At 40.2% G+C, this 72,089-nt stretch overlaps 2 protein-coding genes across 4 annotated transcripts; one reads left to right on the forward strand and one right to left on the reverse strand.

Moving 5' to 3' along the window:
• The first annotated feature begins 4,687 nt into the window (after window positions 1-4,687).
• COL1A1 (collagen type I alpha 1 chain) lies at window positions 4,688-27,725 on the forward strand. The gene is made up of 51 exons (XM_075177242.1): window positions 4,688-4,902; window positions 6,996-7,187; window positions 7,430-7,458; window positions 7,567-7,602; window positions 7,980-8,063; window positions 8,160-8,228; window positions 8,492-8,536; window positions 8,656-8,709; window positions 9,427-9,480; window positions 10,137-10,190; window positions 10,540-10,593; window positions 10,694-10,747; window positions 10,842-10,886; window positions 11,664-11,717; window positions 11,809-11,853; window positions 12,095-12,148; window positions 12,458-12,556; window positions 12,656-12,700; window positions 12,897-12,995; window positions 13,275-13,328; window positions 13,414-13,521; window positions 14,949-15,002; window positions 15,233-15,331; window positions 15,628-15,681; window positions 15,770-15,868; window positions 15,997-16,050; window positions 16,636-16,689; window positions 16,771-16,824; window positions 17,191-17,244; window positions 17,732-17,776; window positions 18,224-18,322; window positions 18,690-18,797; window positions 19,108-19,215; window positions 19,680-19,733; window positions 19,821-19,874; window positions 20,641-20,748; window positions 20,837-20,890; window positions 21,411-21,464; window positions 21,629-21,790; window positions 22,075-22,182; window positions 22,675-22,782; window positions 23,148-23,201; window positions 23,308-23,415; window positions 24,111-24,164; window positions 24,285-24,392; window positions 24,767-24,820; window positions 24,959-25,066; window positions 25,237-25,507; window positions 25,645-25,835; window positions 26,008-26,250; window positions 26,411-27,725. The coding sequence occupies exons 1-51, from the start codon at window positions 4,821-4,823 to the stop codon at window positions 26,555-26,557; spliced, it is 4,332 nt and encodes a 1,443-aa protein (XP_075033343.1). The 5' UTR covers window positions 4,688-4,820; the 3' UTR covers window positions 26,558-27,725.
• A 19,987-nt stretch (window positions 27,726-47,712) lies between these two features.
• On the reverse strand, window positions 47,713-64,100 carry SGCA (sarcoglycan alpha). Of its 3 annotated transcripts, none has more exons than XM_075177243.1 (10): window positions 64,050-64,100; window positions 62,037-62,159; window positions 60,140-60,288; window positions 59,986-60,058; window positions 59,133-59,331; window positions 57,015-57,174; window positions 51,263-51,462; window positions 49,999-50,025; window positions 48,842-49,064; window positions 47,713-47,919 (listed from the first exon to the last, which is right to left on the reverse strand). In XM_075177243.1, the coding sequence occupies exons 1-9, from the start codon at window positions 64,078-64,080 to the stop codon at window positions 48,875-48,877; spliced, it is 1,152 nt and encodes a 383-aa protein (XP_075033344.1). In that variant the 5' UTR covers window positions 64,081-64,100; the 3' UTR covers window positions 47,713-47,919; window positions 48,842-48,874. The 3 variants fall into 3 exon arrangements, with proteins under 3 accessions (XP_075033344.1, XP_075033346.1, XP_075033345.1); XM_075177245.1 differs by lacking the exon at window positions 64,050-64,100 and adding an exon at window positions 63,808-63,829; XM_075177244.1 differs by lacking the exon at window positions 64,050-64,100 and adding an exon at window positions 63,220-63,244.
• Between the last annotated feature and the right edge of the window lie 7,989 nt (window positions 64,101-72,089).

Here is a 72,089-nt window from a genome sequence, read left to right on the forward strand (position 1 = left end):
TGCAATTGGAAAATAGAGGGATATTAGAGATTATTACATTTTACAAAGATAGATAGATATATAGATAGATATGAGATAGATAGATAGATAGATAGATAGATAGATAGATAGATAGATAGATAGATAGATAGATAGATATGAGATAGATAGATAGATAGATAGATAGATAGATAGATAGATAGATAGATAGATATGAGATAGATAGATAAATAGATAGATAGATAGATAGATAGATAGATAGATAGATAGATAGATAAATATGAGGTAGGTAGATAGATAGATAGAGAGAGATATATGAGGTAGATAGATAGATAGATAGATAGATAGATAGATAGATAGATAGATAGATAGATATGAGGTAGATAGATAGATAGATAGATAGATAGATATATAGATATATAGATAGATAGATAGATAGATAGATAGATAGATAGATAGATAGATAGATATGGGGTAGATAGATAGATAGATAGAGAGAGATATATGAGGTAGATAGATAGATAGATAGATAGATAGATAGATAGATAGATAGATAGATATGAGGTAGATAGATAGATAGATAGATAGATAGATAGATAGATAGATAGATAGATATGAGGTAGATAGATAGATAGATAGATAGATAGATAGATAGATAGATAGATAGATATGAGGTAGATAGATAGGTAGATAGATAGATAGATAGATAGATAGATAGATAGATAGATATGAGGTAGATAGATAGATAGAAAGATAGAGAGATAGATAGATAGATAAATATGAGGTAGATAGATAGATAGATAGATAGATAGATAGATAGATATGGGGTAGATAGATAGATAGATAGATAGATAGATAGATAGATAGATAGATAGATATGAGGTAGATAGATAGATAGATAGATAGATAGATAGATAGATATGGGGTAGATAGATAGATAGATAGATAGATAGATAGATAGATAGATAGATAGATAGATAGATAGATATGAGGTAGATAGATAGATAGATAGAAAGATAGAGAGATAGATAGATAGATAGATAGATAGATAGATAGATAGATAGATAGATAGATAGATAGATATGAGGTAGATAGATAGATAGATAGATAGATAGATAGATAGATAGATAGATAGAGAGAAAGATTAGTGTAGGATAGACATTCATTTCTGAACTCAAACTGTTAGTGGTGAGGTGGCAATGTCTGTTTTCTGCTTCTACATATAGAAAAAAATTGCATTCTTTTCTTTGCTGTCATGCTTCAAAAATGAAAGACACATCTCTGCCCTGGATGGCTTCCAGCCACGAACAAATCACAGGGAGGGCCAGGGAAGTGCTCCTGCAACGTGTCTGCGTGGATGTGTGGGGCTGGACTGTGCTTGACTTGGATGGGATTTCTGGGCTGTACTGTGGTTCTAATTACACTTTATACTACCACACAATAGTCATAGCAAGGAACACCATCCCCCCAATACAACGTGTCAGAGAGAAGGGGAGAACGATCCCTCAACTGCCTGTCTGTCTATAGAGCTTTCTATGTCTAATCTTACACTATCTATTTGTCTATCTATTTCTCCTGTGTGTATATATATATATATATATATAGATGTATAAATGCGTATATATATATATATATATATATATATATATATATATATATATATACATATACATCTATATATCACATTATTGTTGCTAGGAAAGTTTTGTATCTATATATCCATATATATATATATATATATATTCTCTATCAATATACTTATCAATAATTTGTAATATGGTGCTATCTGTATACCAGCATCACAGGTTACAGGAATGTATATCATATTATGTCTCTCTAATCTATCTATGTAGAATTTGGTAATCTCTATACCTCTATATATCAATATTTGCCTTTGTGACTCTGGGTTTGATGCAGAGTGAATCCTGAAAATTGCTTTTCACATGCCCAGAAAGTGGCGCCACACATATGTGCCCATGCAGATTTGCGTGATTCCACCACTTATGTCAGCCTGCACCAGGAGAAGCAGGACAGGGCGTTACAGGGCAAAGAACATATAAAGGCATGTTAGTGCAATTGTGAATGGATGAACAGCAGGAAAAAGATGCATCTACAACTGAGAGAGGCTTATTATATGTGGATAGCCAGGGTGCATACAGTGGGTGATTATTAACGTCTCCGCCACTAGTGAACCGCTTGTGATTGGCCATTTTAGATCGCACTTCACTGATTGGTGGTGTCACTCTTTTTCTTTTAAGCTTTGTAGATGACTAATAGTCAATGCATTTGTTGTACATGAAACAAGTGGATAAAAACATGGACACAAATAGGACAGAGGTGCCTGTGACGTGTGCCAGACGTAAACCAGGTACATATGTTACTTGTGCCAACCTGCAGGGATCTTAAGATGCGTATGGCTCAGCATATTGGTGTAAATACCAGATTTTTATATCTGCATTTTTTAGTGCAAATTACACCCATTTCTGCAGCCAAGTCTGCATCAGGCCCGTGTGTGGACCTTGCACCAAGGTTTCCTTGGTGCAATTACTACATTACTTCTACATTACTAAACAAAATTACTAAACGAAACAAAAATACCCGCTGAGGTGGCAGCAAACATCACAGCAGTAGGCACAACATGCGTATCTGTTAATGCCTCACTACAAAGTGAGAGATGTCACAAAATCACGTATCTATATATCATCAGTTGTTTCTAAATGCCAACAAGAATTGTTTATGTAAGTTTTTATACCAACAATGAAATATTATTATTATAAGTAGTATTATCTAACTGCACAGTAACATGTCTGCTGTTCTGCATACAGAATACAGTTCTCAGCATGTGATTCTTATTATTGTTTACTGAAAAGAAGTGTTTGATATGCAGTGAATTTACAATCATGCTCGTTGGTCAAGTCATGTTTGGGAAGCAGCTCCTCAGTGTCCATCTAGACATGCCTGATGAGCTTAAATCTGGTCGGAAATACTAATTTAATGCATCATATCAATTATATCAGGAGAAAAACCTGGCCTGGAAAAAGAGGACTTGACATGGAGTTTTGATGGCAACAGACCACATGGTTTAATCACATGACTCCTGCAAGGTAATGCTGTGGGACTTGTTGCACCCAAGGAAGTTGACTCTTTTGCCCCCCCCCCCCCCCCTTGTCCTGGTCATAGCAATCCTCATCAGCAGAGTTGACTTTTACTTCATTATAAAATGCTATAAATCTTAGTAATTACTTGTCATATGGAACTCAGTTTCTTAGCATATTTATTAGTACAATTGGGAGGTGCCATGTTGATTTCTCAACAGAGGTATATCTAAATATTTACCATAGAATCAAATTGAATAATGCTCTCCAGCCAAATACACCTAAATGTGGTAGAACACATGGATGGCCTTACAAAGCAATTACTATCTAACTTTGTTTTTCAGCTATACGCACACAATTATATTATAGCATTATCGTTTAAGTCATTTAGACCATGGACGACCATTGACATTTAGTTTAAAATCTAAAGTTATTCACATATGTGTTTAACAAATAGAACTAGATCACTGTGAATGTCAACTGGTCTGACTAATTCTCCAAATTAATCAAGTTTAGACTTTTATTTTTTGATATAAAGGGATTTACAAAAATACCCGTGCCAAAATGTCTCCATTAATTCTATATCATTGTCCTGACTTAAAGATGGTTCATTCACCAGCCACTGTACTCTTATTTGCCTGCTAAACATATATTGTAAGGTATAATTACTGCCTGTGGAAATGAAATGACATATTTCATATATCATTGTGGAGCTTCCAACGTGGCTTTTCTTAAACAGAAACAAATGTGGGTTTTTGCCAAAAAAAAAAAAAAAATTGACAGAGACAAAGAAAGTTAAAGATTTCCTATACATTGGATTAAAACATTAGTTTTATGTTTAACTGTTTTGGAACTTTAGAATATATTTATCATTAAGCTGCAATAGCTTTTGTGTGGGTTTATATGTAACAAATTAACTGATCATTTCTCTTCTGTGTAGCATATAATAAAACATAATTTTAAAAGTTTACAATCTTATTTTGCACAGAAATAAATCCCTATTGTCTATATTAATATGTTGTGAACTTGTGACTATGCTACAGTGCATTTTGACATTAACTACACATATTTTCAACTCCAGTTACCTGTCCATTACTAAACAATAAAAACCTATATACAATTGCAGTCGTTTCTATTTTCCAAAAATGACCTTATTTTCAAAGCCACTTCACATGAAATAAACGTTGTATTAACAAAACGTTGTATTAAAGCATTATAGAGAGAACGTTAGAACCGTCTATGAAGTTATAAAAGTTATGCTGCACCTCTGTTCTCCTCATAATAACAGAAAATAATGACCCAGGTTTACCAATTCCAAAATAAAACAGTTTTATATGTATAGATATTGTCCTGGTAAAGTTTAATTTGAATGAAAATGGATCTTCTGCTGTCTATCTGTATACAGTGATTCGAGCTAAATTGCTATAGTTCTGTTCTCTACAGGGAGGGGCTCGCTTTGTTTGAAGTGTTTTTTTCTTATGAGGCTGTGTATGAGATTTGGTATTGGTTAAAGGGCTGGACCAGTGTTCCAACCTTAAAAAAAAGGATAGAGAAAGCAGGATTCCCGGACCCCACCTCTCTAAGTGGTGGATAGATATAAAAAGGGACCCTGTCCAGCTGAGACACAGTAGGAAGTTTCTGCTGGGGTCTGCATTGGAACTATACCACTAAATCTACCCCTGTATGACTAGGACCTAAGAAATTCTTGACAGGACCACGGAGAGTCTACATGTCTAAAATCTAGACATGTTCAGCTTTGTGGATACAAGATTACTGCTGGTAATAGCAGCAACGATCCTAGCAGCAAAATGTCAAGGAGAAGATGACCGTGAGTACTCCTATTCTTAAGCCATTGTCAGACATGTCTTACCGTCTATTGTTCTGTAATCCATGCTGATCTGCATGTGCTCATCTGCAACTTAGATGTACGCACCTCAAATGTCCCAATTGTTTTTCGCAGTTTATTCAATTGTCTTAAACATTCTCTGATATTTGAGCATAGTTAGGCAAACATCTCCATTTATTGTGGATCTATATGTCCTAGCATGCTTTAAAGGGTATGCTGAGACATAATTCCACAGGTGCTGAAGAATGACAGGCTACCTACTTCTGCTATAGAGTTTAGTTTGGAAATATAATATTGAGAAATGTCATTGCATTATAATGTTCTTTGGAATAATACGGAATATTTAATGGCAGTATTGGAGGGCTCTGAGAAGTCACGTGACTTATATGTTAATGCATGATTAAAAAATAATAACTTTGTAAGGTTTATTTTTTGTCTTATTTAACATGGGTTAAAATGTTGGCAGCGTGGGGGTCTGTGAAAGTGTTAGGAGGAGCCGTCCAAGAAGAGTGGGGGTGGGATTCATGTAATCCCCCCTTCCTGTATGATTTCATGCAATGTTTTTATTGAAAACATATTATCTCATGATTGCATTGTGTGAGTGCTTTAAAAAGAGGGCTTGCTGAATGCAAACATGCATGTGGCTTTCATTACAATCTGTTAAACTCATCAGGTGGGGGGAACGGGATAATAAAACATGCTAAGGAATGATTCATTGGGGAATGTTAACAGATTCCAGTATAAAAAAAAAGTCTAGACATAACTTCAGAACTTCAGCATCGGGATGCTAACTTAACATATTGGTCCACAATGATATTATACTGCTGCCACCTGGTGGCGGCAAGTAAAGGTTCAGGAGCAATGCAAAACCTATTGTTGTGGTTGCTATCCTAGGTCATAGCAATTGCTAATTAGATTATTCTTTAAAAATATGGTTATTCATTAAAATCAACAGATTTAACTTACAGAACATAATTTATATATTAAAAAGTTTTTTGTTTTTTTTTTCACGTTTTATTAATTCTCATACCAAATCTACATCATTGCCACTCTGTGGAAACATTTGGCATTGCAGGCCAGTGGACGGGTGTGGTGCGCAAAGTTTTTAATTTCCATTTGCAATAGTTGCTTAACACCTGCTTGGATCACATAATTAATTTGAAAATAGTTATAAATAATTTAAAGACAATTTAGACATTTTTTTAATTCTTCAGTTGCTGAAAATATTATATTTAGAAACGACTTAGAGGAAAATGTTTTTGGTTTGTTTTTTACTTCTCAGACTGTGCATTGTAGCTTGCGGCAGTGAATAATATACCTGTCATTTACTTTCTTTTGAGACAATTCTCCTTGTCTTCTTTAACATTCCACTAGTACCTGAACATGTCTCATCCTGTACCTCGCCATCTGCAGAGGCCACAGGTTCCTCCTCCTCCTCCAGCACAAGCTAACACTACCAGCCTCCACTCCCACCCAAAAACGTTTGCACCTTCTCAAATTCCTTTTCTTCCTCCTCCTACTGCCCTCAGCAGTACATTATTTTCCCCTCTTTTGTCCCTCTTGGATCAAGAGCACTAATGATGCACATTGCTTTGGAAGAGACCATAGGCTGGAAAACATTGGACTCTTCCAAAATATTCCGTTCCCCTTCCTCCTCCCACCCTCAGTGATTTTGGCAGCTTCCACCCCTGTCACTGAGCCTGGCTGATGGGAACCAGATGATCTATTTTTTCCCTTTTTTTTTTCTTTTAAACCAGATGTTGCTGAAAAGTTTAAAAACCACAGCTGCCTTTCTTGTTTAACCCTTTTGGTACAGTCCATGCAGGTTAATCATAAGGTGAATTATCACCTTATAAATACAGATTGAAACAGCTGTAATTCTGCGCTGAACATATTTAAAATTACATTCATGTCTATTTTGTACATCTGGCCTATTAAATAAAAATGGAATTGATGAGTATTGACCAATCGCTTATCACATGTCTATACTATATACAATGCATAGGTCATTTGCAATGATTTAGCTTTTTTATTAAACACTCATTTTTATTTTGTTACTGTTTTGTCTCCTGCAGTCGACTATTCCCAATGCAGCCAACGCGGTATTAGGTATAATGACAAGGATGTATGGAAAACAGACGATTGCCATATCTGTGTATGCGACAGTGGAAATATCCTTTGCGATGAAATAGTCTGTGATGACATCACCTGCGCCAACCCACATATACCTGATGGAGAATGCTGTCCAGTTTGCAAAGACGATAATGGTAAAGAGAAATATCATCTAACCATTTATAATTGGTGATTAAGAGATTTTCATTAATTGGTATCCAACTTAGTTATCTGCCATCAAGCTGAAAATGCCAGGGTTTAGGACGTAAGATTTCTATACAGTCAATCCTTGACTGTGATTCAGTTACATGTCCTATTTAGAAAAGTGTTTTAGTACTTGTAGCTGAGGATTATTAAAGAAGCATTTTGAATTTTGACTTCTCTATCTATTCAACAGGTGATGACCCCGAAGGCTCCTATGTAGAGGTGAGTCATTGGTGTGCCAAGATATGTAAAAATATATCATATGCCCTTTATTCGGCCTTTATCATTGTTTTTATCTCATTCTTTTTTCTGACTTTTTTTTTCTTCCAGGGTCCCAAGGGAGACATTGGACCAAAGGGAGATAGGGTAAGTGTCAGACATGAGGCCCAACAACACATGCACCTTGCTGGGCTTATGTAGCAGTGGCATCACATCCATCATTTAGGCAGAGACTAATATATGTATATAAAATTACGTACAACTGACTAGACTTCAACTTTTAGACAGGTTCTCTCTGTAGAATAAGACTGAACTTTGCCCTCTGAATTTAATACTCTGAGCTGCAAATCAGGGTAGCTTGAAAGCTCAGCTCAGAATGCTCTACCACATAATCATTCTGTTCTGACTTGTACCTTAAACATTCAACTTGCATTAATTACTTCATATCACATATGCACACGTAGTTATCTTTGGTGATGATGTAATTAGTTGTAAATAATTATGCAATTGCTTTTTATGTGTAGGGACTACCCGGCCCACCTGGCAGAGATGGCATTCCTGGACAACCTGGCCTACCTGGACCCCCAGGCCCACCTGGCCTTGGCGGAGTAAGTACTCCACCTGATCACCCTTCTCACTTTCTTGGACTCCATGATGGTAGACCACTGTTAATTGCTAATAATTTCTTTTTTTCTCTTCTGCAGAACTTTGCTCCTCAAATGTCTTACGGTTATGATGAGAAGTCTGCTGGTGTTTCCATGCCTGGCCCTATGGTAAGATTTGGCTTCTGTGGAGCCCCTCTAGAAGGCATAGTGCAAACATAGGATTATTATTGGGGATAAAAAAAAGTTACTGTATCTATAGAGAAGTACTTAAAGCTTTAATGTAGTGACTAAGCCACAAAGAAAATAATTAAACACCTACTATGATTACTGGGAGCATCTTCAAATAGATGGGACAGGACAGTGCCTTCAATAGAGTTTAGCTGGTCTTGGGAGATGTATTCTCAACCTTACTTTTCTTTTTCTAATTTTAGGGTCCAATGGGTCCCCGTGGTCCCCCTGGCCCATCTGGTTCACCTGTAAGTATCTAAAGTATCAACTTGGGGATTGCTGGGAGCCACCATGTCCCCTCTGCTCTTCTGAACTGAGGGATGTGTTGTAGCAATGATCTAATCTGACTCCTCTTTTCCTTCCACAGGGACCTCAAGGATTCCAAGGACCCCCTGGTGAACCCGGTGAAGCTGGTGCTGCTGTAAGTGTTTTTTCATACATTACATGAAATGGATTTCATGATGTCACTGGGCCTGAGATAGTATTACCAGGCGTTATACTTTGCATGGCCTACTACTTGCTGCGTCAGTGCAGAGATGATGTTAGAACTAGAGTTCACTTTACTGTTCCTAATTTCTTCTGGAGCCACTTCTGTGCTCATCCTCCACACTCACTACAACCACACCATCATGTCCCTTTCTATGAGACATTAAGATAGCACACTAGTCATCTAGATCAGAGGTCCTCAAAGTGTTTTCACTGGGCCTTACACACTGCACAATCAAAGACATCTGTCCAGAAGTATTGCAGTCACTGAGTGTTGTGTATTCCCCATGCAGATCCATGGACCCTATTATCCTTTATTAATTGTAATGCTTTACACCTATAAACTTATTTAATGGAAAACATGGGCTGTAAGCACACAAATAACAAATGTATGCTAACATACATACAGTATATGTAGGTACTTGTATGGCAATATATATATATATATATATATATATATATATATATATATATATATATATATCTTCCTTGGGGATCTTTCTTACTCTCTTGTGCTTTTCCCCACATTTAGTGGATCTATAGAAGAGCATTTCCTGATAATGTTATCATAGTATTTCTAAAACCATTTTAACTAGTCTTTTAATAGAAATGTCCCTTTGTACCAATTAATTAATTAATGACTCTTTTTCAGGGTGCTATGGGACCCCGTGGCCCCTCAGGACCTCCAGGAAAGAATGGTGATGATGTAAGTATGTTGTTCACAAAGATCACACACATTGGCAAAATGTCATTTCATTTTACTCATAGTCAACAATTTGTTCTAAACCCAATCAGATCACATTGTTATCCAAAGGCGTCAAACTTACATACAACAACCTAAGTTTTCTAGGGACTGTTAGTTTCTTCTCCTGGTAATGAATTGAGCTTCCTCTAACTTTCCCTGTAACAGATTCATATTTACATATGTTTCTTTAAGACCAAGTTTTACTGTCACAGATCAGAAACTGGAGAAAATGGAACAAAATACAACTATCTATGCCATAACTGTGAGGAAGATATTTTACTGCCTATACCAGGAATAGGCAATCTGGGGGTATTCATCTGCTAGGCATGCTGGACCTTGAAGTCCCACTGTAGTTGGGGAGTCATGAGTTGCCTCCCATTGGCATACACAATTGTATTTTGTATCACTACATACCATTCCAAACATATACATTAGCATGCTTTCTGTACTACTGTTGTAGTGATAGACTAAGAATAGGTTTAAGGCAGTACCATAGTTGAGTTTAGAAACTGCACATTCTAATGGATTCTCCACCTACTCAGTGTTGGATAATTACCTTGTCAATAGGTTTGTTTTAGCATCTTTGTAAATAACTTGTGGTCTTCTTTTCCCAAAAGGGTGAAGCTGGCAAACCTGGCCGCCCTGGTGAACGTGGACCCCCAGGCCCACAGGTAAGATGTTTGTGTCATTTAAGAAAATGCTTCTTAAAGTCCTGTAGTATGGAAGCATCACAAGATGACAAGGGATTTCATTGGTGTCACTAGGCCTGTATTGGATGGTGTTACCCAACTGAGAGGGAACAAAAGTATTTAACTGATTAATATCTCTAGTAGAACTTATTATGAAGAAACAGAAATTGTAATTGAATTATTCCATTAGTTGTTTTTATTAAGCAGTGGTTGTAGATAATTAAATCATATAGGGTGTCCTTAGTTGAATGTATTTTCAAATGATAATATCCTGCTTGTTAGTGGTCCAAGTGCATCTTATTAACTTAATGGTCTCACTATTTAATTTCAGGGTGCCCGTGGTCTTCCAGGAACTGCTGGTCTTCCAGGAATGAAGGGACACAGAGTGAGTTCTACATCACAACCCTATCCTCAGGACATTTTAGTGATCCAGTAACATTAGTACAAGATCTAATGCAATACTTCTCTCCCCATCTTCTACCTAGGGTTTCAATGGTCTTGATGGTGCTAAGGGTGACACTGGTCCTGCTGGTCCCAAGGTAGGTGTTGTCTAGAGAGGGATCATGGATTATCTCTCCCTGACCAACATTCTGGACTTGATGATCTCATTGTGTTGTCCTCCATCTCTTTTAGGGTGAACCTGGCAATCCTGGTGAGAATGGTGCTCCTGGACAAGTGGTAGGTTGCATTTATGTTTTTACATTGATATTATTAGGCTTCCATGTTTCTGTGCAACTTCTGGCATGTAAAATAAATAGGGAACTTGTTGCTGTTGAGGGGGCAGGGTAATATGTCATGTATCAGTGGGAACATTAATCACTGCATAGCATTGTGGGTAATTTAGTTGACAGTATTCATTTTGCAAGACAGGTAAGATAGAATAAAATAATATAATTCCTGTAGCCGTTGGAACAGACAACTGGGACAATACCAAGTGCCATTAGTTTAAGGAATAGTTTATTACTTACTCAGCTTTAATATTAGATTAGAACAATTACACAACAGACTCAAGAAAGCTGAGAAATCTGGAGGAATGAAGACACATACATGCTTAGTCATTTTATTTTTCTAAAGATGTAGTTGGCAGTATGTGTCTCTCATGGCACATGTAGTGGGCAAGTAGACCCCAAGCCCTGGTGAGTCAGTAGGCCTAAAGCCACAATAAGCCTCAATGCTAAGGTTCCTCCATTGTCCAAAACTCATATGGGGCAAAACAACACACAGTAGTAATACCTTCCACAATCATAATCTTTAGAAGCTAAAGGTCATGAATATCAATGTGAGTTTCTTTGGCATTTTAATGAAAGATAACGGCACAATTTTATATATTTATGTGAAACATCTATTTAATAAAGAGATAATATCATATATCTAGGGAAAAGTACTGCTATAGTCCACCTCAGGTGCAGAATATTGTTGAATAGTTAGTTAATCACATGTATTCTTCTTCTTCAGGGTCCACGCGGTCTCTCTGGTGAGAGAGGTCGTCCCGGTCCTTCTGGCCCTGCTGTAAGTGTATTGGATGACTTACCTGAGCCCTATTTGGAGATGTTTATTTGTAAAAGGTATTAATAAGAATCTTTTTCCTTTTTTTCAATAGGGTGCTCGTGGTAATGATGGTTCTCCTGGTGCTGCTGGTCCCCCTGTAAGTGGTCTCAATGGCTTATTAAATGAAGTTATTTGGAAAGGGCAAATTATGTGTATCTATAAATTACTGATGGTAACCTGTACTTTTATAGTCGGTTTTCAGGACTAGTGCTCATTAATTATTATTATTATTATTATTATTATTTATTAGTTATGTCCAGCATTGGTGTTTTTGTGGTGGAAAGAAATCTCTTATTGTTAGAACAATCTATTTTACATTACATTTTCTTATGTTTTAGGGTCCCACTGGTCCCAGCGGACCACCAGGATTCCCAGGCGGTGTTGGCCCCAAGGTAAGACTTTAGAAGATGTGAGATTCTGTGTTCAAACATCTACACAATCACATAAGGAAAATAACAGGTAAAATATATCAAGATTTTAATGCTCATTAGGGAATCTGCCTAATTGGGAGATTTATAATTGAACTGAAAATCATACTGAAACATAGTAGTGAGCACACTCTATATCATCTAGTACCGCTCTAGTTATTTTGTGAATTGTATGTGTTACATGGAAGTCTCCACTCAGTATTAAAGGATAGACCCCACTGACTGAATGGTTCCACTCATGTTCTTCAGTGACCCATCTTTTGTACCATACAGGGTGATGCTGGTCCCCAAGGATCCCGTGGTCCCGATGGTCCTCAAGGTGCTCGCGGTGAACCTGGCACTCCTGGGCAAGCTGGCGCTTCTGGTCCCTCTGTAAGTGCCTTTGGCAACTTGTTACTCAAGTTTTATCATTATTTAAGCTCATCATTATCAAGACATCATCACTGACTGATGTATTCTTCTGTATTTCAGGGAAACCCTGGTACTGATGGTCAACCTGGTGCCAAGGGCGGCACTGTAAGTACCCATAAAACTGAACAGTCTGTTACACTAGCACATGCACTTTTTACTTTTTCCTACTTACCCACTCTACCCTCTGTCATCTCTATCTCTCCCACTAGATGTCCTCATCACTTTGTTCTGTACCTAAATATCTCAAACATGTCTCTTTGCTCTGAGTAATATACAATTTATTGGTCCTTGTACAATGTAGGGTGCTCCTGGTATTGCTGGCGCTCCCGGATTCCCTGGTGCCCGTGGTGCTCCCGGAAATCAAGGCCCTGGAGGTGCTCCTGGTCCCAAAGGTAACAATGTAAGTATAAAGTTTAAAATTACTATGGAAATTACTAGGCCTTCAGACATGTGCTGTATGAACAAACTATTACTTTAGCATAACATAATATAGATGTTCAATAATGCATGCCCAATGATAATTAATGGCTGATCAGTGCTTGCCATCTGTTAAAGGTAGGTTGTAATTTGAAAAGCCTAAGGGCCTTTAATGCTGGTGTATGAAAGTTAACGGCATGCTAGATGAATTATATATGTATTACAGTACATTAAATAACATTTTACATTGTGTCTAATCTAGGGTGAACCTGGTGCTCAAGGAAACAAGGGTGAGCCTGGCGCTAAGGGAGAACCCGTAAGTACCTTCCACAATTAACTTTTTGACTGAATTAATGTAATCATGGTCAGGCCACACTGCTCATCTTTCTGTTGCCTCTCAGGGACCATCTGGTGTTGCAGGACCCCCAGGTCCCTCTGGTGAAGAAGGAAAGAGAGGATCCCGTGGTGAGCCTGGACCTGCTGGACTTTCTGGACCTGCTGGTGAACGTGTAAGTAATCAAAAAACACTTTTATGCCAACCTAACCATCCTCACAGTGCCAAGGTTTACACTTTGGCCTTGTAGATGGAGGACAATAGAAAAATGACATAATTGTACAATAGATACCAAGCATCATTTTACCAACTATATACAACTCTTCTTCTGCAGTATCTAGAGCCTGCATAAACCTTATGTTATGGTTATTAAAACATTTACCATGGACATATATATTTTAATTCATCCATAACATCCTCTATGTAAATATGTGGAGAAATACTGAAAAGAAATAAGGATCTTATAGTGTTATAACCATTATTCCACTATAGTGTTAAAACAAGGTGCAGTATCACACAGAACTATTTGGTCTTGTTCGATAGGGGGACACTGAAGAAATTTAAAAAAATTAATTCATAGGGGACAGTTAAGCAAATGGCAAATAAGATGTTTCCTTTCATTTTCTATACCCTACTAGAATAGGAAGATATGGTAGGTTACACCACCTTTTCAAGTTACCTGTGCATTCATTTTCAGAAATCATCTCCAGATATTTGGCATTTACCCTGACCAAGCTAAAACTAAAGTTTCTCCAAATGTATGCAAATCACACTACTAAAAACCAAAACTCATTGCTTACACACAGTCCTTTCAGTCATCAGCCATTGAAGAATTCAAATTTCCATCTGGTTAATCACTGTAGTGTATGCCATGGACACATCATTTTTGCATAAATGTGACTGAATGGCTCAGTGTACCTGCACATGTTAATACCCATCCTACTGGTAGGGTTCAGGAATACAGTTGACAAACTGGTCTATATGCAGTGATAAGTATTACAGTGCACTAGTCACCTTCACACAGTGGAGCCAGCCCTTCCTTGAACTGAGACTGCCTATCGGTTAAAAGAGTGACATCACCATAACACCTGTTCTAGTTATTACTTCCTAGTGAATTAATTGGTTGTGTTTCATGGATTTTGATTTGACACACAAAATAGCTGACTCCACTGTGTGTTACTGAAGGATGCACTTTACAGAGCAAGGAAAATAATGATTTGATTATTTTGATAATCAATTTTTATTGGGGGGTTTTTTCATTGAACTTAACTGAGCATTAATGGGAAACAAAGATGCCTATTTTTAAATGATTAAATACTTGATTTTACCATCATTTAATAGATAGGAACTAACTGGTTTGAAATCAGTTGGCCTAGCAGGTGTCATAGACTTACCCATACTTATAACATGTTATGATGATATAGGCCCTTAGTTACATTCATTATTGTCTCCTAAAGTTCACAATTTCCTTTAATATACTACTATTAAAATAATGATGTTTCTATATTTTTGTCTTCTGTTTATTCTGATTTATTTTACCATTCTTTTTTTGACTCCACCATCCATATAAGACTTGGTTGACCATGTCTCTTTTATTGACAGGGTGCCCCTGGAAGCCGTGGTTTCCCTGGTGCTGATGGTGCTTCTGGCCCTAAGGTAAGACCAGTCTATAATTAATTACTTAATTTGGAACTTTAAGATGTTCCATAACTTGAAGATGTCCCATACCCATGACATGACTTGACCTGACTATTATGAAAATGAAATTTATAGTGACATTTGATTTTATGTTACACACTTGTGAAGAATTGTTCTATTATTGAATCTTAGTCACCTAAGGCTTCACTTTCTCACTTTATAAAACATTTTCTCTTGCTGTAAACTAGGGTCCCCCTGGTGAACGTGGTCCAGTTGGCTCTGTTGGTCCCAAAGGATCTCCTGGTGAATCTGGTCGCCCTGGCGAGCCTGGTCTTCCTGGTGCTAAGGTGAGAGGTCACCCTAGAATATAAATAAGACAACAATAGGCTAACATAGGGTTTAGCAGAAGTATTGGTAGGTTGCAGGCCAACAAATGGACATGTAATTGGACTGTTATACAGACTTAAGTATGAAGAATATTTAAACCAACTGTACCACATTAAGAAATATTTATTTTTATAGCCAACCTAAAAGAAGAATGTGTCCATGAGAATAGGAAATGTATAATATGGAAATTAGTTGTACTTTGTAGGCCTCACTTATTGAACACAATGTGACCATGTTTTCCTTTCCTCTTTTCTAGGGTCTAACTGGTAGCCCTGGTAGTCCTGGCCCTGATGGCAAAACTGGCCCTGCTGTAAGTTGCTCTCCTCATCTTCCATAACCTTGTTTCTCATATCTTTGACTCATCTTATTTTCTAACCTATGACATTATTTTAATACAGGGTGCCCCTGGTCAAGATGGCCGCTCCGGACCCCCTGGCCCACCTGGTGCTAGAGGCCAATCTGGTGTAATGGGATTCCCTGGACCTAAAGGAGCTGCTGTAAGTACCTACTGCTTGTGAAGTTATTACCTGTCACAGGAACATTATTCTTACAAATTTTAACATATTGTTAACCGACTGTCTTATTGATTCTCATTTGATCTAACATCTCTTTGTTGCTTCAATAGGGTGAGCCTGGAAAGCCTGGAGAGAGAGGAGTTGCTGGCCCCCCTGGTGCTATTGTGAGTATCTTTAATTCTTTAATTTTGCCCCCATGTGGGCACTCTTATGTTGTCCTGGAGGGTGGTCCATAGAGCACACAGACATTAAGCTCTGTGAATAGTCGCTATTAATGTGTTGTGGTCAATGAGGAGAGAGTTGTTTAGAGAAGTATAGGGTATAGACAGGAAGTTTTTATTTAATAATAGAGGTAGTCTTTATTTAGAAATAAAGAAAAATCATTAACCACCCATTTCTGAGAAGAGCAAGCTAACATTTAAATAAGACAACTTTGTTTTTTGAATTGTAGATGATTGTAGGTTGGCGATCTCCGTATTCATTACTCATACAATCCAACACCTAAAAGGCAGTCTCATGAATATATATATATATATATATATATATATATATATATATTTATTCCTTACACAATCTTCAGTAATTGAAGGGTAGTACATGGAAGGCAGTTTACAGTTGGAAATATCTTCATTCATTGAAAGATAGCTTGGTAGCCTCAGATAAGTTGTACTTGAGTAGTACCGATTTTCTATGCCCTGATGGCGAGTTGGTGGTGATCTCTCATACAAATGATTTCTCATTCCTAATAGGGTGCCGCTGGTAAAGATGGTGAAGTTGGTGCTCAAGGTCCCCCTGGCCCTGCTGTAAGTATAAATATTTCTTCCTTCCACTATTGATTTATTGATTTCTCAGCAGATATAATCAATCCTTCCTTTGCTCTACAGGGTCCCGCTGGTGAGAGAGGTGAACAAGGTGCTGGTGGACCTCCTGGATTCCAAGTAAGTACTTATACATAGTGCATAGTTGTTTTCCCTAATTTCCAGACATTTAACATTTTCTCCATTGAAATTTTTGTCCTTGACAATGTCCCTATGATGTTGTTAGTGCTGGATAGTATTCTCAGTATTGGGTTTACTATTTAAAATATGATCCTCTTATGACCTTGTTTAATGGACATGACATTACAGTAGTATCATATGCGCACATTAAGTGTGTCATGCATGACCTATATACATGCACATGCAGCAGAAAAGTGACCCCCCAAAAGTGATGTTCAGATGTTGGCATCTTTCTGTCACAGGATCACTCAAATATAGTACCGATCTCCTAGATACAATATCACAACATTTTCTTTCATTTTGCAGGGTCTTCCCGGATCTCCAGGTGCTCCTGGTGAGAGTGGCAAACCCGGTGAACAGGTGAGGAAAAAGAATCCGCCTTGTTGGATTGCAGTTGTGTATTTTGACATAGATATTGAAATAACTTCCAGGTTATGCTGTTTAACAGATCACTTTGCAACATTCACAAATATATACCATAAATGTAGATGTTTCTTTGTCTTAAAGAGCAAATTTATAAAACATCATTTGTAATTGTTTGTGCTTTGTGGTGAAGGACATTTTTGTTGTCTACTTCATAGTGCATGGTGGATGCCGTGTTGCTATTGCCATCTCTAACAGAGGCTACATGGCTTTGTAACAAACATGGCAGCTTCCGTCTACTAGGGTTCAATATTTGCATTATACATATATGTTGAAAATGCTTATTTAGTCCAAACAGCAAATAATGTCCATGCCTTTTATTACAATGTACAATATTTTTATTTAATATTTCAGATTACATTTACTATATTTAGCCACTTTTTTATTGATTGCTTGATAGTAACATTGGTCTTTTTCATCATAGGGTGCTCCTGGAGATGTTGGTCCCTCTGGTCCTTCTGGCCCAAGAGTGAGTATCCTGTTCTTTATATCAAGTGCTACAATTCCTATACATATGAAAAGTACAGCATTATGCAAACATTCAGTCCTTTACCACCTAGACTGTACACAAATGTGTTAGCCTAGCATTCCAGGGAGATGTATTTGATTGAATCCAGGTGAAGAATTTAAGTATAGCTTGGTCCTTCACATGATACACCTACCTATGCTTCTGTGAAGGTACTTTTACTATTCTTAGTACTAATGTCTTCACAACAGATATTCTTGAAGCTATGAACTTACAATCCTTAGGAAATAGGTTCTGTTGACTCCTAACCAATAAAGAAATATGACTGATAGAGATAGAGATTTAGCCGTCTCCAGATCTTTTGCTTTCCATTCAGACTTTCTACTTCTCCCTTAAAGACCAGGTCATGCAATATACTTTTCTGATCCATAATTGTTCTACCTTATCTAGGGTGAAAGAGGTTTCCCTGGTGAACGCGGTGCCCAAGGTCCTCCTGGTTCTCAGGGACCCCGTGGTTCTAATGGCTCTCCTGGTAACGATGGTGCTAAGGTGAGTTCATGCCAACATATTATATCTGCAATTTATGGATTCTATGGTGAACGATGGGGTGGTTTAAAAATAGCAGTAATATGGAGGATAATATAGGTTTACTGGTTAATTTAGAAATTCTATACAGATCAATGAAACGTAAGATCATGATTATGTTATCACAAAAATGTAAGGGGCTAAGGTACCTTAAATTCAGGATAATTTGGTTTCTACTATAGATCTATGGGGTCATTAATTCAAAACCCTTCAAACATATTGATGTGTGGCGCATATCTATTTAGCCTCAGGGAACTAGTTTTATTGTGGTCATAGGTTGTGTTATACGTTGTCTAAATTTTTATATTATGTTATCTGTATCTGATAATAGGGTGAAGCTGGTGCTCCAGGTAGCGCCGGTGGTCAAGGACCTTCTGGTCTTCAGGGAATGCCCGGTGAGCGTGGTTCTGCTGGTCTGCCTGGTAACAAGGGTGACAGAGTAAGTGCCAATCCATGACCACAACCTTATTACCTTACCTGATCTTCATTTATAACCACACTTCTCTTTCCTCTTTGTGAATTAAATTATTTTATTCTAACCATTGATCTTCTTCTTAACTTTTTCATACTCATTGATGTCTTTTGTCCAATCCTACGTGTGCATTTTATCTATAGTGTGTATCCTGTGCACCTACCTTTCACATTCACTCTTTGTGCACAAAGGTCATTTCTTTTAACTGCTACTTGATTGTTATACTATATTGTGGAGTTCATACCTGAAACTTACAATAAACACTTCTCCCATCCAGGGCGACCAAGGTCCTAAGGGTAGCGATGGTGCTCCTGGCAAAGATGGTGCTAGAGGTTTGACTGGTCCTATTGGTCCTCCTGGTCCTTCTGGTTCTCCTGGTGACAAGGTAAGTGACAGCGCAACTGTGCTTATTACATCATTGTCGGAACACCCAAACTGCAGACATTCATTCTAGTGACCAGGTATCACACTTACAAATAGCCCCGGTCTCTGAACTCTTACGGATTACAAATAGCAGCAACAGATTCCTAAAAGGAAGCTCTCTATATCTATAATTAATACTAGAATACGGTTGTGAGTGACTGTATTATTACTACATTGCAGTCATTAACATTATAGACTGGTCAATGCCACACTAAAAGTACCCATTATACACAAGGCAAGCTTTGAATAATTATATTGCCCTCTGTTATCAAGCAATTACTATATAAATATGTCCATTATTATGTATTATATGAGTACTAAATAAAATATATTATTTTCCCTCCCATAGTAGGCCCGTGTAGTTACTTGGGTTTTCTTGTGGGCCCAGATTACCCCAACCATATTACAAACTGTTCTTCTCTACAGGGTGAAGCTGGTCCCGCTGGTCCTTCTGGTCCCACTGGTGCCCGTGGTGCTCCCGTAAGTATCAACTCTAAATCAATCTATCCCTTTTCTGGATCCATTGTGTGATGGTTTATTACAAAGAGATCCTTATTTCTCCCATAGGGTGAGCGTGGTGAGCCTGGTCCTTCTGGCCCTGCTGGATTTGCTGGTCCCCCTGTGAGTATTCTACTTAAATGTATGTTCTCCTGCCGAGCCAACATATTATTTCCACAGTCCACTTAACATTTAAAACCTTGACCAGCCTAGAAAATACTCAGTGCATTTGAAAGTATTGCATTTAGCAAATGAAGTGCCCTGAACCTCATAAACTTAGTTGTTCTTAGCTGTATTTACTGCAAAATAAAGGACCACATCGTCACAGTGCTGAAAATTATTGTTTTGATAATTCCACAAAACTGATAGACACTAACAGACACTTTTGGCCAATACATACTTGTGATATCTTTCAATTACCTCCTATAAAAATAAAGCCCTATTTGGTGGGCTCTGTCCTTTCTTTTTTTCTCTTTGAAACTCAAATACATTTTCCCCCAAACTAAACATAATTGGCTCTAGCTGTATCTCCCGCACAATTAACTGAGATCCCTTCAATAGTGTCAGGTGCATAAATCCACTTTTAACTACCATTAAGTGACACAACATATTTTGGGGAGATTGTGGATTGAGCTCAAATGAGGCAGTTTCTTAATCAATATGGTTGACTATACCAGTTACGTACAATTTGGGCTTTTTTAACAACCAAGTAATTGAAGACCCACTAAAGCTTGATCATTGAAGTCAATGTTGCTCAAACTTAGTAATCATTTAACCATTAGTTAATGAATTAGTTAATAACAAGCTATTGAAATAAAACAAATGATTAAGACATCATCTACTAGCAACACACTACTCTTACTGACCTCTTCATCTTCTCTCCATCTAGGGTGCTGATGGTCAACCTGGTGCCAAGGGAGAACAAGGTGATGCTGGTCTTAAAGGAGATGCTGGACCTCCCGGCCCTGGTGGTCCCACTGGTGCTGCCGGCCCTGCTGTAAGTCTCTGTGCCGACCCTTAAAAAAATCTATCAAATCATAACCAATAAATGACAACAATATCAATGTACCTCGTTCTTTTTTCAGGGTGCAATTGGTGCTCCTGGTCCCAAAGGTTCTCGCGGTCCCGCTGGTTCCCCTGTGAGTATGAATAGTCCACTAAATCCACTAGCATCCATGTTTGAAAACGGGTGCCATATGATTGGAGGCAGCCATACAGATGAGATAGTCTTTAGTGAACTTTCTGCAGTGCTTCACAATGCAAATATTATTTGCTTAAATATAAACTTTATCTGTATTTAAATGCCTGGATAGAAAATGGATAGAGTGTAAGAGTATTTGTTTATTTTATATCTTTATACTGCAATGCGTTTAGGTTTAGAAACAAAAGCACAAATTACTTCCTACTCATATCCTGATAAAAACTTAACAAATAGCTATTTCTGAAATTACCTGGGAGTACTCTATATAAGACACATTTTAGAATTCACATTGGCCTGAACACTAGATATATTATCATAGTATGGCCATTCCATACTGGCTCCTTATATGTTCAGTGCCATGTACATATACATCCCTGAAGCCTTTACTTCTGATCTAGTTATGTCACCATGGTTAATCCTATTCAACATATGCCCTAACCTTTCTCTCCTATCTTTAGGGTGCTACTGGCTTCCCTGGTGCTGCCGGACGCGTTGGACCTCCCGGCCCCTCTGTAAGTACCTCTCAACTTCAGTTACTTACTCAGTTTTGCCATCATTGTTATAATTCATTTACAATTCTATAACAAATGAACCAACCAAGATGTGTAGTTCACGGTGTAGGACATAGCTTATACCACATGTGTAGACTTCATGTTATACTTGGATTACTCTCTAGGGCAATGCTGGACCTCCTGGACCATCTGGACCATCTGGAAAAGAAGGACAGAAAGGACCACGTGGTGAGACTGGCCCAGCTGGACGTCCCGGTGAACCTGGAGCAGGTGGACCTCCCGGACCTCCTGGCGAGAAAGGATCTCCTGGTGGTGATGGACCTCCTGTAAGTGCTTCCTTCACTCTACATCTGATTACTCATTTTGCTATAACAAAGATCTTAAGTGTCTTTATGGAATTCTGAAAAGTTTAATTTACCACTTGGCCCATATGTATTTAATATTCAATGTTTACAGCATTCTTTGTGAACCCATTAAACACAGCCTTTGATTCTCTAGGCTAAAATAATGTGTGCACAAAATAATTAAAAGTAATAAATACATAAAACAATGACATATGAAAGGTGGTTTTTATGTGGTGGATTTGAGTCTAATGGTCACTCTGCTGTAGGGAGCTGCTGGTATTCCCGGACCTCAAGGTATTGCTGGAACTCGTGGTACCGTTGGTCTTCCTGGACAGAGAGGAGAAAGAGGCTACCCAGGTCTTCCAGGACCCACTGTGAGTATCACCTTGAAATTTATACAGGGACACATATATATCACACATTCATTTCAAAAAGACCGTTGCCCCATTTGAAATGGTCAGTAGGACTCAGTACATAATTATATACATGAGGAGGAATTATATTTCCAATATGATCTTTCCTCCTCATTTTAACATAACACATGCAGTAGATATCACAGATTTCATTATGATCTTGTAAGAACCTATTTCATGAACAAATGGGAGACACCTTCAGATGGGCATTTACCATCTCCTAGTAAGATTGTCGTCGCTTGCAAATAGATGTAAGAATACCACTGTAACTATGACCTATCCAATGGAACCTTTACCTCAAGTGTGATAAGTATCATCTATACAGACATCATTATTGATAAATACATATATACATTGCTTTACTATTTTGTTATTTAGTGATGGTAGTGTAATACTAGTAACTTAATTTATTTTTGCTTGGCATATAAATAATACTGTCTTACAACATTTTAGGGTGAACCCGGCAAACAAGGCTCATCTGGCCCCAGTGGTGAACGTGGTCCCCCTGGCCCTGCTGGCCCACCAGGCTTAGCTGGACCTCCCGGTGAATCTGGTCGTGAGGTAAGTTTTCCTGAGTATATCAGTAACTTGAAGAAATCCCCATGACATCCTCTGTAGTATGACTTATATTGAGCATTTGCTCCTATGCACCTGTTTATTTTTTTGTATAATGGCCACAAGATTAAAAAAAAAAACATACATAGTTGGTTCGCCCGGGGATAGGTTTAGAGATGAAAAAATAGTTGCATAGGCCTACAAAAGGATATAAAAAGTGTTTATAGTATTGTGGGTATGCTATTATCTATAAACAGGTGATAAAATCAGATTATATCTCATTGATTAATTATGAGCCAATGTGCATTGGATTTTCTCTAAAACAGATTAGCTATGATAGAGCTCACATTTCTCTTGTGCTATGTGTTTAGGGTTCTACTGGATCTGAAGGTGCCCCTGGTCGTGATGGTTCTGCTGGCCCTAAGGTAAGTTGCTACAGCCATGTTTTTTGTTCAGTTGAATCTCATTTATTCTACTTATGTGTATTAAAGGTGGCACCTCAACCTAACCGTGTGACCTTCATTAATATAGGGTGATCGTGGTGAGAGCGGACCTGCTGGTCCTCCTGGTGCTCCTGGTGCCCCTGGTGCCCCTGGCCCAGCTGGTCCTGCTGGAAAGAATGGCGATCGTGGCGAGACTGTAAGTATAGCAATTACTGGTCTCTGAAATTGTAATCAGGACTTTAGTCCATATTGTTGGCCAATGAGATTTCCTAATTTTTAAGTGGATTTTCTACCTCTTAGATAGCATTACCATTTTTTATAGAAGTCCTAGTTGTACTGTTTACTGTATTATTTTGTTACCCAAAATAGTTGCTGAGAGGCTTAGATTACTAGGACTATATACTAAACTAATACACTAAACTAAATCACTTTCAGAACTACATTTATGTATCTAGCACATTGATTTACTCCATATGTTTTGCTATTAAATTGCTGTAGTTCTCAATTCAACTGAAGTTAACGCTCTGGTCACTATTACTTAGGTGACAGCCCGACTGTTTAATCTGGAGTTGTCCGACTAATCCAGGATTTTTACTGCGTGCATCTTTGTAATTTTCCAAAAAACATCTTATTCCTTCACTGTTATTTATTTAGAACCTGTACATTGTTTAGTACCCCTTTGGTGTCCAGTTCAAAGGACATTATTACACAATTCTCAAATAGCCTTCTTGCCAAGGCAAGGTCATATAGTCCCCTAACCACAAAGGAATCACCATGTTAGATGTCTTTAAGTATTTTCTGTCTTGATTGTTTTTGTTGATTATTGCAGTTTGTGAGGAAGACACAGACTGTTCAGATATATATGTAATTTGTTTCTCTGTCTACTCTTAGGGTCCTTCTGGTCCTGCTGGCCCCGCTGGTCCTTCTGGTGCTCGTGGCCCCTCTGTAAGTTATACTCTTATTTTCATTGACCTATAATTTCTACACTCTCCCCTAAATTATTCTCATTATTATGAGAATAATCACTCTCACTCTCTCCTAATTATTCTCATCTCCTTTTCATAGGGACCTGCAGGCCCACGTGGTGACAAGGGTGAGGCTGGAGAACAAGGAGAGAGAGGCATGAAGGGACACAGAGGATTTAATGGTCTTCCCGGACCACCTGGCCCCCCTGTAAGTTCCATAGGCTATAGTTCTTCTACTTATGCCCTTTTTATTTTCCTTATGTTTGCTGTTTATATATTTGTTTCCCCTTTAACACTGTTATACAATATTCCTACTCAACCTACTTTATGTTTATAAACTTTCCACTGATTCTGTGTATGATTATATTCAATATAATATTAGTTTACTTTCATTAAAATGTATTTTAATTATCTTGATTTCATATCTAGGAAGCTTATTCACTTTTGTTTAGAAGTTGTCATGCACCAGCTCAACTCTACCTTTAGAATCCAGAATATATGGGATCTAGTCTTCTCAACTGAATTTTTATTTTTATTTCTGAAGCTTCAGATAAAAATAGCAATAACCTATCTTTATTTCAGGGTCATTCTGGAGAACAAGGTCCATCTGGTGCTTCTGGCCCTGCTGGTCCAAGAGTAAGTACAATCTTTTATCACTTTCCAGTAAACACATTGTAAAATTTAGAACATGTGTTTCGAAAATAAATATATGTTCTGGTTTGCAAACATGATCTTCAGATTGATATTATTAACTCTGTGGCTTGTCCACTATAGGGTCCACCTGGATCTTCTGGCAACCCTGGTAAGGACGGTTCTAATGGTCTGCCTGGTCCCATCGGTCCCCCTGGCCCACGTGGTCGTACTGGTGATGTTGGTCCTGCTGTGAGTATATATATTCTTAGTTCCTTCACTTATAAACAAGTCTGAAATTTTGGTCAGAGCACGTTGTTGCTTATCTAGTAATGATTCTCTATAGTGGCCTCTAAATCTTTATTTTCGTTTTCATTTTCAATACAATGTGTTTTCTAACTTCATCTATGACACTTTTTTAGGGTCCTCCTGGACCTCCTGGTCCCCCAGGTCCTCCTGGTCCCCCAAGTGGTGGATTTGACATGTTCATGCCCCAACCTCCTCAAGAGAAATCTGAAAGATTATACCGTGCTGATGAGGCCAGTGTGATGCGTGACCGCGATCTGGAAGTAGACACCACTCTTAAGAGCTTGAGCAAGCAGATTGAGAACATCCGCAGTCCCGAGGGTACCAAGAAGAACCCAGCCCGCACCTGCCGTGACCTGAAGATGTGCCACTCTGACTGGAAGAGCGGTAATACTGAATATATATTTATCATTTCTTTTTTCTTCCATCCCTAGACAACATTTCTATCTTTTGCACAGATCTTCCAAAAAGCTATTTCATTTCTTTTGTTGCACTTTCTTATTGACTTCCTCTTCTTTGTTCAGGTGAGTACTGGATTGACCCCAACCAGGGATGCACTCTTGATGCCGTCAAGGTCTTCTGTAACATGGAAACTGGAGAGACCTGTGTATATCCCACTCAATCCAGCATTCCACAGAAGAACTGGTACACTAGCAAGAACCCACGTGAGAAGAAGCATGTCTGGTTTGGAGAGACAATGAGCGATGGATTCCAGGTGAGATTGAAGACATGAAAAATATCTTTTACCAATGTTAATTATATTTTTACCAATATTGTTAGATCTGGTGGAATAATAATAATATATTATTATTATGGATTAAATCAGTTTCAGAAGCATAACAATTTCATCCTAAATCTAATGAGTGAGTTTCTTTTCTTACCCATAGTTTGAATATGGTAGTGAGGGATCTGACCCAGCTGATATTGCCATCCAACTCTCCTTCCTCCGCCTCATGTCCACCGAAGCCTCTCAAAACATCACCTACCACTGTAAGAACAGCGTGGCTTACATGGACCAAGAAACTGGCAACCTGAAGAAGGCCCTGCTTCTGCAAGGCTCCAATGATATTGAAATCAGACCTGAGGGCAATAGCCGATTCACATTCAGTGTCACAGAGGATGGTTGCACGGTAAGTGACCTTTGATGTCCTACTTGGTTTCACTACACTTCAGAATCTGTAACTGATTTTTCATTAAAAAATCCTATTGAAATGCATCCATTTTAAACCAGAAGGTTTGGAAAAATCTATCAGTGAAACTCTGTCCTAATGACCTTTGTTCCTTCTACAGCAACACACAGGACAATGGGGTAAGACCGTCATTGAATACAAGACATCAAAGACATCACGCCTGCCCTTTACCGATGTTGCACCCATGGATATTGGAGCTGCAGACCAGGAATTCGGAATTGACATCGGACCAGTCTGCTTCGTGTAAAAACAAAACACAAATACCAGGACAGGAGAATATCTCATGCGGACTTGAAATTGTTGTTCCTCTCATCTCTAAAACTTTTCTTGTTTCCGAAAGCATTACACGAAAAAACAAACAGATAGTCATGCTTTGAAAAACATCTCTCAAAGGACAGACCACACCCGTGTGAATTTGTGTTCACGGAATGGAGATTTTTCACCTCTCCCATTATCTGTGCCCCCCTGCTTACATGAATTGGCCATCCTATGATCCAGAAGATGTCCACTCCACTTTGGAAAAAATTGGAATGTCCTACCTATGACTGTCCCTGGATTTGAGATGACGAGAATGTGGGATCGATGATCCTAAAGTAGAAGAGGAGTAAACCAAATCATTTCATGTAATGCACCTTTTTTTAAAAAAAAAAAATGTTTTTTTTGTTTTTATTTGTTCAGGTGGCAAAAAAATAAATATGAAAAAATAAAATTGAAGGTGTGTGGAGAGTGTTTTGGAATAATGAAAAGGTTGTTTATTTTCCTCTCTGTGTGAGTGTCTTCTTCTGCTTCCTACTTGATCATTCTTGAAGTTTCTCCTCCATGCTGAGCTTCATCCTTGTCATACTGAAAACTCCACACATCACTATGTTGAAGGTTCTTCCAGTGTTAGAAGGGTGAGCAGTGTAGAGTATTAATGTTTTTTTATATTCTGATACTACCTCACTGTCATGTCCCATTCCATTGGTGCTATGGTCTCACTGCTTCTTTGATGGTCTTCTCCACAGTAGCTTCCATTTTTGGTGCTAAGCAATAGAAGGATCTATTGTCCATATTTATTCCCCCAAATTCCCTACCACTTGAGGAATTTAAGGTGCTATTCTGTTCCACTCTTATCACTTCTTTTAAACCCCTTTCCCGTGAACACAAGGTCAAAAGGTCCTGTCTGTATTGGTGTCATTAGCACCTTGTTTTGCTTTGCCCTCTTCTACATTCCTCCTCCTCAATCTCCTCTTCTCTTCTACCCCTTCCTGTCGCTGTTCTCCATCTTTGTCCAACCCAAACCTAGACAGCGATATCATGGGGTTTGAACTGAAACCATAGGATCTGTACCTGTTTTGTAATTGTATAATAATTTGAGATGTTTTTAATTATTTTGATTGCTGAATAAAGCATGTGATATGGTCCAAAACAGTCAATGTGATCAGTGGTCCTTCTCTATTAGACGTTGACAAGCCAACTAACGCCAAATCTAATGCAGAAAGCCAGGGTCTAGACGTTCTTTAAAGCATTTAGAACCAGTGTGCTTCTACATATACTATATAATCTGGGATTGGCAATGCCAGGCTATGATGTTAAACTAATATAAGAGCATATATTGAAATGTATTAATATTTATAATTTGTATACAAGAAAAATAACATTCAAATTAATGGATTTCCTTACTTTATCAGAGTTTACTCGAGGCAGAGCTTAATTCTTTAAGCATGATTTGATTTAATCATTTGATACTGAGTAATCCTGGGGAGACTGTTTTAAACTGCTCCTGTATTACACGCATAATATCATACATGTATTTAAGCATTGAATCATCTGTATAGATGACTCTGTAAATATATATTTTATTTCCTTCCCTAATCTAAAGTATAATGAATCTTTTAATTTACTATACTGCTGCTATTGCTAGTTTAAGCTGGGTACACACTAATACAATTATAGCGCAGAACACACGATAAACGACTGTTTGATCAGATATTGCAAGAGTGTGTACGCTCCCACGATAATGTCTTATTGTACCAAAGGTGGAAAAATATTGGGTAAATGTGGAAGTGTGTATGCACTTAGGACCAGCAGTGTAGTCATATTTCTATAGAGTGTACAGAGTCACAATCTGTTCAGCAGATGGTTATGACAGATGAAGATCACAGATCTGAAGGTAAATTGTGTAGATGTGTACACATGAATCAACTTGCTCTTCAAGACTTTCAGACGTTGGTAAAATCATTACAGACTGGGGCAGGTGGGCATCTGCCCCCCCCCCCCCCCAGGCCGGTCTCAATGGTGTGCTATCTTGAGCTGGGTCACCTGCATTTTTTTCCCTTTAAAATAAGCTGCTGAGTTGAGTCTTGCCCCCCGGGCTAAAATTTGCCAGCCCACCACTGGTTACAGATATCCTATCTGAAGTAGTTTTCAAAAGTGTATGTACCCAGCTTTACTCTTTCTCCTTATTTATTGGCATAGTTAAATATTAAAATACATCAGCCCACCTATTTTGTGGGCATATGTATTATTATGATAATGTGATAATGTATCCATTCACTAGGAACCAGAACTTGTTGAATATAAGTCAGGCCTCATAAAAATTAGCCAGGCAGTACCTTATCAATATTACTGGTTGCAAGCTAAGAGCCTGAGCCCTATGATAGGCCCACTTTATTAATTAAAATGATACTTTTTTTAGTCAAGTGGCTAATATGATACAAAGGTAATTGGTCAAGAACGATAGAATTAGAATATGACAGTTCACTGTGAGTGACAGGAACAGGGACTTAATTATGTCATATGTTTCACCGTACAGAGAGCCGTGTTCTGATCTAATAATCATTATTTTAAATGTAAATTAATGGATTAATTTGGAGGCTTATCTCATGCAACAAATTTATCAGCAATTATTTGATGACACCATCCACCAAAGGCAAGGACAAAATTGGAAATGTTGTTGTGGTTGGTCTATGAGCAACTGGTTGCCCAAGGGCCACATGCCAGCCTACTGACAAGGTAATTTCTTTGATCCTTTTTCTTGTGATTCTGATATCACAGAGTGAGTAATGCACAGTCACGCAGTCTATGTAGCAGGTTATCCTGTAACTGGATGGTGCTGTCACAAGAGTGAAAGCAATGCAGTCCCAGAGTTGGTGTATCAAGTTATAATGTGATGGGATAATGAACTCATAGAGTTAGCACAGCACATTCACACAGCCCGTTTATGCACATCACACTTGCCTACTCTTCCCAGAAGACTCACAAATTTTCGGGGTGTCCTCTTGACTCCTGGGAGAGTAGGCCATCCTCCCAGATCCCGCCATTCCTTTTTGTAAAGAGGACGGGGCATTGATGATGCGATTCTCATCATCGTAACCCCACTGCGCATTGAAGCAAAGATTGTGTCATTAGGGAAGAGGGGGGGAGCAGACTATGATGATGCAAATTGTGCCATCATGCAGCCAACACTTGCACATAGACCTCCACTCCAGGATCTCCTGGGGAAAAAAGTACTAAGTAGGGAAGCTTATGGTAAGTCTGTTACGGAATGTTGATAACTTCCCCAAAGCCAGACTCAAGACACTGACTAAAACTGGGAAACTAAACAGAATACTGGGAGCCCAGCTGTCATAGCTGTCAACTGTCCCTACTTTCTTAGGACATTCGCTGATTTTAAAGATATGTCCCTAAAATATGATCATATTTAGCACTGTTCATAGGGTAATATTTACTGAAGAGGAGTATTGAAAATACAAAAAAACACATTACAAACAAGTTCAGGAAACATATAAAGATTCATAAATTATTAAAAAATGTTGGTAACTGTGCTGTGCTCAGGACACCTGCAGTAGTTTACATACCTCTCTGCGTCTCCTTTTCTTATTGCTGGTACCTTTTGGCTCCTCTCCATTGACAGCGTTGTGACGTCATTAGTTACACTGCAGGGGACAGGCCTCTTCTTTGCCTTGTCGCAGTTCTCTGTCCGGGCTTCTCTCCCTGGATGATACACAACTAGGGGGCTGGGACTGGACTAAATGGGGGCAGCCGAGGCACCCCCTACATTTTGGGAGTGGAGGTGAATGCACTGCCTACAAGAGAGCCCGCTGCCACATACTATAATTCAATGTGGAGACCTCCCCCTCCCACCTCTCAGAAGCAGTCGCTGCCTATAAAAGGAGATTGCCACATCCCTTAATTCACTTTAGAGGCCCCCTCCTGCAATAAATCTGTTTGGGCCCAGGGCTGGTTGGGTCCCATGCTGTCTTTGGGCTCCATACTGCTGTACTCCCTGTACCCCCTGATGATGACCATGTCTTTGGCCTCACACAAGAACATTATTTTAAAGCATTTAAATGAGCATAATGCACATACTCAAAGACCATTAAACATGCTGTGATACTGAGGGTCAAAAATGAATGTAAGCTAATGGACCAATACACACACACACAGTTACTTTCTAACAAGCTTTCTCTTTGCTTTGCTTCACATCAACTTCGACATTATCTGCAGGATTCCAAAGCATTAACACTTTCCAAAATACAATGGAGTTGTATGGGAGAGCTCATTAAGTATATCATAATCTATGACAAGTGAGGCCCTAAAGCCAAACACACTTAAACTCAATATGTTTGTGCATGACACTTACCTATTAATGTTTTAGTAAGCTCCCTGGTATCAGCCAATAGAATCCATAGGGGAGGTCCTTGGATTTTCTATAACGCTGCCCTCATGTGGTTCCTCTGCCTCTTTTGCTGCACAAAATCCCTCCCTTGCAATGTTGATGAGGTGTTTTTCATTGACATGCTTGTTGCTAATGTTTTTCTCTCCCTCCTTACAGACGAGGCACAGATGGCAGGAAAACCCTGCCCTCTTCAAAGTAAATGTGGCTCTTGGTCATAGTTGCCTACTCTCCCGGGAATGTCCGGGAGACTCCAGAATTTCTAGGAATCCTCCCGGACTCCCGGGAGAGCAGAGCAACCTCCCGGATCCCGGACAGATTGGTAGATTACATGGAGGGGCAGGGGTTAGTGACGCAAATCATAGGTTATCTCACCTCCGCCCCCTGCTTATATAGAGTAAATTACTATAATTGCTTAGGGGGGGCTTAGTGACACAATTTTCCGAGCCCTGCCCCCACACGCCCACCTGCACCTGGACCTCCTGGAACCCAAAACAAAAAAGTAGGCAAGTATGCTCTTGGTCCTTATGTGTGGGGGACCACTTGACCTGTCTTGTGTGGACACGTCATTGTGAGCCTAGAAGGGGTATCAGGGCCAGTGCAAGGTCTCTAGGCGCCCTAGGCTTAGTTGCAGCCTAGCGCCCCCCCCCTCCATCCTCTTGCGAGGCTCTGACACACAATTTTCTTGCAAATTAATGAATAGGAAACCTATAAATATAGAGTGTGAGGGGCCAATGAAATTGTCATTTTTCTCCCGCATAGTTTGCAAATCAAATATAGAGTATGACATGGCAAATAGTCATTTTTATACCATAGAAAAATGACTATTTGCCACCTCATGCTCTATATTTCTGATGTTTTATGGTGCTCTAGGTCTGCCAGGTGAGTTTATTTTCACAGTGGATCCAGTTGCACAAAGATTAGAATCCATAGCAAAATCATTTTCTGATCTGGTACAGATGCATTTCAACCTAGCGTGAAGCGTGTATGGAACACTCACTGCGTGGTTATCACAGAACGGTTGTTCTCATAATATGCTTGAACAACAAAGCCCCAATGTTCACCAGTCCAATTCATGATGGGTACTAAAATCGGCAGAGCCTAACCTATCAAATTAAATCTACCGCACCTCTTTACCCCCACTACAGCTCACACAGTGCCCCCTCAAAATGGGAGATCTTTATGCCCCACCCTGTATATTGTAGTGCATCATACATAACAATTAAATAACCACAGATATTTGTATTGTTTTTTATAAAACCATGTTCCCATGGGCCCTAGTTTTCAAAAAGAGATATGTCCTGAATCCTGATTAAATGTTTTGAGGTTTTGCGGGGTTGAGGGCTTCTCCCTATTTACCAAAGCCCTGTGAACGATGAAGACTATCTCTGGGTTTTCCCCTTACAAAGCAAGGGGAAAATAAGAGAAGTGACCTTGTTTTCACTAATTTAAAGCAGGGGAAAGCCCACTTACCAAGGACAGACCATTGTTAGCAGCAGGTTTTTTTTTTTTTGGGGGGGGGGGTCCATCTAGGCTTCTAGTTCCAGCATCAGTGCACATGCCCAGTTCTGCATGCGGGCTCATGCATGCTAGAAGGTCCCAGCACTAATAAATTGGCATAAAAATAGTTTTTGAAAATCCTATTAATGTAGGGGATCTTAATAAATAGAACCCTATGTCTGTTATGGTGCTACTCTATTAACAACATTAGCAATGAATCCCATTTTTGCTGACCAGGTGACAAACCTACGTTAAAGCTCCACTGTACCCTGCACCTCCTTCACCTGTCAATTTGTATTTGTAATGTTAGTCCTGTTTATTTGTATACGGCTAACATTTTGCCAGTAACTTCACATCTAAGTCACTGGTTTCTAGTGAATAGATAGGCTTTGAGTTCTTTTTGGCCCTAGGAGTGGAAATTGCCAGATTGTGGGCATGACCTCTGTAGGTTGACCCCGCCTTTTTCTCTAATTTCTGCCCTATTTCCCTCCTTCCCTTTAAAGTCCAAGCTTATTCACAGGGTTTACAACCACTTCATCTCCTTCCTCTCCTCTCACTACCTTCTACTGGTCCACTGTCCTCCACTCTAAATGTCTATTACTGAAATCATTGTCCCTTCACCCCTGTTCTCTCCCTATCCATTGAAGGTACCACAATCTCATCTGTCTCTCACTCCCCATATTCAGTCCCTTTCCAAATCCTGCCACTTCCATCTCTGGGACATCTCCAAGATTTGGTTCTTTCTCACCTTGGATGCAACCAAAACTCTCATTCACTTCCTCATAATCTCCCACCTAGACTACTGTAACCTCCTCCTCTCTGCCTCCCCCACTCCTGCTTTGCCCCTGTTCAGTATAACCTCAGTGTTGCTGCTTGCCTTATTTTCCTCTCTTGGTGCTGTAGCACTTCTGACCCTCTCTGCCAGACACTACACTGGCTCCCTGTCTTCTAGAGAATCAAGTTCAAACTCCTGGCCCTTACCTACAAAGCCCTCAGCCACCTCTAACCAGACTCCTTTCTTCCCCCCTTTGCTCACGACCGCCACCCCACCACTACACTATTTACTTCATCGCACTCCACCTTCCAGGATTGTACCTGTGCCACTCTTTTCCTGTGGAACGCATTCCCATGCCCTAGTAGATTAGCCACTAGTGTCCACGGCTTCAAACATGCCCTCAAAACTCATTCCTCATTCAAGCCCATCAGCCCTCCTCCAAACTCCTCTGCCTTTGCTGCCATCTCTACTCCCCATTCAGTGCCACCATATTTGTGTCTCCCTCTTCCCTCTACAATGTATGCTCTCACGATCAGAGATCTCTTTCCTTATGTTGTTCTTCATATCATGACACCTCTAGGCCTGTATTCCCAGCGCTATATGCATGAACCCCGGTAAAAACATATAATCTCTTAATGTGGCGAAGGCTCAACAGAGTAGTATAAAAAGTTTTTTAACTTATCACAGTCAGGCTGTTTCTAATTTTTTCAACAAGTCAGTTTACACGCACACACAAAAAAAATCATCTCCTTTTCTCCAGTTGAACCCTTTTCTCCTTTCAATCCCACATGTATCTGCTAGACTGAGAGAGATTACAAAGATTCCAAAGAGTCGGACTGTAGTGTTTGGAGAAGCAGAGCAAGGAATGAAAACTCTGCTCTCCACACAGATCCTTATTTGCCTTCCTTGCACAAAGCTGCATACTGCTCGAGTGTAAACACGCTCCCAATTCAGTGTCCATTGGATTCAAAAGTGCTTCAGATAATGGGATGCTTCTAAAAGAGTAGGGTCATCGATCAGGATGGACATCAGTATGTCAACACCATGACCATTTATATAGAACGTGATCCTTAGGCTACCAGTGGCCAGACTTTCCTTGCCTGTTTATGAGTCATATCTAAAAAGGAACAGAAACAATAATTTTCTTTGCTGTAATATACAGAGGTACAAACCTATAAACTCTACCTGTCAAGTCCTCATCTATAATATACAAAGGTAAGAAATAGATTATGTACTGTACCAAAGTAATATCCCATGTTCTGAACAAAGGTAAGTGCTCATCTGTGTACTGTACAGAAGTGCTCATTTGTAAACAGCACAAAGGTAAGTGCTCACCTATGAACTACAAAGACTAGTGATCAGCCATGCACTGCACAAAAGCGTCCAACTGTGTACTGTATCACCAACATGATGAACAAAGGTAAGTGCTCACATGTGTACTGTACAAAGGTAAGTGCCCATATTGTACAAAAGTGTCCACCTGTGTATTGAATCACCCACATGATGAACAAAGGTAAGTGTTCACGTGTACTGTACAGAAATACTCAACTATGCACTGTATAAAGGTAAGGGCTCCCCTAAATATTGTACAAAGGTAAGTGCTCTCCTAAGTACTGTACAAAGGTAAGTTTTCAAATGTGTACTGTCCAGTAATACTCAACTATGCACTGTACAAAGGTAAGGGCTCCCCTAAGCACTGTACAAAGGTAAGTTCTCTCCTAAGTATTGTGCAAAGGTAAGTAAATTAAAAAAAGGTAAGTGCTCAACCGTGTGATGCACATAGGTAAGTGCTTACGCATGTGCTGCACAAGTTAAGTGTTCACCTGTGGACTGTACAAAGGTAAGTGCTCCCCTATGTACTATACAAAGGTAAGTTTTCACATGTGTACTATACAGAAATACTCTACTATGCACTGTACAAAGGTAAGTGCTCTCCTAAGTATTGTACAAAGGTAAGTAAACGGAAAAAAGGTAAGTGCTCAACCGTGTGATGCACATAGGTAAGTGCTTACACATGTGCTGCACAAGTTAAGTGTTCACCTGTGGACTGTACAAAGGTAAGTTCCTATTCACATATTGTACAAGAGTATTCACCTGTGAAATGCACAATAATTCTCACCAGTATACTTTACATAGGTAAATGCTCACCAGTATACTTTACATAGGTAAATGCTCACCAGTATACTTTACATAGGTATATGCTCACCAGTATACTTTACATAGGTAAATGCTCACCAGTATACTTTACATAGGTAAATGCTCACTAGTATACTTTACATAGGTAAATGCTCACCAGTATACTTTACATAGGTAAATGCTCACCAGTATACTTTACATAGGTAAATGCTCACCAGTATACTTTACATAGGTAAATGCTCACCAGTATACTTTACATAGGTAAATGCTCACCAGTATACTTTACATAGGTAAATGCTCACCAGTATACTTTACATAGGTATATGCTCACCAGTATACTTTACATAGGTAAATGCTCACCAGTATACTTTACATAGGTAAATGCTCACCAGTATACTTTACATAGGTATATGCTCACCAGTATACTTTACATAGGTAAATGCTCACCAGTATACTTTACATAGGTATATGCTCACCAGTATACTTACATAGGTAAATGCTCACCAGTATACTTTACATAGGTAAATGCTTACCAGTATACTTTACATAGGTAAATGCTCACCAGTATACTTACATAGGTAAATGCTCACCAGTATACTTTACATAGGTAAATGCTCACCAGTGCACTGTACAGAAGTGCTCACACATCTAACTACAAAAGCTCTTGTGTTTGCAATACTATAAGGACGGACAGAGGTAGAACATACACACACAACATTCCTCCTCTCCCTGTAAACCTCTCTCTGGTATGAATAGCATGGTATAATGGGGGCATTGTACCCTGAACTCCACCCCTTGTGATGACATGAAATGAGGATGATGAAAAGGGCTCAGATTCTGAACATATGAGAATATCCAGTACCAGCAAGGAGATCAGGAGGAGAGAGGAAGGAGATTAACACAGTAGTTTGTTTAGATTAATAAGCATCCATAGGACCTAGGCATAGATTGCACAGACCGAGGTCTGCAGGACCCTCTACATGGATTGTATATAAGCAGGAGCCCACAGCACCCTTTGCATGGATTGTATATAAGCAGGAGCCCACAGCACCCTTTGCATGGATTGTATAGAAACAGGGGCCCACAGCACCCTCTGCGTGGATTGTATAGAAGCAGGGGCCCACAGCACCCTCTGCATGGATTGTATAGAAACAGGGGCCCACAGCACCCTCTGCGTGGATTGTATAGAAGCAGGGGCCCACAGCACTCTCTGCGTGGATTGTATAGAAACAGGGGCCCACAGCACACTCTGCGTGGATTGTATAGAAGCAGGGGCCCACAGCACCCTCTGCATGGATTGTATAAAAGCATGGGGCCCACAGCACCCTCTGCGTGGATTATATAGAAGCAGGTTCCCACAGCACCCTCTGCGTGGACTGTATAGAAGCAGGGGCCCACAGCACCCTCTGCATGGATTGTATAGAAGCAGGGGCCTACAGCACCCTCTGCGTGGATTATATAGAAGCAGGGGCCCACAGCACCCTGTGTGTGGATTATATAGAAGCAGGGGCCCACAGCACCCTCTGCGTGGATTGTATAGAAGCAGGGGCCCACAGCACCCTCTGCGTGGATTATATAGAAGCAGGGGCCCACAGCACCCTCTGTGTGGATTATATAGAAGCAGGGGCCCACAGCACCCTCTGCGTGGATTGTATAGAAGCAGAAGTCCTCAGGATTCTCAGCATAGATTGCAAATAGGTAGGGGTACAAGGACCCTCTAAAATGCCTTTATAAAACCAGACATCCTCAGGATCCTCTGGATGAATTGCATAGACGTAGGGGTCCAAGGACCTCTGCATGGAGTGTACATTAACAGACTTTGGATGAGGCCAAAGTTCTGTGAATGAAGAAGAAAACCATCAGGAATCTGTAATGAAGACATTTCTGCACACAGGTATAGAATAGACACGATTAACCCTTTAGTTATAAGAAGTGCAGCCTCTCAAAATACTATCATTTTGCATACAAGGGTGAACGGCTTGGACCTTTTGCATCTACAGTATATTCAGCTAATGTTAGTAACCTGGAATCAATGCTGATCCTTAAATTGCCTGCCATGAGTTTATTTTTACAATTTTCCCACTTGAAACCATGTGTGTATCTTTAAAACATGCTGTTATCTGAGGCTTCTGCTGACAACCAACCTCCCATAATGCTTTGGGGTAAAATAATGTTCCTCCTTATATAGCACTGGCCATCACAAATCCATTTCTGTAGCATACAGCTGCAGCCCTATACAGATGATGGCATTATTTGGGACACCACAGATATTGAGAATGATTATCAGTATACAACATTTATTTGTGATTTTCAGAAGTTTAACTGTGGAGCAAAACATACAACTAGCTGCAAAACCAGTGATGGAGTTTAACTAAAACGTTTCCATTGTATGAGGTAATTATAAAAACATCGTCAGGGAGCATTACCAGAGGTAAGTTTTTCTTTTGTTCAGTGACTACAGAAACCCCATTCTCTGGTCATCATCTTCATCATCCCCATTTATTTATATAGCGCCACCAATTCCGCAGCGCTGTACAGAGAACTCGCTCACATCACAGGAGCTAGTGACCCAATCCTGCTTTTCCCACTTATTTTCAAATTGCAGTAACCCAGATAAAATTCATGACGTTTCAAACACATTTAACATTTTTTTTTATTCACTCCAGGATTTTACAATAGGAAAATAAGTGGGAAAGGCAGAATAAGTCATTAAGACCATTATTCTACTGCAAAATGTATCATGCTGTTTGTGCTCAGCCTCTAGTTGAGACATCATAACTGTCAGACACCCTCTTGGCTTGTTTTGCATTTAATGCATTAACTATGTAAGTATAATTATTAATCTTTCTATAGCGCCACCATACGTCACAGAACTGTACAGAGAACATTTAATCATTCACATCAGCCCCTGCCCCATTAGAGCTTACAAACTATATTTCTTACCACACTAACACACTCTCTCTAGGGTTAATTTTGTCAGAAGCCAAGTATCCTATTAGTATGCCTTAGGAGTGCAGGAGGAAACCGGAGACCTCAGAGGAGACCCACACAAACAAGGGTATAACATACAAACTCCACACTAATAAGGTCCTGGTCTGTCATAAAACTGATATTAAACGTCACTGAGAGTTTGAGTCTTGCATCAGGTTATTATATTATCATACAGCTATGTGCACACACATATTATAACCCAACACATTTTTTTTTTAGTAAACTTTATTGAAAAGGCACAAATCTGATTGGGTTACAGTATAGTTGAGCAAAATGCACCATGTTGCGGTGCAGGGACATTGCTAAAACGTCCCAGCACATGCAGCAATGGCAGATATTTCACCAAATATTGATAGTAGGGTGTACTCCACTGCATTTAGCTTATGCTACCTGGCTGTTTGCTTTTCTACAAACTACGTGCTGTTGAGACATTACATTTGTTATATATATACATACATTTACTATTAAAAATGAATGTGCAATAACCATAATATCAACCATTCAGCAATTAACTAATTGATAGATCTAACGCAAGTTAGAAAACATGTGTCTATGCATATAATTATAGTTTATAAGCCATAACATATACCTGTTATGGCTATTACACACTTCTTAGTAAAAAATAATATCAAACGAACCCTACTGTGAATTTTGAACTGCTATCGGTTCTTACTAAGGGCTTTTTAGAAGCTTTTCACACGTTAATAAATGCATGAAAACCGTGTTAAAATAGGACAAATAAGATCAACATTATTAAGATAACATTCTCCAGGGTTTATTTAATAACATGTTGTTAGTATAAATATGGTGCACACCAATAAACTTATTTACTCAAAAGTGCTCATTATAAAATAAAAAAAGTCATATTCACTATAATTCTTATTTAATTACGTTGAAAATATTATAGCTAAGCTATCCCACAGCATCCAATGTGTGACTAGTTGCTGGGGGTTATTGCAACTTTGTGTCACATGGACCATGTCCACATGTTGCTGTAATATTTGAAAATGTTTAATTGCATCATACACCATCATATCACACCATTCTGCCCTATTATTACCTCACACTCCATCATATTACACCATTCTGCCCTATTATTACCTCACACTCCATCACATTAGAACCATTCTGCCCTATTGTTACCCCACACTCCATCATATTACACCATTCTGCCCTATTATTACCCCACACTCCATCATATCACACAATTCTACCCTATTATTACCCCACACTCCATCACATTACACCATTCTGCTCTATTGTTACCCCACACTCCATCATATTACACCATTCTGCCCTATTATTACCCCACACTCCATCATATTACACCATTCTGCCCTATTATTACCTCACACTCCATCACATTAGAACCATTCTGCCCTATTGTTACCCCACACTCCATCATATTACACCATTCTGCCCTATTATTACCCCACACTCCATCATATCACACAATTCTACCCTATTATTACCCCACACGCCATCACATTACACCATTCTGCTCTATTGTTACCCCACACTCCATCATATTACACCATTCTGCCCTATTATTACCCCACACTCCATCATATTACACCATTCTGCCCTATTATTACCTCACACTCCATCATATCACACCATTCTGCCCTATTATTACCCCACACTCCATCATATCACACCATTCTGCCCTATTGTTATCCCACACTCCATCATATCACTCCATTCTGCCCTGTTATTACCCCACACTCCATCATATCACACCATTCTGCCCTATTGTTACCACACACTCCATCATATTACACCATTCTTCCCTATTATTACCTCACACTCCATCATATAACACCATTCTGCCCTATTGTTACCACACTCCATATTACTCCATTCTGCCCTATTGTTACCCCACTCCATCATATTACACCATTCTGCCCTATTGTTATCCCACTCCATCATATCACACCATTCTGCCCTATTGTTACCTCACTCCATCATATTATTCCATTCTGCCCTATTGTTACTAGACGGATTCTATTCAGCAATTAATCAACTATTTGTCATCTCATTATCCTGTTAATTTGGTATATTCGTGTATTCTGTTTTCAGAGCACACAATTAATTGGATCTACTTAGCAAGGACTATATTGGGCTATGTAGTGACTTTATGTACCCATACATCCACACACAGTCAAATTCTGTTGCTCAGCCCAAGCGACACCCACTTGTTTAACCAAGCCCAACAAATCTGGTCATTCTACAATTGGGTTGCATGCCTCTATATTTCATCTTGTGAAATACTTGTTTATTATGAATTTACCAAGTAGAGAAGTGTAGAAATTCAATAAAATAAGAGCATATAAAATTGACATGTGGGTAAGTGAAGTGCCACAAAATAATAAAGTGTGCTGTCAAGTATTCAAATGAGGGTGTAACTCGGGTGAGCTAGCAGGAACTCTCTGTTTTGGTAATAATAGGGTATTCACATTCTGTCAGATGCTGTAGTTTCCCCACATAATTCTCCTAAAATGCATTAGAAAGTAGCTTTAAACCAGAGATAGGCAGTCTGTGGTTTTTCAACTCCTGTTGAACAACAGCTAGAGAACCACATATAGCCTAAGCTTGCTGTATGCAATAAAGGAACATGGTACAGTTAATATTTTAATAGGCTTATTATGAAGACATTAAGAAATCATAATTGCTTAAGGTATTGAATAATTAGACATTTTCTGTGGTTCAATTATATATGTTTTTTTAAGGAAGGAAGACCCCTACATCTTTCTGCATTATATTGTATTGTTATATTTACTGTATTCCATCTACATGTTAATTTTCTGTCAATGTAAGAGCTAAACCAGCATGTGTCCCAGGATGCACTGGGTGGGGTTCTGAGCATACTGCAGCCTATTGCAGTTGAAAACTCTCCATATGTGACTTTTAGACTGAAGCCTTCTAGATGAAAAGACTTTTGTCACAGTACACTGAGGGAACATTGTGCAAGTCTGCAAGTGAGTGGGTTGCTATATAAACAGGAAGCAATGGGGGAGACGGGAGGAGAGATACAAAGAAAAAAACCTAATGAAACATAGAAGGAGAGAGGAGGGGAGGGATAGGCTCCAAAGAGATATAGGAATAAGAGGAGAGAAAAATCTGTGTATAGTAATATAGAAAGCTGGGCAGGCGGAGAGAGTGCAAATTATGCTACCAAGTAAGTGAATTTATCATTTATCTTTTCTCCCACTCAGGTTTAAAGATGCAAAACAGGTCATACATATAGGCAGGGAAAGTTGGGCTTTACAGAGAGGCAATGATAGATGGGATTACAGAGTTATAGGAGGCTGAGAGAGAGAGAGTGTTACAGGAAAACATGTAAGAATTTTTGAATAAGATATAGGGGGAAGAGTGTAGGGGTTCTATAATGAGTAGGGAGAGAAACTTTTGCAGTGAGACAAGAGGAAGTCTACAAAGGGAAAGGGAGAGAGGAGCATCTATAGAGCATCATAGGAGAGAGGTAGGACAGGGAGTCAGGAAGAGACAGTGATAGGTCTGCAAACATACAGTGAAAAGATGGCTCTAACTGGATTACAGGAGCACAAGGAAGAAAGGACCAATGGAGTAACTGGAGTCTACAAAGAGACAGGAAGAGAGGGGTCTGCAGAGAGACTAGGAAAAGATGGGTCTATAAAGAGACCAGCAAAAGGGGTTTTACACAGAGGTAGCGAGAGAGGGGATCTACAGTGAGAGAGGAGAGAGAGTACTCTTTAGACCTAGCGAGTGGGAGTGAGGTAAGAAAAATCTACAGTGAGACAAGGGAGAAGGGGGTCTACAGAGAAAAAGGAGAAACTTGATCTACAGTGATTCCAGGGGAGAAGTGATTTACCGAGACACAGAGAAAGAGATGGAGATCTACAGGGACACAGGGGAAGAGAGGGAGTTCTGCGGAGACACAGGGGAAGAGAGGGAGTTCTGCAGAGACACAGGGGAAGAGAGGAAGTTCTGCAGAGACACAGGGGAAGAGAGGGAGTTCTGCAGAGACACAGGGGAAGAGAGAGAGTTCTACAGAGACACAGGGGAAGAGAGAGAGAGTTCTGCAGAGACACAGGGGGAGAGAGGGAGTTCTGCAGAGACACATGGGAAGAGAGGGAGTTCTGCAGAGACACAGGGGAAGAGAGGAAGTTCTGCAGAGACACAGGGGAAGAGAGGGAGTTCTGCAGAGACACAGGGGAAGAGAGGGAGTTTTGCAGAGACACATGGGAAGAGGAAGTTCTGCAGAGACACAGGGGAAGAGAGGAAGTTCTGCAGAGACACAGGGGAAGAGAGGGAGTTTTGCAGAGACACATGGGAAGAGGAAGTTCTGCAGAGACACAGGGGAAGAGAGGAAGTTCTGCAGAGACACAGGGGAAGAGAGGGAGTTCTGCAGAGACACAGGGGAAGAGAGGAAGTTCTGCAGAGACACAGGGGAAGAGAGGGAGTTCTGCAGAGACACAGGGGAAGAGAGGGAGTTCTGCAGAGACACAGGAGAAGAGAGGGAGTTCTGCAGAGACACAGGGGGAGAGAGGGAGTTCTGCAGAGACACATGGGAAGATAGGGAGTTCTGCATAGACACAGGGGAAGAGAGGGAGTTCTGCAGAGACACAGGGGAAGAGAGGGAGTTCTGCAGAGACACAGGGGAAGAGAGGGAGTTCTGCAGAGACACAGGGGAAGAGAGGGAGTTCTGCAGAGACACAGGGGAAGAGAGGGAGTTCTGCAGAGACACATGGGAAGAGAGGGAGTTCTGCAGAGACACAGGGGAAGAGAGGGAGTTCTGCAGAGACACAGGGGAAGAGAGGGAGTTCAGCAGAGACACAGGGGAAGAGAGGGAGTTCTGCAGAGACACATGGGAAGAGAGGGAGTTCTGCAGAGACACAGGGGAAGAGAGGGAGTTCTGCAGAGACACAGGGGAAGAGAGGGAGTTTTTCAGAGACACAGGGGAAGAGAGGGAGTTCTGCAGAGACACAGGGGAAGAGAGGGAGTTCTGCAGAGACACAGGGGAAGAGAGGGAGTTCTGCAGAGTCAAGAGAGAGCAGAAACTAGAGAGGAACAAGGGTCTACAATGAACATGGGGGAGTGGACTACAGAGACAGGGAAGAAATGGTGTGCAGAGAGCCGGAAAAGGGAGAAGGCTGAAAAGAAGAAAGTAGGGGGTGTTGGGTGGTGACCTACAGACATGGGAGAGGAGGATATAGAGAGAAACAATAGAATGTGGAAGTCTACAGAGAATCACGTAGAGGTGGACTGCACGTAGTCGGGGAAAAAAGAGATGAACACAATGTCAGTGGGAGAAGATGTTTAAAGATGATCAGGGAAAGAAGGTCACTACAGAAACAGGAAAGGATCATCATCATTTATATTCCGCAGCAAATATTGTCACTGATGTAAGTGACAATATTTGTCACTTACATCAGTCCCTGCTCCATATGGTCAATTTAATAGCAGCCAATTAACCTACTATTATGTTTTTGGTGTGTGGGAGGAAATTGGAGCACCCGGAGGAAACACAGGGAGAATACACAAAGGCCTTGGTCAGGAATCAAACTCATGACCCCAGCGCTGTAAGGAAGAAGTGCTAACCACCTGATGGGTCTACATAGACACAGGAAGACAGAAAGCTACATAGAAAAAGCCGGAGAGAAGAAAGCAGAATGACAGAGTGAGAGTAGGATAATGACACAGGAGTGAGAGAGCATACAGAGGGGCACCAAATATACATAAGTGACATTAAGAGAAGGCTACAGGTACATACAGAGATACAGGCTATTGTAAAATAGAGTGAAAATCAAAAGACAGGATGCAGTAGAAAGGGATAAAGACACAGCAGGGGAAAGGATGCAAAGAGACAGGGAAAGAGAATGCATTAGAGAACAAAGAGAAAGAGGCAAAGAGAGGGGTCTAAACAGGAAACATGAAGAGAAATTTAGATGCGTACATAGGGAGAGAAGGCTTCAGCAGGAGACGGATCAAGAGACAATATAAGAAAAATGCTACAAACAGGAAACTGAAGGAGAAATATGGTGAGAGACAGAGGGAAAACCAGTGAAGTGAGGGTTTGAGGAGGAAGATCACAGCAAAAGAGAACAAAGAGGCAGAAGAGGAGAGGACATGAGGCATGTGGGGAAACTATTACACCTAGATCTACGCTTAGAATAAAGACCACATATATGTAAAAGAGAAGTAATTGAACAACGATCCAGAGAATAGACTAAGGGGAACCACAGGAAGAGTGATACACAATATGGGTTTCTAGGGGAAAACTATTGACAAACCAATTCATCTATGGGAATGTATTTCCAGTATAAAAAATACAGCTAACAGATAAAGTAAATGCACTAGATTATGAAGATATGTAAGAGCCTTGAATCACTCTAAGTCATCCCAGGCTCTTCCAAATGTAGCTGAAAGGCGTATTCATTAAACAATTACAGACATATGAGGAGGATAGGTGAAATGTAAAAACATAGTGTAAGGAGATACTTGGGGTAGTAAATTTATAAATATACCAATGATACCTGGTGCACCTTTATCAACAAAAGTGTGTTTATAAAGCATTTAAGGACACAAGGGGGTACTGTGTATGAAGTATGTATACAAATGTCACTTTTTAGGAAGAAAAGAGGAGAAGCCCAGTCATACACATCTTGTCCAGGATATTATTCAATATTTTACTGTATTATATTACTATGGAAAATGTGCTTAACTGTACTGTAAATAATGTTACTGTAATAACATTACATTAAATGCACTGTTAAAATATTATGATGTAATATGATTTTGTTAAATAAATATTGTAGAGGATGGATCTGATAATGAATAACAGGGAGACGGACATCTGTGTGGAATTGTTTTGCAATGCTACTGTTACTATGTCACCCTTGTTGTATTACGTTGTGCTACTTATTTTATGTTTACCCATTCTGTTATGTTACTTGTGTTATGTTTACGCATCATCATCTATTTATATAGTGCCACTAATTTCGCAGCGCTGTACAGATAACTCATTCACATCAGTCCCTGATACGTTGGAGCTTACAATCTATATCCCCTAACACACACACACACACACACACACACACACACACACACACACACACACACACACACACACACACACACACACACACACACACACACACACACACACACACAGAGACTAAGGGCAATTTAATAGCAGCCAATTAACCTACTAGTATGTTTTTGGAGTGTGGGAGGAAACTGGAGCACCCGGAGGAAACCCACGCAAATACGGGAGAACATACAAACTACACACAGATAAGGCTATGGTCGGGAATCAAACTCACGACCACAGTGCTGTGAGGCAGAGGTGCTAACCACTAAGTCACACCCATGTTATGTTATATCATGTTATGCTATTTGAGTCATGTTTACCCATGTTATGATATATCATATATATATTATGCTACTTGTGTTAAGTTTACCTATACTCTACTATTGAATTTTTTGGTGTCCTATAAATAAACAATAATAATAATAATCCAATTTTCTGTGCAGCATTCTTGTTTGGTGACTTTATTAACGGTGTGTTCTGACTGACATTAACAGCCATTTATAAATAGATTTCATACATATTTTACACACATGCACAACAATATGTGTTTTGTATTTGTTTTAATTTAGGTTTTGTATCTGGTTCATTTTACAGGCATCTTCTATTTTCCACTTAAACTAATGTGAACTCATTAGAAACTTGAAAAGGTTGAGCAGATTCGCAACCAGACAGTAACACATTTAGAGAAGCTAGGTAGTATCTTGCAGCAGGAAAATGATTACATCATTCATCAGTCATCTCCTTTATATTTACAAAACACAAATGCCAATTCCAAAAACTAAGTTTAAGTTTGTCAACATCTAAAGGAAAAGTGAAAGTATGGACAAAGTTTTCTATATTGCATAAAATTAAATCTAACTGAACGTTATTTAAAGTTTAATTGGACATAAAATAAATGTGTTGTTTTGTTACGTTGCTACTCCTTTCAGTTCCAGGCGTTGTACCTTTTTTGTGCCAGCAGGAGTCAGCGTTGCTAGAACTGACTGGGAGGAGGTTTGGATGTTGAATAAAAATTAATAAACACCCATAGCAGCACGTACAACAAGAAGTTACAATCAATAAAAAATATGTACTCTTTTTTTCAAATATAGGCTGCTTTACTGTATTTATCCAACCATTTTTTTTATGCGAATGGATTTGTGGTATTGACGGATATCATATGGGTGGAAGGTAGGAAATTGATGGACAGATCCAAATATGACAAAGAAGAAAAGGTAGATTGATATCGCTAAGAGAGAGACAGTGGTAAAGTGGTCAGAGATATAGATATAAGGGCAAGATTGTCAAATGCACCCAGACTGTTGTTTTTATCGATAACTTCAGCACCCTGGCAAAGTGCCATTAGTGTACTAAGTAGCAGGGAACAGTCACAGGATATAGCACCTGTGTGGGTGAGTGAACATTTACAGAGGCCAAAGACTTCAGGAGAGGAAACAAGTGGAACCATGACATGACCGCTCGTCATGGCGAATCTATTTCCCTTACCCATAATGCTTTGCAATTGTAACCATGTGAAAGAATAAAGGTATCCAATAATCCCCCAGAAGAGACAGTGTATAGATAGGATGGTACTCCCAGGAGGAGAAGAGTGTAAGCAAGAGGTTCAATCACAAGACTGCTGTAATCAAGAGATTGCAGCTTGTGACTGTTCCTCCCGCTAACACTCCCCCCTCTGCCACCATCTAAAGTTGGTGATTGGTGATAATTTATTTACCACTATAGTACAAAACCAGCAGAGCCCTGGTAAACTTGTAGCAGCCTCCGGAGCTCTGGCTAGGGGCAGGGGCACCTTAACATGCGGTGTAGTGCAGCTTGAGAAAGAACTAGAGAAGCTGTTTTAGAATAGTCACAGGGATTCACAGGGCAGACTTCAAGACATAGAGCCAGATTCATTAAGGAAAGTAAACCAAAAAAAAAAAAAGTAAATTTGCATTTTGGCAAAACCATGTTGCATTGCAGGGGGGTGTAAATTTAACATGTGGGGAGAGATTTATAGTTGGGATAGAGCATGTCCTAGATCAACTTTAAATTTCAGTGTAATAATAAAGCTATCAAGTATTTGTGTGCTACAGAAAAAACAGTCAGTATTTTCCTTATGTGCAAAATAATAAACTAATTTGCACCCCTTGCATTGTAACATGGCTTTGTCCAGGAGCAAACTTACTCAATTTTTTGCCTTACTTTCTTTAATGAATCAGGCCCATAGTGTTGAGATGAGTGGCAGGTTGGTATAATGAGTTATTAGTTGGTATAATGAGTATATTCCGAATGTGCATTAAAGGTCATTTAGTTTATTGAGCATCTCACTCTGATAAACGTTTATTGCAGTTACATACAGCACACAAGCTACAAAAAGCATTTTCTGCTGCTCCTGTCTTGTCATGTGCAAGAATTGTTCCTGTGCCGTAAGCAGCCTCCTGACATCTGCTTCCCGGATACACAACTTTCTTTTCCGAAGAAAAACATAAGAAATATAGCCTAAGAAAGAAAAATAAAAGAATGACCTGCAGAACAGAGAATGTATTGCTTTTATCCCCACAGACTCAACTACGCTTATTCACAAAATAAAGCTACCATTGAGTGACAGAAGCACTTCATCTAGGGCTGCATTTAGGGGACTTCTATATGTATCAAATCCTGAAAATAATATATATGTATCAGTAGTCAGTCGGGAAGTCATTGTTTGTAACTGCTGAACTGTAATGCAATCACTTCAGTGTTCATTAGGAAAATATATGTATTATAAGAAACAGGGCCGGATTTACCACTAGTCAACCTAGGCAATTGCCTAGGGCCCAGCAGTCCCCAGAGGGCCCTCCCAGGGTCAGTGGTGAGACCAACCTTTAAAAATGGGCCGCTACTTATGGGCCAGTGCTATGTGCTTGCCCCCCTGGGCTAAAGTCTGCCAGCCAGCCCCTGAATAGGGGTACATGTTATGCTAAAAACTATAGTGCTATGGATTTTTTCAGGGAGGGGGCCCCAAACCAGTATCTTGCCTAGGGCCCCATGAGGTCTAAATCTGGCTCTGATAAGAAATAATGCTCCCACAATTGTAAACATATACAGATATTAGAATTCACCTCTGATTTCTATATCCTACTTAAAAACACTTATTTATTGGGAAGATTATTTTTCTATGCAGGGTAAAATTCCTGTGTGTAGGAATTACTGCAGCCAGAGCTTTTTTTTCCTTAATACATTTGACAACAGAAAACAAAATCTAATACTAATGTAATATCAAATAACACACTTCTATCAATGTATAGTAAATTGTACATATGTATTTGTGAATGTGACAAACAGCCTTCTTATAAAAGTCAACTTGTATTTTAGCTTTGATTGGCCTTTTAATACACCTTGATCTCTACCCCTACTCTTAAATGACTCAATGACTACATACCTTGTTGAGCAGTGTGAGGTAAGTGTAGTACATTTACTGCTGAGACAGGATAAGAGGTACACGAGCACTATCGCCTGACAGCTCCATTGGAGATGTCCTTTGTCCTGTGCGAACGTTGAACATGGGAAGCGTGGAGAGAGGTCGTGGGACGTCTCTATTTGAAGCCATGTTCCGAAGCTCCTCCGTGTTGGAGAATATAGACTGCTGGTGAACTAACTGGATTCTGTGAGACACACCAACCAGGTATCACACACATTACATTGTACTTTGATCAATACTAGACAACATACTCTAAAGAAGATCTAAGCCACACTATACAGAGGAGACCGATCTTTGTTCATCTGTTGGGAGTTTCCAGCAGCAAAATAACCATACCATATAATAACAATAAATTTACATAAAGAACATAGCTACATTTCAACAAGTAATCATGCAAAATAACTTTAACTCTACTACTACTGTGTACCTTGAATAGTAAAACTAGGCTCCCATTCGCCCCAGTCGTCATGAAAATGCGAAAGCGTCACACATAATTGGGTTAGGTTTACTGCTCTCTTCACTTAGAGTTGATTCTTACCATTATTTTCCTCATCAACAGCAATAGTTTTGTATTATAAGGAATAAAATTACTTATGCTATAATACATTATAAGGATATTAGAAGGCAATTCACACTTTACTTTTTATTATAAAACATGCTATTATAAAATGACAAAATCCTTCTCAGTGACCTACACCTTAAGCTGGGCAGACCTACATTACATTGAACAACAAACACCGGGATTAGACACAAACACACAACGCTAACACAAAGGGCGGCAGGGTGGCACAGTTGTTAGTAATAGAGCATTGGAGCACTGGGGGCCTTGGATTTAATGCTCTTTCTGTCTTCATATACGTTTTCTACAGGGTCTCCAGTTTCCCCTCACTGTGCAATGACACATTTTGGCTTTTAATTAAACTGAAGCAGGTGTTTGTCTTTGGGGAAATTAGATTGTAAGCGGCTGTGAGGGAGGGTTCGATGTGCCTAAAAAATGTTGTCAGATTGCATAACATTGCGGAATATGTTGGTGTAACATAAACAAAGGATAATAATAATAATAACACAACGCAAACATGCAATGAAAAAATAGAAAACACACAAGTTCTGTAACTTACGCTGCTGTCTCTGCATCTCTCTTCTCTCTTAAAATAAAAATGAAACGTGGTGATCTACATCTAACAATAATATATATAATATACTTATATGTATAACTCAATTATCTAGTTTTAATATGCACGCATGCAGGTCCACCCACAAAGTGGACACTTTCCTGGTACCTTTATACTTTCCACTCTTATTTATACATATTATACCATGCGCTCCAGTCTTGGTTCCCTCCCCTTGGTTCTGTCTCTCTCCTGATATTACTCTGCTAGCGCTGCCGTGCTCAAGATTTCTAGATCTAATAAACATTGCATCCTATAGCATTGTCTACTATATAATTAATTTTCTACTAAACACTACCATGGTGTGATCCACCAACACTGCTTGTCCTTACAGTGACTACTGCTGATGTTTTCTACAATACTGTTTACCTCATGAAGAAAATCTGCAACACTGTCTCCCTCCCAAGGCTGTAATTCCCCCTTCCTCACTGCCACACCATGATATGAACTCTGGACATGACCCCGCTCGTGCTGCAGTCCCTCAGGCATTCCCCTTGACTATGTGATCCCCAACACTTCCTCTCTGTGTTGTGAGCCTCCAATTATTGCTTGCCTGTTTTCTGGTCCCCCAGCACTGCTACCATCCACCATCACTGTTCCCTTCACAATATGATACCCAACACTGCCTCCCTCAGCTCTGCCTCCTTCATGACAAGTTCCCACTACTGCCTGCTACATGATCTGATCTCCCAGTCCTCCTTCTTCCATTATGTCCCCAATGAGATTGAATATTAAAATAATAATAATGCACCACCCACTCTCAATTTGCAATCCACAGCCCTTTCTTTATATTGCTTTCCTCATTTTGTGATCCTCCAGTACTGCCTACTTTATAATGTGATTCTGAAACACTACCTACTTTATGATGTAATCCTCAGCAGAGCTTACCTTATGATGTGATCCTCAGCAGAGCTTACCTTATGATGTGATCCTCAGCAGAGCTTACCTTATGATGTGATCCTCACACCACTGCCTCCTTCATGATATGACCCCAAATCACTGCCTTCCTTACAATGCTAACTTCCTACCCAGCACTTCTTTCCATATGAAGAGTTCCCTTGGTATTGCCTACCTCATTATGTAATCATCCAGCACCACCTCCCTCATAAAGTGATCCCTTACCAATAATACATTGTTTGCTCTTCACATGCATGCTGTAAGTGCTGCATATGTTTTTTCCTAGAGTGTAAAGAAAATTGCTGTAAATACTTACGCCCCTTCTCTACGGCAGCACATGATATAGGTTAGCAGCGCGCACAGGAGCAGAGCGATTAGAATAGGAAGCAGTATAGTGAGCAGATAATCCGGTAGGTAATGGGTTTCACCTAAGGCATCAGAAGGGGGATTAAATTCATTTTCCCACTCCAAAGACCCAGGCATCAGAGGAGTAGGAGATGGTTCAGACTGATCTACCTGTAATATAATGAAAAACGTGAAACTAAGTATATTTCAATTTTCACATGGAATATGGGGAAGTATTCATAAATACAATTCTTGTAAAAAATTAAAGGCTCATCTAAGAACCACAAAAGAATTGCACCACTTCTTCATTTATACAGGTGTGCCTACTTATCCAACTCATGTTATACCAAATGTCTAGAGAGGAGGCCAAGTGGACTTTCAACCTTAACACTAACCGTTCTTAACATTGACCTCGATTTAGGGGCATTATTATATTTTTATGTTTGAACTACTTCCTCCTCGGAAAACATGCCTACGTGACCTCCAGTAAAGCGTCCAACCACAGGGCAACTCCCACTACCATCTCCCACAAACCTGAAGCATGGCAGTTCTTTCATACACATAACATAGTAGACCCAGGAGACCTAAACATCACTATATTGGGGTGAGAATACACTAAACCCCATGTCATCCTCTTCCCAGGTAGTCCTGTATCTATGTAGTGTCTGAGGAAAACTTCACCTCAGGACTTGCAATAACCCTTACCTTAAGGGTATCCTTTCAGCCCATTATGTAACCCTGACTAATGGACTGATTCATTAAAGAAAGTTAAGTATTTATCACCTGGCAGGAGAGTGAAGCAGTCGCATCGTTTTGCAGCTCTAAAATAATCTTGGGGTCTTTCTCTCACCTCAATGATCATATCATGGAGTGGAAGTCAGCATGTATGTAGTGTACCCACTATCATAGGCATTGGTGGTGATAAAGCTGGTCTCCACTGTTTACTGTGTCCAGGTCTTTCTCCCACACAACTGTCTTTGTGGAAAAGCGTCCACTCCTGATTGACTGCTACAGTGCAAACAGGCTCACTGGAAATAAACTCATTTGACATTGGGTGCTCTTCATGAGTGTTCATTTACGTCCATTGAGTTTGTTTCTACTCCCCATATTGATTAAGTTGGATCAATAAAAGAAGATGATTTCAGGTAAGTATACAGAGATATGCCTTACTGCCTCCTCTCTTACTGCCTTCACTGTAAAACCAACAATTTACATCAACTACATTTTTCATACCACCATTTCTAAATTTTGTACCTCCTCTTCTAAATCTCCACTTATTAAAGTTATTTTATCGCTTACCAATAATCATTGTCAACTGCGATTTGTTGTGGTTCCAACGCTCAATTAGATTTAATAGCAGAATAGCAGGATGCAAAGAATAACAGTTCAGTAAAATAAGTACAGCCGATTACATACGCAGGCGCTCTGGATCCAGCATACAGTCATTCAATCCTGAAGTCTGTGGTCAAGAAGACTGTATGATAGTCCCAGAGCTCAGTTTATATACAGTTGGTGTTACATTGAAAACAATAGAGATGGCTTGGCATGTTTCCATTGGTTCAGGCTTCAGGACAGTCTGGTATAATGCAGGACATAGGTATACTCTCTAAACAGCTGCATACGTATCTTCCTGCCGAAAACCTGGCTCAAACTGGTCTATTTGCATTACACACACAATACCATTCTGATCATTAATTCCCTATCATCCATAACTCGCATACGCAAGGTGTGAACTCTTGGTCGATAGGAACAAATCTCTGAGGATAAATAGGGGATTAGAATGATACCAAACATGTTACCAAACACACCAAAATATGTTTCCTGTATCCTGAACCTTAGATCTCAATAAAGTGCTTTTAACATTATTATGTTTAACTATAAATCCTACTAAATCTGACTATAAACGACTGTGTGTTGGACCTATTCTAAGGTGAACTATTTACAAGAGAATGACTATTCATATTTTGGTTATTTATTACTGTGGTAACACCTTGTAGTGCATGCTGGCACCTATAGTGTCACAAATACTTGCACTACATTTAACATTTTCCCCCCCGATACTTAAGGGGGGAAAATACTCTGTAGGTGTGGGGGCCCAATTGTATTTTCAGTCCTCCTACCCTTAAGGACCATGTCCAATACTGACTAGTTTCTCATCCGGTTTTATCACGCGGTTTAGTAGCTCCTGCGGTTTGGCTTTGAAAACTGTATACAATGTGTGGTGGTTAGCAAATATAACATTCACTGCAATACACTAATACAGCGTGGGATAGCACTAGCCCACTTTAAAAAAGAAAAAGACGGCATGGCTTTCCTACAGTAAACCCACTTGGAGAGCCCCCATTTATCTCTGATAGACAAACAATTTACCCGGCTATTATTCACTTCTACCTATAGCAAGCATATGTGAGTAGCCATCCTCATACATAACAGAATACCCTAAACCATTATGAGACATTATTGTTATGGGCGTGTATCAAAACCTAACATTAGCCTAAATATATGCTCCTAATACTCTTTAATTCACTTTTTGTTTTTTACTAAACAAATTGTCACAAGTGGCAGAGCAGAGGGTGATTCCATGAGGGGATTTTAACATTGTGTAAGACCCCATATTGGACAAGACCCTGACAAAGCTCCCAGTGACTAGCCCATCTACAGAAGCCAGCAAAATAACATTGCGCCTTAAACTCCATGGTTTCCATGATACCTGGAGAGTCAAACATGACACTGCCAAAAACTACACCTATTACTTAAATATCCATAATACTTTTGCATGCCCAAAAGTTGATAGGGCAGGTCGAAAGGTTAAAATGAGGTTAAAGCTGGGAAAAAACAAGGACCAGCATGCCTGACACGGGTTCAAACATTGAGCTGCTTGCAAATAACTTAAAATTCTTATGGTCCGTGTACACAGTAACAGCATGCTCAGCCCCTCTAACAAGTGTCTCCACTCCTCTAAGGCAGTCTTAATGGCCAATAACTCTTTATCCCCGATGCTGTAGTTTAGTTCACTAGTGGAAAATCTTCTAGGACAAAAACCACAGGGATGAAACTTCCCATTAGAATCTTTTTGTGAAAGAATGGCTCCAATACCAATGGAGGAACCATCAACCTCAACTAAGAAAGGCCGAAACAGATCAGGCTGTTGCAAAATAGGGGCAGAAGAGAATGCCCTTTTTAAAATGACGATAATAATTGGCGAACCCAATAAAATGTTGAATCTCCTTGAGATTCAAGGGTTGTGGTCAATTGGGGATGGCAGCAACCTTTCCTGGATCCATGGATAGGCCGGCACCAGACACAATATAACCTGAGAAACCTCAAAGTCACACTTCTCCAGTTTGCAATATAGATGGTTGAGACTTAGTTGAGAGAGGACCTCCTTGACGTGACCTCGGTAAGACTCTAGATCCTTGGAGAATATTAAACTGTCATCTAGTTAGACAACCACCGAGATATAATAGATCTCAGGAAAATCTCATTAATTAACTCCTGGAAGACCGCCGGGGCATTGCACAGGCCAAAAGGCATCACTAGATTTTCGTAGTGGTCATCCCGGGTGTTAAAGTCGGACTTCCATTCATCGCCCACACGGATCCTAATCAAATTGCAGGCCACTCTGAGGTCTAATTTGGTGAACTCCGTGGCACCTTTGATCCAATCGAATAATGCGGAGACAAGTGGTATAGGGTAGCTATTTTTCATGGTAATGGCATTGAGTAATCTGTAATCAATACATGGCCTCAGTGAACAATCCTTCTTGACAAAGAAAAATCCTGCACCAGCGGGTGAGGAAGACTTCTGAATAAATCCTCATTTGAGGTTCTCAGAGACATATTCAGTCATAGCTTAAGTCTCGGGAAGGGAAAGAGAGTAGGTTCTGCTCCGAGGAATCTTCTTTCCCGGAATAAGCTCAATGGGACAATCCCAGGGGCGATGGGGTGGAAGAATCTCAGCAGCAGTCTTGCTGAAGACATCTTCGAAGGAGGCGTACTTTGACGGAAGCCTATTACCGGGTTTCAAAATGTGACATCCAGTGGAGAGGTGTCCAGTGAGGCAGAAGTGATGAGGCACCAGAATACTGAGAGGAAGTCTGGATGCAGCGGTGCAAAGGGTATTCAGCAGATCCGTGTCAAAACCAGAGACACATTCACAGCAAAATCAGAAGCAGGAGAATGGTCAGGAAGCAAACAGATCAACTTTGAACCCACGTCAGACTCGCGAGTCAGAACCAGGAATCACTCTAAGCCAAAGTCAGGAACCAAAGGAGAAGTCAGGAACAAGCCGGGGTCAGAATCCAAATGAGCAAGATACACAGGAACAAATGCTGAAGCAAGGCTGAACACCAAATGCTCTGGCACCCTAATGGAGTCAGAGTGATCTTTAAATATAGGGAAGTGTTACCTGATAGGTGCTGCAGTTTTCAGTGGGAGGAACACAACCAACTGCTAGACAGGAAGAGAGTGTTTCTTGTCGCTCTGCGACAGCTCTGCACATGTGTGCGGATTGGAACTGGGGAACGTCTCTTGTCGCTATGCAATGGAATACCAAGCTCTGTGTATGCATGCGAATAGAAACGGAGAATGTCCCGTCGCTATGCAACGGGACGTGGGCATCGCAATGGGGCAGGCGCCAATATAGAGGCAGAAGCAAGACGGCGCCTGACAGGCACGAGGTTCTTGCAATAATACCACAGGTCTTGATCACAGGATACCAACTGAGAGGTGGTGAACTGCAGAGAACTGATGCAATGTGATCCCTGGAAACCAAATAGCTTGAGGACAGGACCGATAATGAGGCAACATAGGGTATCGATGTGCAGACGGAAGCCAGAGAGAACAGCCTACGGTAAGGAGACATGAAGATCTGGCACCTTAGTAGAGAAGCAGGTGCTTTAAATAGACAGAGCTGACAGGCAATTAGCCAATCAAGAGAATGCAGGAAGTTTTGAAAAGACCAGGTGTGCGCATGCTCAGTTCAGACCAGCAAGTGAATGCAGGGAGTGAGAACCAAGGGAAACCGGTAAGAACAGTAACCAGAATGAAAGGTAGCTGGTGCAATGTGTGACAACGCTGGTTTTCTGCTGCAACTCTTGCTGCAGCTGGGGGGCTAGTTTAAGTTCCGAATACTAGCGCTGACAGATAAGTCTGTATGCGCAAACATGTGCATGCAATCAGGAGCAACTGTAAAAATGTATTTTATGTACAGTAGACATTAAGGACAGCCTAAAAAATGTTTTTCCAAGGAAAAAAAAATATTAAAGCTATTTTTAAAAAAATTCCATCTATAATCATAAATGACTATGTTATTGACCGGTAACATTAATTGCTTAATATTTTTTTTTTCTCTGCGTTCTTTTGAGATTTTATTTTCCATATAGGTATTGTACATATCCTGCAGTGTCTGGTCTAGTAGAGCAGAGTAAACCTACACCCATAGTCATCACTACACGTATCTGTAGATCTGTTCCTTGTTGACTTTGGGAATATGCAGAGCCAATTTACACACTGTTTAAAACAAATGTACGATGCACTCAGTATGCATGCCTTAATGACTCAGGACCTGTATGCTCAATGAATGACTACATATCCCCTGTAGAGCACTGCATAATTTGATTTTTCTTTAAATTCGGTTCAGCTGGTGACCTGTGCTGTTTGTGACACTATTATGAATTCCTATGCCACCTGGTGTTCATATCCAGAACTACACCTAGTACTCACCAAGCTTACATTGCACCAATCTATGGTGAAATCATTTGCCAATAGTTCAATGCATAAGTCTGGCTTCAATCCTTTCTGACACTGCTGTCGGATCAGTGGACTCTGGGTCTCATAAAGACATTCCGGAAATGGGACAACCGATCCCACCTTTATAAACACCCTGTAAAGAAGAGGTAAATACATCAGGTACTTAATACAAAGGAAACTGTGAACATCTTGGTTTTATTGATTAGTCTAATTATCATCGGTGCTCAGAATAAGGACACATTTTGAGTCTAAGGCAGAAGAGGACAAATGAATGACCTGGGTGTTTGTGACAGTGTGTTTGGTTATTTGTTATAATTTATGTTATTAGATCAATTATGTAAAATTTAGCACGCCCCCTTTTTTTTATTAAATTGCAGCTAATGCAGCATCATGTATAAAATGTTTAGTTGCGATTCCAAATAATGCCTGTTATTTAAAGGATTGCTACAACTGCATATTTGAACAATTGAATTTAAACAAATGATGAAATTCTTCTTATATGTAAACAGGATGAAAATGGATTTTTTTTTTAATGGAAATGATGGTAAATGCTGAAAGATTACTTTCTGGAAGTGGGAATGAAGTAATTACATTAATATTGCACAGATGTTTTTGCTGTAAATATTAAAGCTTGTGTTGGCTCTTAATCTATTATCTCTTCTAATGTACCTGTTACAGTAACTACTATACGGTATAGGACCACATGATGATATTAGTGGGATATGTAAAGGGAAATCACTTGTAAGATTATCACTGTTTATACAGCTATTATTTATAGGAATTTATATGTATATTAACATTGTCAGCATAAATGTCTTTGATCATTTGAGATTTATTTTCTCAGTCATGTTGTTTAATTTTTTCTTGACATGCTCGAACCGTCCAAATATCAATTCTTGAACCCATTTGGCGAACAGGTTCGAAAATTCAAAAATTTGCAGGAATTTCTTGAATTTTAGACTTATTAAAACAACTGAGCTAAATTTGAGAAAGTCAAACAGGTGTCAATCATGTTTGAGCTTGTTGGACCATGAACAAGACGGTTTGCACAGGCATGAACATGTTTGAGCTAAATTTGATACATGTTGACCATTTTTAATTGAAAATGGAGATACTTGAACGAGGAACGAGGTGTGATTAAAAAAAAAATTTAAATACTTTTTTATTAATTAAAAACATTTAGGGCTAGATTTACTAAACTGCGGGTTTGAAAAAGTGAAGATGTTGCCTATAACAAGCAATCAGATTCTAGCTGTCATTTATATAGTGCACTCTACAAAATGACAGCTAGAATCTGATTGGTTGCTATAGGCAACATTCCCACTTTTTCAAACCCGCAGTTTAGTAAATATACCCCCTGGGAGTAAATGTATCAAGCTGAGAGTTTTCCGGCGGGTTTGAAAAGTGGAGATGTTGCCTATAGCAACCAATCAGATTCTAGCTATCATTTTGTAGAATGTACTACATAAATGATAGCTAGAATCTGATTGGTTTTTCAAACCCGCCGGAAAACTCTCAGTTTGATAAATTTACCCCCTAGTGTTTAAAAAAAACAAAAAAAAACACTAATTTTAACGTGACAGGTGAATGCCATTCTTGAATGAGAATAGTAAACGTAAATGGCGAACCTCAAATGTGATCAGCGAACATGAATGGGAGGTTTTAAACCACAAATTCCAATTAGGGTCTGCTGACAACTGTACTGAGAACACGACTGTGGCCATTGAGCATCAGTGGTAGTGTGGAAGTCTGAACGGAGAACAATGAAATATAAGAGTCTATGGCAGGGCCATGCTGGCAAAAGGGCAGCAGGGACATTTGCCCCCTGGAGCACTTATTTTTAATAGATGAGGGTCAGCCTGGAGGGATGGAAGAAGCGTCCTTGTGTGTTGACATTTTATGGAAACAGATTTCCTACATGAGTCATACCCTGACATGAGCCGTCACTTATGTTGTAGTGTCATGAGCAATTTAGTGTCTTCCCTGCTTTCTAGGAATGACACAGTATAGACTGGCAGGGGTGGGGTGCAGTCGTATGTAAATGTTTGGAAGGGGCACAAGGGAAAAGGTAAGAATGCTGTGTACAAATACCCCTCTTTATGTCCTGGTAGAGGAAGCGGTATTCTCCCACCCTTGTCCAGCGCTGATGTTATGTTAATGACAGAAAGTCTCTGGGTACTCCAAATATCCTGTAAGGGGATCTGGAAGTTGTGCTGGGATTCTGGTGGGAGCATCTCTTCCACATCCATATTTTCAATCAAGAATTCAGCTTGATATAGGGGTGGCACATCTTGAAGTTGATAATGGAAATGAACAAATGATTAATATGGACAACAATAGCTGATTTGACCTGAGATGGGGTAAGATGAGATACATTGCACGATCACGTGAGCATCAATATCAGATGTGTGAGGGGTCATGCAGGCTGGTGGAGGAGGTTTGTGAGTCAGCAATATCTCTGATGGTCTGACCTGATGGACAGGCAAAGGTGACAACTATCGGGAAAGGATAGGGTATAAGGGTAGATAGAGTTGGTAGTAGGAGAAAACAGAGGAATATATTTAAAGCAAAAACTCATTACACAAATCTAGGACAGGCCATTGATCAATGCTGAAAAGTAGCACAACATTGGGGACCTTGAGTGATTCAATATTTGGGGTTATATTTACTAATATACCCCAAAAAAAGTGGAGATGTTGCTATAGGCAACATCTCCACTTTTTCAAACCCCGCAGTTTAGTAAATATACCCCCTAGACTTTTTGTTCACAAAAGCCACCCCATACTTCCATGTGAGAGCCTTCCTCCAATAATAATACTCAGTGCATGTTATGGGTTTGGCTGAGAGTGAACAAGAGCAAAGAGATTGGAAGCACTAACAAGACAGTTTTCACAGAAAAGTAGACACCATTTTGACTATTCCTTTAAGAGCGGGAATCACTTACCAGCTGCAGAGCGAATGTGGAAAATTATTTTTTCTTGAAAAACTTCAAATGTATGTCTGTTATACACAGTTACCTACAGATGAATAATTGAGCAATAGATTAGGATGACCAGTTGATATGGATCTATTACCATTCCACAGTATAATTATTTTACTTCTATCACTTGTTTCCCTGGCTTGGTCGGAGATCCATACAAATAAGCGCTGTGCCAGGGAGAGCGCTGGGTATACCGTAACCATCGTGGCAGGTCAGGGAACCCTTCCAAATTAGTGCGAAAAGAAAAAGGGTGAATGTGGACATTACCTGAAGACAGAAGAGATAGAATATGATGGAGTTGGATAAAAGTCCCTCTTTACAGAAATAACAAAAAAAAAAATCACATTTACATTAGTTAAAAGTCTTCTTATTTCATATACTGTTGATGACTCAATCAATGTGCTGTTATTTGCTTCCTGGGAATGACAGGCAACATCTGTGTAGGTGCAAACATTGAACATGACATTCACGGTAACTTTGTAATACTGAGGGGGTACGTGCCCTGGGCCCCCCGTCCTCCCCCTTAATGCCGCGGCCAGAGACAGTTATTAGTCTCATGCATTTCTTTTTAAATGCCTGAGGCTAATCCTTCTGTACAGACTCCGCAGAGCACTTAAACAGCTTTCCCAGGAGTCTGTATAGAAATATTAGCCTCATACATTTAAAAGCATGAGACTAATAACTGCCTCCGGCAGCCCCTGCAATGAAAACTTTGGCGGAGGAGGGGGGCTGCAATGTAACCTATGAGGGAGGAGAGGGGCTGCAATGAATCCTATGGGGGAGGAAGGGGGCTGCAATAAAGCCTATAGTGGAGGGGGGCTGTAATGAAACCTATAGTGAAAGGGGGACTGCAATGAAACCTATAGTAGAGAGGGGGCTGCAATGCAAGAGGCATGGAAGGGAAATGAGAGAGATTTGCGGGTAACAATAACATAGTTTTTTTTCTTGTGAATGATGACACTATGCCCTTAATGTAAGAATATAGGGGCACCCCTGTTCTAAATGGCCCAGGTTTCCCAAAGCCTAAATCCTGCTCTGATGGAGAGACACTTGTCACACAGAGAAGCGTGGAGGAAATCCTATAGAAATGCATCAAGTTATGCCAACCATTGTGCAAAGCCTGTAGCTGAGGCAAAGAGAATCAGGATGTCCATCACTGACCAAATGCTACTGTTTTTGATGTATTGATATGCAGTGAGTCACCTTTCCTTAAAGCTGCACTACCACCTGGAGTTAAATAGCTCCTCCCACTCCCATGATACCCTATGCAGCCAGTTTTCCTGGGGCTTAGTGGTTAGTGTCTCAGCCCCGGAAGAACACTGGGACTGTGTGATACTGTGGAGAGGAGTTGTGAACAGAAGAACCAATGAGAAGCCCCAGATCACTCCCCTGCCACAGCCATTTTGTAGTGGTGAACTTAAATGTTCACCACTTTATGTGATAATGGAGCTATAAGAAAAGTCATTTACCATTTTGGGGTATTCTATTTCTTATTTAAGCCATATGGAGCAAATTGTGGCAAATACTTCAATAATTTGATTCATTATTTTTAATTTTAAGAATTTATTGTCCCATATCCCTGGGCAACTTTTCAAGTGGCTGAAAACTCTCTAATAGTGACCCTAGTCATTTATCAGATTTGTTACACTGTTTCTGGAGCCTCCTGTCTATTTTGAATGCTATAGAGGACACAATTTAGATTCCCTTGTCACTTAAACAGAAACAATCAGATCGGTGATATCACTTGTTCGTAGAGAATTCATTGGCTGCTTTCTCATGAACAATGGTTCAGCTCACAAAATGGATGCCTCCACTGTGCACTTTAAAGTGGACCCATCACCCACACATAAAGCACACTCTTGAACATCAACTAAGGATTTGTTTACTTGACTGTGTATTAAAAACGAAAAAGGAACTTGGGCAACATTGAAATGTTGACTTAAACTTTTAGCAGGGGTTAAAATCCCCCAAAAACCTCAGTCTATTCGTAGAGAATGTCTCTGTCTTTCACTCACCAGATTTATTTAGAAACTGTTGCTGGTAATCCTCAGTGTTCAGCTTGTGTACAAAGAGAGAGCCTACTGACGGGTAGACATTCTGATTGCAGAGACAGCCCACAAGAGACAGCCAGATGGGCACTAGACAGGAAAAGAGAGCGAGCGATAAAACTCTTCAGCAAATGGGGCACCGTATAAAAGTTTACTTTGCTGGACTCCACAACTACCATGTATGACACTTACAGAGAACACAGAAGCATAGAAAAAGACTATAAAGAACACAAAGCCAGACATAACCTTCAGAAACTGTGTACCACGAATGGTTAGTAACCTATAGAGTCAGTATTACACTGGTGATATGTATTGTTACATACAGTATACACTCAATATACTGTAGCTCCCAGATAATCAAAACCACTATTTGAGTTCTATAATGAACTCTCACTAGTCAACCTAAGCAGCAGGATAAAGTGTACCTACTATATATCTATATTATATCTATAGCTTGTAAGCTTGCGAGCAGGGCCTCTGTCTGTATGTATTACCCAGTATTGTTTTGTTAATGTTTGTTCCCAATTGTAAAGCGTTACGAAATCTGCTGGCGTTATATAAATAAATGTTGATGATGATGATATCTGTATTTTAACTCAAACCTTAATTATAGCTATATCTGTATTATATCTATATATTAACACAACATCAGCTCATTAACATAGCCAGTATTAAGAAGTAGGAACATTGTCAGAAACAAAAATTTCTAGAAAGAAATCTTTAAAAACCTTTAAAATCTAGAAATCAGATGTGGTCGCTGAACAACTATGTATAGTACAATCATCATAGCTCACATTAACATAATTTACTCTAGACTTCAGATAATACACAAAGCACCAGTCACAATATATAGCATGCCCAACATCTCTCATAATCTAAATGTACACTATAATATACAATAATCGCCTATGTACGGTGTTAGCTATATTAACAATATATAAAATTGTAAAGCGTTATGGAATTTGCTGGCGCTGTGTTGATGATGATGATGATAGCATTGGTAATAGCATTTAGTCATAGTATACGCATATACAATTATAACTATAGGAACAGAATGTTGTATTATAATTCCATACATACATTTTAAAACAGGACAGCAGCCGATTATACTGTACATTAGACATGAGTAAATACATAGAAATGTACATACACTTGTACATTTAGCTACATAGCTTTGTGCGTTCACACATATATAGCATACGCAGACCTGCTCACAGTTACAGCTTTGTACCATTGATCTAAAATAAACACAAGAATGATTTACCACTCACTGGAAGGGCATAAATTAATTTACATTTACATTTGAACCAGAGATATCTCTAAATATACACACATTCACCCACGTGACTGCATTTATTTATATCTCTGGGATATATATAGAGCAGAGCTGTCAAATCTGAGCCAAAGAGGGCAAAAAAAAAACCAGAAATAAAGAAGGAGATATTAGACAGATATACACAGTGGGCCTGATTCAATGAGGAAAGTTAAGCAAAAAATTGAGCACATTTTCTGGACAAAACCATGCTGCAATGCAAGGGGTGCAAATTAGTTTATTATTTTGCACATAAGGAAAATACTGGCTGTTTTTTCATGTAACACACAAATACTTGATAGCTTTATTTGTACACTGAAATTGAAAGTTGATCTAGGACATGACCTACCCCAAATATAATTCTGCAATCACATTTTAAATCTACCTCTCCCTCCAATGCAACATGGTTTTGCCCTAGTTACTTACTTTTGCTTAACTTTCCTTAATGAATCAGGCCCAGTGATGTTATCTGATGAGATGATGTGGTGGAGGTTAGCAGAGGGAAGGGAGAAGTTTGGAAACAGTAAACTCAAGAGAAAAACAGAGAGACAGAGAAAGAAAAGGATAAGCAGAGCTCACACAGGTACAGGTAAAATACACACATAGGAGGTGTGGGGTGACAATCAGGCTACATGCATACACACAGACTCAGTATAGCTGGGACGTGCCTGTCAGTAGACCCACTCTCGCTGCTGCCATATCTCCTGTGACTACAGAGGACAGGGGTAGAGTGACAATAGCAGCTGGAAGGGGAGGAGAGACATAGACCGTAGTGACATAGGGACAGTGGCATGCCTGGGCCTAACCGCAATGTTATGAATGCACTGACCATTTATATTGCAAGTTCCTCTAACATTCAGTTAGTAATACATCTGGTTTTGCTGAAAAGTAAAGTGCACATTGTTTATATACTGTAAATGATGATGCCACTGACTTTTGTTTAATTAGAATTTAGCAAAAAGTCATTCTAACCTTTATTTCTAACGTTCTACTTTTTTCTTTTACAAACTTATGCCATACAGTTGTCACAGGGCCGTAACTAGGGCTGTGCGACAGGGGCGACCGGCCAGGGCGCAACGCTTAAGGGGGGCGCAATTTCGGAATATTTTAGGTTAATTTTGGTTAAAATTGAGGGCTAGGGGGGCGGCATTTGTCTTTCTCGCCCAGGGCACTAGAATTCTAAGTTACGGCTCTGAGTTGTCATAACACTCTACCTGACCGTTTGGCATAAATGACATAATTATGCTATAAATGCAATATTTTTACTGTAAAATGATCTATTTTAAAAATAATTCAACCCCTTTACAAAGAGCAGAAACAGTGCATGTCTGCAGGAGTACTTCCAACATACTTCCACATTCCTATGTCTATCAGAAGGTGGTGCCACTAACATTCACTCATATGCTGTATATTCCACAGAGAAATCCCTCTTACCATCTGCTCAGATCTGTCACTAAAAAATACTATTTTCTATTTTGGACCAATCATAAAAAGAGAGGAAGTAATATAATTGTACCCAATAATGTGTTCTGTGTTGCTCTAATGAATAGCGGATGCCATATCAGAGTGCATGCTTATGATGCTGATATATAGTGGTGAGTAAATAGTTTAGGGGCTGTTAGTGAGTGACTGCTGCAGAACTTCTTTTCCCCCACCAAGCAGATAGTTTATTACACATCCTTAGAGATGCATTGGTAGCCATTAAGCCATTGACTGGAAGCCACAAGTACCAGCATGCCCTACTTGTCAATGGATTACACAGCATATTGAAACATTAGTTCTACAACAGCAAAACAAAAGACACATTTTGAAATAAAGTTTAATTAAATAATAGATCCCCTGTAAACCACTTTAAAGTCTTCAATCCCGCATAGCCTTTTTTTTTTTTAGATAGCAAGTTAAGTATATTTTAACCAAGCAATTTTTCTTAGCTGTCTTCCTACAAATCATAACTTCCTTTTCAAAATCTCTCTGGAGGGCAGACGAGTATGCATACCTCCCAACCGTCCCGATTTAGACAGCACAGTCCTGATTTGAGGGCTCGGTCCAGCTATCATGATCAGGAAAGATTTGTCCTGATCGATGGGAAAGTTGGGAGGTATCCTGTTCACTGCTGCTCTGCATCGCGGCAGTGAATGGGTGCCAGGCGCACCGCAAAGAAAGGGGTTTGGAGGGGAGAGGAGGAGAGAACGGGGCAGCCTAGCGACCCTCATCTTGATGGATGCCAATCACACTTACAGACCCTCAGCATGTCATGTGACAGCAGAGGGGGGAGAAGGATCGCAAGATTTTACACTGAACTCAGATGGACTTTCCAAAGTCTCTCTGCTTACTACATCACGTGTCATGTGACTCATGCCTGACACAGTGATTTATGTTAAAGAAAACACACCTTATTTTTGCTGCTACTTTGATATAAACTAAAATCTGTTTTCATTCTACGTCATAATATTATTATGGGAAATTCTCCAGTTTTTTTATCCAATGAGAGAAAACGAACGACATAAAAGCCAATACAACTGCTTGCTATGTAACACTCACCACTGAATGACTCTGACCTGAATTTACCGGGACTTCGCTTAGTTGCTACCCAATCGCAAGCAGTCAGTGTGTAAAAATGCTTGTGATTGGCTAATGGGTCTCTTGGTTACTCCAGGCCAAAGTCATTCTCTCCTCCTGTCTTCACCACTTATAACTCTGCTCGCCAGCTTCCCTGCCTTCCTCCTCGAGGATCCTCTTCCCCCGTCCCCTCTTGCTTCCTCCTCTTCCCCCCTGGTGGTCTCCCTCTCATCCGTGCCCTCCCTCCTAGGTGCAGTTGTTGGCAGACCTTCCCCTCTCCCCTCCCCCGCCCCTCTAGATGTGCCTTGAGCTCACTGAGTTACTGTGATTATTGTTTACTGTACTGTGCTGTCTCACCTCGTATTGTAGATTCGTTTGTCCCTGTACGGCGCCGTGGACACCTAGTGGCGCCCTATAAATAAAAATTAATAATATTAATAATAATTCAGCACTCATAGCAAGCAGTTATGTAATTTTTTATGGGGTGGGGGTTTACAAATACAGATAAACAAAGATTTTATTTTATAATAAGTTGGTGAACAAGGGTTTGAGCAATGTTTTATTCAAATACACTATTTGAAAAATGTGTCTGTGGTCCTGAGTCATTAAGGAGAGCAAGGCAAACAAAGGAGTGAATTTGATCCTGGACAAACCATGTTACAATGCAAGGGGTGCAAATTAATTTATTTTTTGCCCATAAGGAAAATACTGGCTGTTCTGACATACAGCACAAAAATACTTTTTTTTATACTGAAATTTTAAGTTGATCTAGGGCATGCCCTTCCTCAACTATAAATCTGTCCCCACATTTTAAATTTACCTCCTGTTAGAATCTTACCTGTTCCCCGCTCCGCTGCGCTGTCGGGTCTGGCAGCTTGTCATCTTCAGCGGTGAGCGCTCCCTCTGATCGCGCCGCTGCACTTCCGGATTCTCGCAGCAGGGGTCATGTGACTCTGGGCGGGAAATTCAAAAACTACTTATTCCTGCTCTGACACGCTATCTGTGTCAGAGCAATGTGTTTCCTGTTCCTGGCTACCTCTCCCTGTGTACCTGACTCCTGTGATCCTGCTCCCTGTGTGCTCCTAGATTTCTTCAGATTCCTGTGTACCGACCTGGCTGTGACCTGACTATTCTTTGGCTATATCCCTGGCACCGCGTATTGGACTGACCATTCTGTGTACCGATTCGGCTGTGTTCTTGGCTACTCTCTGGATTTCCCTCTGGCACCGTATATCTTATGATCTCCTGTGTACCGACCCGGCTGTGTTTCTACTTCTCTAGACTCATCTCCTGCTAAGGCATACAACAGATACCGTGCACCAAGCCGGCTTCCACTTCAGACCTTCAGACCCTGGAACTCACGGTTAGTGCCTGTATTTGCATCACCTTGTCATATTGCCGGTTGACTATCCATCACTTAGAGCCTTCTCCCTTACGTCAGTAGGCTAACCTGGGGGCCGCGACCTGCGGTTCTTCGGCAGAAAAATCCATCCTACCTTGCGGTGGTTCTTGGTGAAGACCGGAAGGCCGTTAGACTCCGCGCCCTAGGTAAGCCTACAAAAATACTGACTAAGGTACCTGAACCGTAACACCTCCCCCTCCAATGCAACATGGTTTTGCCAAAGTGCAAAGTTGATCCGTTTTATGCTTTGCTTTCATTAATGACATAGGCCCTATGTGTTTATTTTATTTTAATTATAGCCTAAAAGACAGGTGTCTTAGGAACATTGGTCCATTATTTTGGGCCACATGGGTTCCAATGTGCAATTCTCCCGGATCCCGGCCTGCTCTGTAAAATTAAACGGAGGGGGCAGGGCTTAGTGACGTCGTGCATGCACCATCGTGGCCCCACCCGTTTTTATTGGTACTGATGACAGTTTGGGGCTGGGGCTAATAACGTGTTTCTTCGAGCCCCACACCCACACACCCACCTGCCCCCAGGACCTCCCGGGAAACAACTTGCATGTGTTGGCAAGTATGCTGGCAGAGTGATTGGATGCTAACATAATGTGTGTGTGTGTCTGGAAATTTAGTACCAATGCGGCAGGGACTGAATGACAAATATTCTCTGTACAGCGCTACAGAATTGGTGGCGCTATATAAATAAGTGATGTTGATGACTAGATATTACAGCACTGAAAAGGTTACGAGCCTCTGATGTGTGGAATTTCTCCTACCAAAGGCAATGCAGTACTGTTTGTGGCCAGAAGATGTTGCTGAAGAATCATTGCAGAAATCCTGAAAATGTACCAGCTAAAGGTGGCTATTCACAACAGGTAGACAAACTGCAAGAAATACACATCTCTATATGGGCCAACAGCATACATGTTACTACCCTTCTGTGTTACAAGCATCTTGCCTGTAAAGTAATATGAATTTGCCTCTTTGCTGTCTTCCTATGAAAATCAACTTTATCGTACTAATGACATTTTACTGTTTTTTTTGTCTCCAGTGGCATGCATTTGGGAATTCGATCCCTTGTTACTTGCCTCCTGAATGTGCCATCTGTACCATGTGACACAAGAGGAATTCATATCCGTCTGTATTGGGATAGCACTGCTCAATGACATCACAGAGCTTTAGTTTCTAGCACTGCGTCTCGACATTAGGGGCCGCCGGGCGGGTGCGCAACTGGTTAATTAAATTATATTAATTAATCAGCCCCTGAGGCTGATTACTCCCTGCTGGGCTCCTCTGCTGCCATTGGCCAGTCTCTATATAAGTCAGGGAGGACTTAGCCTCCCTGACGGTTTTAGTTCTCAGTCTCTATTTTCTGACCTGCTCCTGTGCCCTGTATCTGGGTCCATTTTTGGGTTGGATTTCTCATGTATGACCCTTGGCCTTCTTTTTTGGACTTTGATTCTTTGCCTGTTGCCCTGACCTGTGCTTCGATTCTGGACCCTCCTCATTTGCTCCCAGTCCTGACATCTTGCCTGTTTCTGACCACGGTACCTGCTTCGGACCTGAGACCAAGGCCTGTTTCCTGACCACACTTGATAATCTATTCCCCGCTACTCTGTGCTACAGTACGTTGATAAACTTGTACTTAAGACCTGGGGTATCCGAGTACCTGTGAGCATAGTGAGCTCCATTGGAAAGGCGGCTGCTATAGGTGAAGACCTCTCCATCTTATTCTACAAGTTTATGATAAGACCGATAGCCGTAACACTACAACCAACGATTTCAGGGAGGGAACGAGACAGGGAAGAGGAGTATGCCCGTAGTCAGTGTACAGTGAGGGCGTGCCAAACTCGAGCACCCGCAGCAGCGTCCTATCAAACTCTAGGCATATCTCAGGTACATATTTTTCAGCCATATCTCTTACTCCATCTACACGTAGAGTCTAATTACTGATTACTAGTGATTACAGCTATGTATGCTAAAACATGTATTTGCAATCAGGGGCAAGTGTAAAAATTTATTTTATGTACAGTAAACATTCATAACATCCTAATAAATGTATTTCACGAAAACAAAAAAACATTTTTAAAACACCTTTTTTTTAAATTTTAATGTTTTGCCATTAATGCCTATATTGTTTACAGGTGACGAATATAGTTTTTTTTTCTTTGCACTCTTTTGTGCGTTTATATTACACATAGGAATTGTTCGTATCCTGCAGTGTCTTGTCTAGTAGAACAGAGCAAACCTACACCCGTATTCATTACATGTATCATCATCATCACTATTTATTTATATAGCGCCACTGATTCCGCAGCGCTGTACAGAGAAGTCATTCACATCAGTCCCTGCCCTTTGGAGCTTACAGTCTAAATTCCCTAATACACACACACAGACAGACAGAGAGAGAGAGACTAGGGTCAATTTTGATAACAGCCAATTAACCTACTAGTATGTTTTTGGAGTGTGGGAGGAAACCGGAGCACCCGGAGGAAACCCACTCAAACACGGGAAGAACATACAAACTCCACACAGATAAGGCCATGGTCGGGAATTGAACTCATGAACCCAGCGCTGTGAGGCAGAAGTGCTAACTACTTAGCCACCGTGATGCCAAATAGCAGTTAATATAATATAATAATGTAATAATAATAATATAATATAATAGCAGTTGTATCTTCAAATCCTCTCCTTGTTGAATTCGGACGTGCATACCCGATTTACATGCATTGTATAAAAAATTACGTTCAGTATGCACCCCTTAATGAATCAGGCACGCACAATCATATATCCTCTATCAAGACCTCTTCTGGTGACCTCACATATGACCCTAAATATATAGCTGATACTTTCACGCCGTGTTATCAACCCAGACGTTCTTCAATCAAAGATCTCAGAATTTCTGTTGTCTCTCCATCTACCCAAACTCACTTCAACACAATCCGATCTTCTGAGTAAACTCCTTACCACTGAAGATATTGACCAGATTATAAAAGAGACAGGAGGAAGCTCGTTCTAGCTTACATCCTAAGCATGGGTAAGCAGACAGGAGGCACAATGGGGAATCAGAGAGGATCAATCGCAAGAGGAGCAAGTAGCAGGACAGGGGACGAGAGGTGAGGAGATGCAGCGTGAAAGGTCATTTCAGTGGATGGGGGCAGCCTGTGAGAAATCTTGGATTCTGGAGTGGGAGGAGGTGATCATAGTGGAGGAGTTGCGATGGTCATTGGCCGATTGCAGGGAACAGGGTGGAGTGTGAATGGAGAGGAGGTTCGAGATGTATGGGGCAGTGAAGTGGGAGAGGGCCTTGTAGGTGAGGGTGAGGAGTTTATAAAGGATTCTGTAGGGGAAAGGAAGCTAGTGTAATACAAGGCAGAGAGGGGAGGCAGAAGAGGAGCGGTGGGAGAGAAAGATGAGTCTTGTAGCCGCATTGAGTACAGACCTGAGGGGGGTGAGGCGGTAGAGGGGGAGGCCGGTGAGAAGGTTGCAGTAATCAAGATGGGAAATATTGAATGCATGGATGATGGTTTTCGTGGCCAAATGCACGCAATGTTGCGGAGTTGGAAGTGACAGGATTGGGCTAGAGATTAAATGTGGGGGGTAAAGAGGGAAGAGTCAAGGGTGACACCCAGACAGTGGAGTTGGGAAACGGAAGAGATGGTGGTGTTGTTAACAGATATAGAGAGATCAAGATGGGATGAGGATCTGGAAGGAGGGAAGACAATGAGCTCAGTTTTAGCAATGTTAATTTTGAGAAATCATGAAGACATCCAAGAGGAGGCGGCGGAAAGACAGTCAGATAAACGAGAGAGGAGGGGGGGATGGCAGATCAGGAGAAGAGATGTAAAGTTGAATGTCACCGACGTAGAGATTATATTGGCGACCGAAAGAGGTGATGAGATCACTCAGGGAGGTAGTGTATAGCGAAAAGAGTAGAGGTCCAAGAACCGAGTGCTGAGAAACTCCTACAGGGAGGACAGAAAGCGGAGGAAGAACCAGAAATGGATATAGAGAACGAGTAGTTGGCAAGGGAGAAGGAGAACCAAGCGAGGACAGAGCCAGAGAGCCCGAGAGAGGAAAGAGTGTGCAACAGGAGGGAGTGGTCAACAGTGTCGAAGGCTGCGTAGAGGTCCAGGAGAATAAGCAGGGAGAAGTGACCCTTAGATTTAGCCGAGAGAAGGTTGATTAGATTTTAATCAACCTTTTTCAAAACATCATCTACACTACAAAAGGTTAAAATGTAATGACAAAAATATTTATTTCCTAACTGCTGTTTGGCATAATATGAATTGGATGCACTACTGTGTGGCATAATTGCTAGGACCATGGCTATTTGATAAGCTTTTAGAACCAGGCTAATAGAGGTCTTAACCTTTAGCAGCTGCCTTTTCCATACAACTGGACTTATTCTGAGGTACTCGGATGCTTCCAGAACTTAACTCTTAAGGTAATAAAATCTTATCAGAATAACCATACTGCAGAATTGAGGATAACCGGAATACAAAAATCAAATGCCAGAGACAGGCCAGCAGCGAGCGGGGTAACCAGAAGACAGTCCTAAGGTCAGGGCAGGTTTCAGACAGCGGTAATCCAATAAACAGGCAGAGGTCAGGGGCAACAAGCATAGAAGCAGGGTCAAGTTAAAAGCAAAAGGTCACAACAGGAATCAGGTCAGAAGCAGAGTATCCACAGGATAACAGTGGATGGAGCAGGTCAGCACTAGTGCAGTACACAGACGCTATAACTGG

This window comes from Mixophyes fleayi, chromosome 6 (assembly GCF_038048845.1).
Source record: "Mixophyes fleayi isolate aMixFle1 chromosome 6, aMixFle1.hap1, whole genome shotgun sequence".
In the NCBI taxonomy this organism is placed as follows: Eukaryota; Metazoa; Chordata; class Amphibia; order Anura; family Limnodynastidae; genus Mixophyes; species Mixophyes fleayi.

Excerpts from the sequence above, each read along its gene's own strand:
- SGCA (XM_075177243.1), bottom strand. The coding sequence starts at position 64,080 with ATGGCAGCAGCGAGAGTGGGTCTACTGACAG. Across the intron at positions 57,175-59,132 it reads CTACCAGGACATAAAGAGGG|GGTGTTTATAAAGGTGGGAT; the intron begins GTATTTGTACAC and ends TCTTCTTTACAG. Across the intron at positions 51,463-57,014 it reads ATTGGTGCAATGTAAGCTTG|GTAGATCAGTCTGAACCATC; the intron begins GTGAGTACTAGG and ends ATTATATTACAG.
- COL1A1 (XM_075177242.1), top strand. The coding sequence starts at position 4,821 with ATGTTCAGCTTTGTGGATACAAGATTACTGCTGGTAATAGCAGCAACG. Across the intron at positions 10,594-10,693 it reads CAGGAATGAAGGGACACAGA|GGTTTCAATGGTCTTGATGG; the intron begins GTGAGTTCTACA and ends TCTTCTACCTAG. Across the intron at positions 17,777-18,223 it reads CTGGTCCTTCTGGCCCAAGA|GGTGAAAGAGGTTTCCCTGG; the intron begins GTGAGTATCCTG and ends TACCTTATCTAG.